Source organism: Myotis lucifugus, unplaced genomic scaffold (assembly GCF_000147115.1).
Source record: "Myotis lucifugus unplaced genomic scaffold, Myoluc2.0 scaffold_36, whole genome shotgun sequence".
In the NCBI taxonomy this organism is placed as follows: domain Eukaryota; kingdom Metazoa; phylum Chordata; class Mammalia; order Chiroptera; family Vespertilionidae; genus Myotis; species Myotis lucifugus.
In genome coordinates this window covers 1224001-1296089 of record NW_005871084.1, presented here as the reverse complement: position 1 = coordinate 1296089, position 72089 = coordinate 1224001, and positions in this window count along the sequence as shown.

Genomic DNA, 72089 nt, shown 5'->3' with positions numbered 1-72089 from the left:
GGCCTGTCTGGGTGGTGGTGGCGATGAGTTCCCAGACGGCCGCTCTCCCCTTCAAGATGGCGTGGGCTCCCTGCCCAAGTCCCGCAGTCCTGGGAGTGCCCACAGTGGCAACAGTCTCTCCCTGTCCAGTAGAGTCTCTCCCTGTCCGCCGGCCCCTGGCACTCCTGTTGGATCTAACTGTCCCTCACTCACTCACTCACACACACACACACCACACGCATACACACACTCTCCCTTCACCCTCTCACTCACATCCTCTCCCTCACCTCCGTCCTGCCAGCCGCCATTTAGATTTCCCATTCTTGACCACTTGACAATCATAATACTTGACACAGTCATTTGGGATTCTGCCATGGGCCTCATTGAGACCACATTGCTCATCCCCAAATGGAAAACAAATTAGGAGAGTTGATTTTGTTCCCATCAAGCAAGGTTTGCCAGATACTGTTCTCAAGTCTCAATGCTACTGTTGATAGTATCATCTTCTAAAACGAAAACACCAACTCCCCATTTCTCCCCGGGTACCATGGTATAAATGGTGTTCCCTGGAGCCAAATAAAAAGTAAATATTGCCATAAGCCTCTCTGTAACAGTCCCTGAGGTATATGAGATTATATATATGTAAACATATTCATCCTTAATATATACATGGATACCCTCCTTCTTTAGGTACCATTAATATTCTGAGCACCTTACATCAATTTTTTCACTTGGATAAAGTAGGAATTTAACTGAGCCTTAGCCACTCTCTTGCCCACCCATGAAGTGTAGCGGCACTGCCATGTGATGCTTATGTAGGTAAAATGTCAGCACAGGTCAGAGAGGCCTAGCTATGGAGACATCTGCTCCCTGAAGCCCTATGAGTAATAGCCTGGCCATGGAGTGAGTGGGAGAAACAGCTGCTTAGCACACGGAAACGGACTGCTGTGCAGGCAGAAGCAGGCCGCTGGAGAGAGGGAGCAGGCCAGCGACAGTGGGCTGCAGGCGGTCAGAGGCAGCGTTCTAGCAAACGGCTTCTCCTGTCTGCCTCACTCCTTCCCTAATAGGAGCAGAATCCACGCTGTGATAGGTGAGATAGCACACAGGCAGATTGTCCACCAGATGGTACAATCTTCTATTTAAGAAATATTTGAAAGGGCAACAAAATACAGCAGAAACCATCCGATAGTCCACATGGCTAATGCAAAATTAGCCAAAATGATGGTGGCGGCAGCAGTGGGGTGTTGTGGGGTGAGATGTAAGAAAGACTAAGGGGAGACACGCTCCTTGATGGCTGGCAGGGCAGATGTCAGTAGAGTTTGAGATGCTTCTCCATCATTGCACTATGGTGCTTTATGCGCTTCTAATGAACCCCAATGTGTAAATTGTGTTTGAAAATGTCCAGGGCCAAGGGTGATAGAACAACCACGGTGATCCAGCCTGGACTGAGTCTCATGAGCCAGGGAGGTCTCTTGTGTTCTCACTCGGCTTGTCATTGCTGTTCTGTGACTGTGGCTCTGTCGAGTGGCCTTTCATTATTCATACAAAACTCTACGCATTGCCATCAGCATCATCGTGGCTATTGTTATCTGAACTTTTATTTTGTTCCAAATGCTATGCTAAATACTCTATCTGATAATACACATTGAGTGGTTACTACATATCAAGTCAGGTTGGAATGATTTACATATATTTTTTATTTAATCCCTATAACAAAATAAGAGGCAAATACTACTACTACTACTACTACTATTATTATTATTATTATTATTATTTTACACACAGGAAAAGGAGACTCTAAAAGGTTACATGGTTATTAAGAGGGAAAATCTGTTGGCCTGGCCAGTGTGGCTCAGTTGGCTGGATGTCATTCCATGTACCAAAAGGTTGCCGGTTTGATTCCAAGTCAGGGCACATACCTGGGTTGCAGCTCAATCGCCAGTAAGGGGTGTGCAGGAGGCTACCAATTGATGTTTTACTCTCACATTCATGTTTTTCTCTCTCTCCCTCTCCCTTCCTCTTTCTCTCAAAATCAATTTAAAAAAATTTACAAAAAAAAAGCAGGGAAAATTTTCTACTCCAGTCAGTACTTTTAAATGCTATTCTCTATTGCCTTTGATATGTACATTTTAGATTTTTGTGACCACTCTATGAAGAGGTTGTCATCATACCTAATATAGGGAGAGTTGGAGGAATTCCCTAGGGTCACATGTCTAAGACTCAAGTCTGTTTTACTCCATAGGTGGTGACTGGTCACCACACTAGACTATCTCCTCTCTACCTGCTTCTCTAGCTGCCTCTCTTATCCTGACTGGCTTCCTCAGTTTCCATGCCTGAGACATCAGGGATTTGTTAACATTATATTTAGTTCCTCTCCAAGACTTACTTACTCCCCCTTCTTGTTCCTTCCTTATCTATCCCTATCCCTCTCAGTAAGTCCAAAAGAGGTTTCTTGTCGCTCACAGTATTATTACAATGTTTGCCACATGGTGTGCTTGCCTTGCATTGTGTCATGAGTTCTGGGCATGAGCCTTGGAGACACACGCTGCCAGCCTACATTCTAGACGTAGGTGATAACAGTATGGCTTCTCTATGAACTGGCCCCTAAAACTGCAAAAGAAGAGATACCTATGTGTACTTGCATTCACCTCAGTGTTAGAATATAAAACTGGCTATGTTTCCCACAAATGTATGAAATCACAAGTAGAGACAATTGTCGTCATTTTTATAATGGGTTCCAAGGAGAGAGCTGCTGTCTTTAGGGGCGAGCCATCTACCTGATGAACTCTTCTCTTTGGCCATCGTGGAGGGAATGTTGGGCACTTGGAAGTTCAATTCTTGGAATGAAGTGCGGCTTCACTGTTCATAGCGGATGTCTGCCTGGGAATTACAACAAACAATAGGAAAGAAGTGGGGTTGACTAACCCATTGACCTTGTATCACAAGAGCAGAAAGAAATGAAAACCGAACAGACCCCTGTGCTTTCCATCCCCCTGAGGGCTCTGTCTGTTCTCAGGCCTGGGCCTCTTTCTGCTTTCCCCTCTGGAGGGTTCCAGTATCAAGCGTCTCTGTGTTAATTAACTCAGCATGTGGCACATAAAGGCCTGACAGCAGACAGCTAATGTTTTGGATATGCACACAGTTTAAGGATTAGCTCAGTTCCAAAGGACAACTTAACGTTGCCACAGTACAGTTGACACTTGGTGATCCGAGACAAATTTCGGGTTCTGGGTAATCTTCCTTCTGCCACCATCATGCATGTGAGCCTCCACTCCTCACTCACAGCTCTTAGATGTTCAGATAAAACAAAATATTTTGATTCAACCTAGATAAAATCAGAAAGACACATCTTGCAATTGCCAATAAAAACCACCACCACCAACAAAAAGCCCCCACAATACATTGGGTTATCTTTGCCAATGCTTGCTCTTTCCCACTATGAGAATTTTATAAAATAAATTTTAAAATATATAATACTAGTATATAAAATAAATGTAGAAGGCAGTTTCACATGTAAGGTAGCCCCAAAGCCAAATTCTTTAGGATAGGTGTATGGTGAGAAACGATTGTGCTAAGGAAAGTCTTCGGCCTGATTTCCAGCATTTTTTAGTATTGAGCAATGTCAAGTTTGCAAAATGGCAGCCCACAGGCCACATCTGGCCCTTTGACATGCTTAATTTCATTTTGTGTAGTGCTCTTAAAAAGTTATAATTGAAAATGTGAGAAGCTTTTTTTAAAAAAAATTTGCATTCCTGGGTTTTCTTGCTCAAGATATGGGTTTGTTTCTTCATGGCAAAAAATGGACAGGAGCCAAGCAGTAACTATCCCTCCATTGGAGGGGGATGGGGCACACGCAATATGGTGCTGATGTCAATCTAAGCACACAATGTTTGAAATGCTGATTCCTGCACCTCAAATTTTGCTCCCTTACTCGTCTGTCAATCCTGTTTGTCAAATCTCTCTCTTAGTTCTTAATAGTTTCCTGTTTATTTTGCTCAAGATAGGCTGTGGAATAGGACAAACTGGGTGGAGTTGGGCAGGGTCTGTCTTAGACTCACTTTTTATTTAGCATTTACAAAGTGGAGTTTTCATTAATATTGACCAATTGCCCAGAAATCACCCAGTGAGCTCCTTTTAAAAAAAAATCAAAGCAAATACATAAATATAAAATATGTGGGAAGGCTGACAAATTTAGCCATTCGGCACAGCATTTAAAAATGGATATAGCAACATTTTTAATGTACTCTTTCAAATGTCATGACAGCTGTCCAAATTTGTAATTTTAAAATATATTTTATGTTATCACATACATTTGCTATACACTCTATCAAATATATGACTAATATGTGAAAACAAATATGTTTGCCACCCAGCTGACTCATGTTCCTTGGGATGCTGGAGACTCTTTGAAGGATCAACAAAAGCCCCTTGTAGCTGGAAAGAGGGGCCTCAAAGCCAGCAATTTTTTTTCTCCAGGGGATTTGTTCATGGATCAGCTTCTGCTTCCCTTTGGAATGGAAAGCACATACCACACAGTGCCACAGAATCATCGGGGTTCAAATGAAAAAAGACATGCCTTATCCTAAAGACCTGGGAGTGGTTCTTTAAATCGTTCATTCATACACGCATTCATTCACTCTTTCATCTATTCAGTCACTCCATGAGTATTATGGAACACCTACCATGTGATACTTATTATTATGTTAGATGTTGTGTAGGGGTACATATGTGAACAAAATTTTCTGATTTTTAAGGAGCTGTATTCATTATCTAGGGCTGCCATAACAAAGTACCACAGATTGGTTGACTTTAACAATGGAAATTTATTGTCTCCCAATGTTGGAGACTGGAATTTGGGTATTAAGGTATCGGCTGGCTTGGCTCCTTCTGAGAACTGTGAGGGAAGGATCTGTTCCAGGCCCCTCTCCTTGGCTTGTAGATGGTCATCTCCTCTCTGTGCCCCATTGTCATCTTCCCTCTGTGTGTGTCTGTGTCCAAATTCCCTCGTCCTATAAGTACTGGTGAGTCATATTGAATTAGGACCCACCTTAATGACCTCACTTTACCTTAATCACCCGTGTGAAGGCCCTATCTCCAAATATTCTGAGGTACCAGGAGTTAGCCTTCAACATGAATTTCTTGCAGGGATGGGGGGGCGGGGCATAGGAGTTTGTAAGATAGCTGTTTCTATACTATAAGTTTGAATCCTTCTATTCTGCTCATTGGTCCTGCTGCCTTTACTAGCAAAGGGGCCTCTCTTTGACTACTGCTAATGGCAACTTCATTTATTCCTAAACTATGTTGGCTTAGATAATTTCAGACACTAGTAAGGTGACAATAAACTAAGCTTGACCCCAAATTTCAGTAAATGGACATGAAATGTAGATACAAATAAAAGGGTCCAGATTTGGGGTATAGCTGTGTGTACCAGTTTGTGGTCAGGAGTGGGAATAAAAGGTCTCCATGGTGTTTTCTAGTAAAATAGGATGCCATGAGATGTGGGTGAATGGAGAAGTACAAGCCAGTCAGGATAAGCCAAAGGAAAGTTCTAGAAAATTGAAATATGGGTAATATAAAGGCAGTCACATGACCCATATAACTAACTCTTATCATGTATGGGCAAAGGGAGAAAGGACCAAAGAAGAGAGAGGGAGATCTGGGACTAAGAGGAGGAGTTTGGGGGAATGTGCGACGAAGTACAGGTGGATGATATCCTGTTGACAGGGCTTAGCTGATGTCCTCAGACAAGCTCATGCTGGAGCGAGGAAGAGAGCTTTGTGGGCCAGGCTCTGTGGCAGATCTGTGAGGTGCAGGCATCGCCTCCCTTGTACCCTTTTCCAAAACCTTTCCTCTCTTAGCTTTTCTCTTCACCATCTTCCCTGCTTCACTTTGCTGGTGCCTCAGTGGACACAGGGTAAAATGAGAGCTGAGAAAAACCTTCATCTCTCTCAACAGCATATGGAACTCCCATAGGTTGAAATACATTCAAATGCCAAGGAATTACTGGTAGGCACTGGGGTTTGTAGGTTTGTGTATGTGTTCCCCTGTAGCATACTCTCAAGTCACACCATGGATGAAGCCATTGCAACTTCATTTAGGTGGAGGGCTGGCTCTGCCCCCTGCTCTCTAGCAGCATTTCTCAAACGTTAATCACTGGGATGTTGTTAAAATGCGATTCTGATTCAGAGCATCTTGGGTGAGCCCAGGCTGGTCCACTTACATCTCGAGTAGCAAGAGTCTATGGGTTGATGGAGTCCAAGGAGACTCGAGGAAATCCTTGTTCTGTCATTCAAGAACTTGGGGCTCAGTGGGGTTCCCAGGTTAAGAAGGGAAGATACACCTCTTGGCTACTGTCATCACCTGAACTTTCACTAGCTCCTGTATTCATTAGTAAGGGTTAGAGGGAAAAGAAAAATAACAATAACGTTCTTAATTGGATGCCTGAAAGAGATACTGCATTTCTACTGATTAAGGCAATTAAAGGTGCAGACGCTGCTGCTCAAAAGCTGACATCTTCAGGTGTCTCATAACCGAAATTAATACCACTGCTAGCTGTGCCACAGAGTCATGCTGTAAAGTAAATTAATTACTGCAACCAAACTAATAATAACAGTGTAGGCAGAGTTGTAGCAATCTTGTGGCTTGCCATTGGAGACTGAGCAGGACTTTTGCCTCTCTGCTACCCATGAGCGCAACCCAGCAATTGCTGACTGTAACATTTCTATTGTATGGTTTATGCTAAATATGCATATCTTAATTGCATTAGTCAAAATAATTAGCTAATATATTTTTGCATAATGACGAGGTAAGCAAATATCACCATAGCTCAGTGGTTCTTGCATGAGTAAATTTGGAAAATTAATAGACTCCCAATTTCCTAATTATCTGTCTTTTATTCCATGCTCAAACAAAGAAATGCTACTGCACACTCCTGGGCATCGTGTAATTTAGTTTGCACCTTGACAATTTTAAAGCACCTGTGTTTGTTTTTGCCCCCTTTTGCAGGAAAGTGATAGAAAGAAAAATACAGCTTCTTCCTTTTGCCACCCTTAAATTGAAATGTAAAGGAAGCAGCAAATCAATTCATTTTAATTCCTATATGTGAGGCCTTAATTACAAGGCATTTGTAACGCATTAAAAAGTTGTTATAAAGTTGAAACAATGGTCAAAATTCTTTCCATCATGACGGTGCACAGCAGGTGTCTGAGTTCTACACACATGGCGACATTTCTTCCTCCTCTCCTTCCTCTGGAATCGAGCAATCTTCTTTGCATCTCTCATGACTTCCCAGTTTAGCTTAGCTGTTTCCCATTCCTTCAGCCTGCACAGCATTGGGCTCTTTCTTCCCACTAAACGTAGCAGTCTCCACTGAGGACAGTGTGGCTGCTGAAGAGGAAATCTCACTGTTTTGATTAAAATGCTGGGTGGACCACAGCTGGATCCCTTTGGGTCCTATGTAATATCTTTGGGCTTGTGATTATGAACCAGGCTAATATGCTGATACCCTCCGGAGCATCGTGATTTAACAGAACCTGGCCACTGCTGCCGAAGGTGTCAGCTCTTCCTCACTTCTCATGAGAAAGCATATCCTTAGCATGCTAATCGAATGCACAAAGAAAACGGGAATCTGCCCAAGAGGACATTTGAGCAATATGCTAATATCAGCTAAAGAGCTTAAAAGCACTCTTGTCTCGTGTCTTCTGATGGCAGGTTTCAGGCCACCACTTAAGAGGAAGAGTGTGCTGGGGCCTGAAGCCCACCGCATCTGGAGGAAACCCTCATGCCAAGCGCCAAGCCACCAGTCTAACAAGAGGCAAGTCGTTTAGGGGAGAAAGCAGCTGGGTGAGGATTTCCCTTAAGTTTCCAATGAGTCTTTTAGATTTCAAGTGGCTTATGGGAAAGCCATCTGCGACCCGATAAGAAAGGAAATCTGCATTGATGTCACTTGGCCTCTAAATAAGCTCTGATTGGATCACTTCTCCCAGCAGGTGCAGTACTTGTCAGGATTCCAGCCCAGAGACCACTTGGGCTGCCTGTCAGCACACCCTGTCTAGGTGTCTGGAGCAGGTAGCAGCTGCAGGCTGTAACATCCTCAGGTATTGTATTCACTTCCATGCTCACCTGCCAATCACCAGGAACTATAAAAGGGAATGTATGTAAAATTTGTTTTAATTTGTACATTTGAGTATAACAGGCTTTAATTAAGATGAGGAAAGAGATGAAGACATGCTAAATGGTGTGTGGGAGACCATGACGACATAACATCCAATTTAATGGCTGGTACAAGAAGAATCAACTTGAAAGCTAAACTTGAAGTGTGCGCGTTGGCCGGTTGGGAAGGGAAAGCTGTTCATTGTCAACCATGCACCAAATTACCATAAGGGCAGCTGAACATAGGAGGCAAAAGGAGAGAGAGAGAGCGAGGAATGAAGGCTCAGAAGAAAAACTGTTGAAGGAAGAGAAATAAAGGACACACATGTATATTCTGAGAAAAAAGAAACCAATTCTCACGATGATAATGTAATGAGAGAAAAGTAATTAGAAGTTAGACCACAGGGTGGATCAGGGCTGAAATTGCCAGTGCATGGATGAAAAAAAAGGGGGGGGGCAAGGGGATGGAGGACCTGAGGAATAAAGGAAGTAGCTGTCTAATCCTCATGTTATACACTCAGCTTCCTGTTGCCTCTGGTAAAAGGAGAGGGCATGCCTGTATCTGAGCTATGGAGAGCCTTTTTATCTGGGCAAGAAGTTGAGGGCAAAAGAAATAGGACCTTGGTTATGCTTATATGCATGACCAAGCATAACCAATGGACACAGACAATGGGGCGGGGTGAAGGCTGGTGCTGGGAGGTGGGGGCAGGCTGGGAGAGGACAATGCAGGGGAGGGGACAAATGTAATACTTTCAACAATAAAGTTAAAAAAGAAATAGAACCTATTTCCCATTCTTTTCTTAGTTTCCCAGAGTCTTTAGGTGAGGCAACATCTTACATAATAGTCAGGTACTTTACCCCCACCCCAGAACCCACCGCTGTAGGAATAAGAAAACGTCCCATATGTGAAGGAGGGTTACAGAGTAGGAGAGGAAGGTACAGCAGAAGATCAGGTTAGAGGGGGACCAGGGGCCAGGTCACACTTGACTTTTTCACATTATCTGAGGAGTTTGAACTGAATTCTGAGGATAGTTGATAGCCAGGAAAGGACTGAAAGCAGCAGGAAGCATATGGTCAGCAAATCAATTGGAATAAGCCACCAGTTATGAATAGCTAACCTTCATGTGGGAGGTAGAAGAATGTGAAAGGCATATTTTTTGCCTGCAAAGAGCTGATATTCTTGAGTTATGTGAATAACTGACAATTTTTTAAACCCCAAATAATAGATTAATAATAGAGAAGCCACATCTCAGGAGAAGTAGGACATGATTGACATGCAGATTCCAGCTACTCAAAGTGTGGTCCATGGGTCGGCAGCATTGGCATCATCTGGGAACTGGTTAGAATGCAGGTGCTCAGGCCTCACCTCATACTGACCTGAATCAGAATTTGAAAAATAGGATCTTCAGGTGATCTATCCAAAGTCCTGGTTAAGAAGACATGCAGCCCTAACCGGTTTGGTTCAGTGGATAGAGCGTCAGCCTGTGGACTGGGGGGTCCCAGGTTCGATTCCGGTCAAGGACATGTACCTTGGTTGTGGGCACATCCCCAGTGGGAAGTGTGCAGGAGGCACCTGATCGATGTTTCTAACTCTCTATCCCTCTCCCTCTCTGTAAAAAATCAATAAAATATATATATATATTTAAAAAGACCTGCAAAAATAGCAAGTGAAAAGCCTTCAGTGTAAAGCAAAAAGTTTATGAAGGAAGAGTAACATTTTGTTCCTAGGGATTGGTTTCATTGTCTGTGATGAATCTGGTACGTTGGGGCATTTATAAAGGCACAGCATGGGTCCCCTATAAGTGTGGAGCAGATAAAACAGCAGATTCTCCAGGCACTGTCCCTGTAGGAATTTAAGATCTTGGGTGTGGGAAGGAGAACCCTGGATTCCCTGAGCAGAGGGGAGTTGTATTAAAATTTGGATAGGCTTGTTCTTGCACACCTGGGTTGGAGAAATGGTTTCTATTCGCTGCATTAGTTGAGAAAGGTGGAATGATAGGAAATGAGGGAGATGAAATTCCTTAGGCACAGTTCCACATTGCACATTCTGCTCAAATGATTTTTACAAAAATACAAGTTAACTAGAATCTTTAACTGGATCACCCACCATGGGCATGGCTGCATTGAAATGTTGGGTTCTCCCACCTTGCCCACCTTTTCCTTTTCTACGCAGTGACTTTGCTCAAAGCATTTCCTCTATTTATAACAGCCCTTATTACCTCCTTCTGCATATCCTTTGGTAAAATCCAATCCCTATCATTGTATCTTGGGCATAATAGAGGCTTAATAAATACAAATTTAATTAAATAAAAAGAATACATGAACATATGAATGAATGAAGGAGGAATGAATGAAATCAGATTAGAGAGGACCTGGAGTGCCAGGCAAGGGTAATTGGAATTCACTGTGCAGTTGTTGGGAGGAAAGTGCAGTTGCAGGGTGTGAGATGCATGGATTTAGCTCACATGTTAAAAGGCAAAACTAGAAAAAAGAAAAAGAAAACATGCACAGAGAAAAAGGAAATTCAGTGAGAAACACAGCAACAAAAATCTGAGAACTCATTTGTCATAAAAACGTCTCATCTCTGCATCTGGAGATTTGGGCAGCTATAGGTGACGGGAATGTGACATGCTCTCTCTTTTGGCAGGCTCTCCAGTAACCCCAGCCAATGACAAAAATCACTGAGGGTGGCCTTCCATTGAAGATTACCTGGGTGCATTTTTAGATTGCTGTACATTTCCTCTATTATTTCCAAGATTATTTTCACTTAGGTAATCAGACAGATGCAATGTGGCCAAAGGAGGTACCATGGGATGGAATGCTAACCAAAGGTGTGCCATGGCTCCCAGGCCAGCTCCCGTGGGACCCTTCTCCTGGGGCAGAGTCTTCCTATTGCTTCTGCTTCTTTTGTTCATCGGTGTTGCAGAGATCTTCGGACGGTCACTGTATACATTTAGCAGACTTCACATTGCCCTGGGTTGACTTTGAGCTGGCCTTCAAAGTATTTATTACAATAAAATTATTAGAGCAAGGAATAAAGTCAGGGTCTTTCATTTTTTATTCTAAATGTTGGGAAACATGCTATGAATTTGACAAAAGGTTCTGCCTGTGGGACTCTTGGAGAGCTCTCCAGACAGCGTTCCTAATACAGGACCTCCGTTCCCATGGCACTGGATATGGGATTCTTCATTCAGGTCCCAGTGTTTGCAGAACGTGATGCGGGGCTGTTAAGCAGCTGCTGTGTTTAACCACAGATGTGGGTGCATTTTATGGATGGGATTCCTGTGTGTTATGTGCATGTGTGTGCGCCAATAAACAAACATGTATATATTTAAAACCAATATTGACACAGTGTTAAGACTGCAATCTTCGCAGTTAAATCAGGAAATTCCTAAGTTACATTTCCTATGACAGTATTATTTTCATCCCTTGCACATCCTGTGTTTCACACCACAGCCATTTAACTCTGAAAACACCTGGGAATGGAGCCCCCCCAGCCTACGCTGGACAAAGTCAAGTCCTTTCAGGAATTATCTGCATTCCGAGGTGTTTTAATTATGCATTTTAGTTCCATGTTAAAAGTCAAAGTTTGATTTAGAAAGGTGGGAGAGAAACAAAAGAATCAAGAAAGATGTTTTCATTTATGAGTCAAAAACATGACGTGTCTCGTTTTATTCTCTAGTTAATAATCTTTATCCAAATGGGAGCTGAAACAGCAGAGGAAATGTTCCTCCTGTTCAGCTCAACTCTTATTGTTTCAACCTTCTACACTCAAAACTAGGAAACCATTTTTCTTCAGAATTGGCTTCCATTCCCTTCCTTAATGAGGACTACAATCTTGCCAAATTTGAAGTTCACAGCTTCAGTCATTTTTGAATTGCAGAAGCACAGATAAAACATTTTGATATTTTTTTATGATGGAAAATGTGCAATTTTCCCTACCTAGGTGTATGGTTATCGTCTCCAATAGAGCACATCTAAGTTTAGACTTGAATGAGTTCCATGGTGTCGAAAGTGCCGGATAAGTTAACGGAAGTGGTTTTTGTTTCATTATTGTGTGTTGTCTTCTGGATACCCTTCCATTGGGTTTCCTTTTATGGCTGTTTTCTGGTTGGAGTGCTTTGTCAACAGGTGTTGATGGCTCGGCAAGGTCTGGGACTTAGTTATCTGACTCTGAACTTGGTGCCCCCCACGTTTTCACTTTTAATCTTCCTGCTTATTAGGTTTCTGCCTTCTTTTATCCTGCTTCCAAAATCTTCTGAGAGTTGCCAGATAACAAGAGACAAATTGTGCAAATTAAATGTCAGGAAGTGGTGCATTAGTAAGTGAGCTTTGTGCCATCAATGGTACAGCCGATTCCCTCCTCTCTAAGCCAAATACTTCTCCAAATTGAAATAGGCTTCATGAATTTCTTTTTTTTTAAGTTAAAGTATGACAGCTGCTTATTTTTATTTTTGTTCATCTGGTGAAACCAGAAGGGGCCCAAAGAAGTCATTAATGTCCACTGTGTGGGGGCTCTAGGAAATGCGTTGAGGGGAGAATGCATGAACAGTATTGTTCACCATATGTAGACTAGAAACATCCTTATGTCAGGGTCCATGGGTAAGAGAGGGAGTGATTTATAATTAACTGTATAGTACATATGGTGGGCTAGAAAGTTTACTCCTTGGAGTCTAGTTTAGTTATAAAATCAAACAAACAATGAAAACAGAGTCAATTAACAATGGCCTATCAAACATTGTCATGAAGTGCCCGTGACCATGTGGAAGCCCCTGGGGTCAGGAAGCATGGGCATGTCCTGATATTGGATCCCCACTTTTCTGGACACCCTGTATCAGATGAAGTTAACAGAGCCAGTTCCCAAGAGAGAGGGAGAGAGAGAGAAAAAAAGAGGGGGGTAGGAGGAGAGCTTTATCTGTCACTAAACTCCCTCACTGTGGCTTCCTAAAGGACTATAAAGTCTGTGAGTCCTTCCCTCGGGGCCCATGTTACAATGGTCATCTGAGGGTCATCTGTCAATATTGCACTTCATCCAACTATAGGATCATCAGGAACTGGGTTAGAACTCCATCATCTGCTTCCTGTGGCTCCATTTTCAGGGACCGGGCAGCTATGAGCCTTGCTGACTGACTCTGCTGGAAAAATTACTCTGACTGGTAGCTTATGTTATATAGGACAGTGAATATTTTAAACTTGATTAATCTGACCTTCTTCAAATCTGGACAAGCCTCTATGTTTCTACGTGTGACTCTTGGTCTTGGTAGGGTGGCCCTATGTAGTAGGTGTCCAGTGGAACCTAGTGGTGCAGTCTCCTTGATTACCTCTTCTGGGTGCTTCAGGAATGTCCCTTGTATGGGTTATGTGGGCCCTCCTGATGTAATTGAGTCTTGATTACTATTGGTTTGTTCGTGTGTGGGGTTGAACCTCAACCTGTCTGACTGTGGAGATGGACCCTGACCTCAGTGTACGAGCTGCTGTGCAAGTGCTGACCACATGAAGCAGAATTTACCTCGGCAGTGTTTGGTACCTGCCAAGATCTTCCTTTGGATATGCCACTGTGAAGTATATCCAGATTGGATCCTGCTCTGATGTTGTCAGAAGCTGGCCAATGTGTGTGTTGGTTCTGGGGCCTCTTGGGAGGGACTCTGGTGTAGGCCAATGTCACATGCTGCCTGTGACTGGCCCTGGACAACATGTTTGGAGCAGTCTTAATGTGGCTTCTTCTGTAAATCCTTGGTCATAGGACCTTCTATTCAATTAGTCTTCAGCTGTTTACTCACATTGATTGTTCCATGTTTTAATTATAATTCCAGTCCATCCTCATCTTTCTTTACTCTAGCCATCTTGCACACTAGTTGTTCACCCCTGCTGATGTTTTCAGTGCCCAAAGATTCTTGAAAGCCTTCCTTGACTCACTCTCCCCCTGCCCCCATCATCTTTCTCCTTCCCACCCTCATCTTTTGAATTTGGTTATGTGTCTCTTCTATGTTGTTATATAGTCTTGAGTAGTTTAGTGCAGTTCTCTTGTAAGATGTACCATATTTCTTTGTTTGGTTTTCTGCCTTTCCAGCTAGACAGTAATAATCTCTGTGAGCTTAGGGACCACCAGGCCTGTCTCCATCCTCTTTGGGGCCCTTGATCTAGCACAATGCTTGGCACACGGTGGGCAGTCACTGAACATTTGTTAAGTGTTTGAATGAATCGTTTTTATTACAAATATTAAGATTTCTCTATCTGTGGAGCACGTATATACTCAGTTATTGCCAAATTGGGACTAGCAATGTCCTTCTGATCTTTTTGCTTGTTTTTAAATTTCAATTTAAAAATTGAATTTCTGGGCCACTTTTACCCAGTTCCCCTTTCCCCCTTTCCATCTACGATGGATGTATAAAGTAGGAAGGTTTTCCAGGTGAAGAAAATCCAGGGAAAATTAGACAGAAGACTGGCTAATGACCAGAGTGGATTTAACCCATATCTGAAGTCTCACTTGCAGTAACTGATGAGGGTGATACTTCTGGAGTGTATGAACCAGCTGGTATTAGCGAAAGTGTGAAGATCTGCTGAGGGAGGGGGGGGAAGAGAAGGTTTGTGGGTGTGTTTCAAAGTCTGTTGGATGCAACTGGTTTAATTTCCTTTGTTCATCTGCTTTCGTGTGTGTCTGCAGTTATGTGAGAGGGTCGTTTTCTCCCTCCTCTAACACATTTGGTGAAGTCTGCTGGTACTGTGTCACTCATTAAGCTGTCAGCAGTATTAAATGTTGTACATTACATTTACATCAGGAAATTCTCTCTAAAGGACAATGCAAGATACAGAGTCTGGTTCTATCTGGGGCTCAGACTTGAGAGAGACAGAGGGAGAAGTAGAGAGAAAGAGGGGAAAAACATGGAAAAAGAGAGACAGAAATGAGAAAGAGTCAGAGAGAGGGGAGGGGAATGAACTGCACACTGAGGGAGGGAAAATTGAGGGAGGGAAGGAGGGAGGGAGGAAGGGAGGGAGGGAGGGAGGAAGAGAGAGAGAGAGAGAGAGAGAGAGAGAGAGAGAGAGAGATATGCACTGAGAATTGGAGAGAATGAGAATGTGGGAAGGAGAGAATCATAGAAGAAGGGGAGAGGGGAAAGGATAGGATGAGGAGAGGACAGGAAAGGAAGAAAAAGAAAAGGGAGGAAGAGAGGAGGAAAAAGACTATTCCCCAAAGATGCAGTCTTATTTATTTAAGCCCGCATGGTATTCTGATGTCAGGGATCGCTACGTATGCATAAGACCTTACCAGCAAACCAAATGCAGGAAGAATCGAGGAGAAAGAGACCATGGCACTGACTCACAACTCCCCTGAGCAATTGCTATATGCATTGAGGCAAGAAGGCAAGCGAAAAAGTGATTTACAAAACTCTCTGAAAAAGTTTACATGCAAGTCCATCTTTTTTTTTGGGGGGGTGGTGTTTTTTTTGCAACAATTTCTGTGCTGACAAGTTCTCTTTTAAAGAACTTTCTGTGTTATGTCTGGCTCCTCAAGGCATTGTTCAGACAAGTTGGGGGTATGTTCTAGTCAAGGCAGTTTGGGTCACAGGAGAGAGAAACCCACTTAAAAGGGAACCAAGTAATAAGAATGATACTAGTACTAATTGTGCTGCTGGTATTAGACAGAGCTACCCCTTGTTGGGCTCTTGCTATGGCCCAGGAACAGTGTGAAGCCCTTTAAATGTATTGTTTAATTTTATCCTCAGAGTAGCCCTCTGAGGTAAATATATTTGACAGCTGAGGAACATTAATGAATGGGTTACAGCTGTGGGAAACTGAGGCTCAACCCTGAGTCCCCTGGCTGGGGCTTCAGTGACAAATTGTAGAATATACATCAGGGTTGTAGCACTGAAGTGACATGAATCTGGATTATTTTTTACCAGTTTCTGCCCCTGATTGGTTGAGGATTGGTCCTAGTGTGTTAAGGCATCCATATTTCCGGCCTATGGAACAGTCTGGCTGGACCTCCCCACCTCCCAGGTAGAGAGGGACACAGGAAGCCATCATCACGCACTGACTACAATGGCCCCTGAGAACATGGGCCTGGCGCTAATGATGACCTGTCACATTATTCAAGAATAGCATTATTTAGCTGGCCTTCTCTGTTTCCAACAGTTAAAAATATGTAGTCATTCAGCCTTGTACCAACAAATGAGCAGCTTTCTTGCCGGAGCTAACAAATTAACTTAGGTTTCTCCTGCTTTGGAGCCAGCTGCTACATTTCTCTCCACTGCCTCAGTGGAAAATTGTCCTGTCAACAATATCACAACCTGATTTCTTTATCAAAGGTCATTACCAATTATTTCCCAATGAACTGATGCTTCAATAATTACCTGATTTTTATCTTTTTTAAAATGCAGGTCATTTATATTTCATTATTGTCATGTTATGGCCTATCTGCCTACGAAGAGGCATATATTGAAACCCGAAACTTTGCCTTAGCCTCCTGTGATTACCCCACGTTTTATCTACTGTTCTTGAAAAGATCATAGCTGGTTGGTTCAAGTGCTGGATAAATGAATGAACACACAGAGATATAAGCACACAGGTGCTCGGGATGCTCCCCAACACTTCGGCTGGCCTGAACGTCTCATTCTAACAGCAGACGATGATGGCCTCCACTGGAGAAGTCATAAAACACACAGCAGAACCAGCTCCTGAAGGGAGCCTGCTTGGTTATTAATCCCCATGGTGCTTCTTGCTGGATGCCCTGGACCCGAGGTCTCTTGCTGCTTCCCTAAGGGCCAGGGTGGAAGCACCTATTCCATGTTGCCCTGACCTGTACTCTGAGTGAGAATGTACTTCTTCTGTCTCAGCTATGGAAGCATTTTGTGGTGGTTCTCCCATACCACTTGGCACTCACGAGTTAAGTCTTCCTAAGACTTAAGAATTTCTGGAGGCCCCAGACTGTGCCTTCCTCTTCATCTCTCCCTTTCCCACAGAATTTAGTACTGTGTCTGCCATGTTCAGATGTTCAGGGAATGTGAGGGTTTGAACTGAGCTGGAATCTGAGTAGGAAAATCCTCCCTGTCCCCTTCCTTTATCGGTTGCAGAATTGGAATGTGAAGTGGCTGGAGATCTAGTGGGCTTTTTAGAAACATCCCGGCATGCCTACACTACACACATGTCAGCTGGGCCTGAAATTTCCACCGCACAAGGCCTTCATGTCAAAAGAAGCTTTCTGTAAAAAGAAGTAAAAAAAAAAAAGAAAGAAAAAGGAAAGAAACCAGAGAGGAGGTAGTGTTTTCATTGCTACCCATTAGTATGAGGTTGGATTATAGGAAATTGCCGTTTTTAAGGTCACAAATGGTGGTAATGGCTTAGCATAAATTCACAGGTTTACGGGCACGGGAAGAATTAGGAAGTGGCCGTTGTGATATGGTAAGAGAAGAGCTAAGAACCCTGTTGAAAGGAGACAGATTCCAGTAGGGTTTATAGGAAGAGGCACCAGGAAATGATGTTAAATGGAGGAAGGAGGGCAATAAAGGTGAATGAGTCTACTGCAAAGTGAGTCGCCCTAACTCTGAATGTTGCCACCAGCCACTCTGTCTCAGCGGGCCTGTGCTCCCAGAGGGTGGCTACGCTAGGTCATGCGAGTACACCTGCCTTCTGTGTTGCTTCTTAGCAGCTCAAGGGGTGAAGCCAGGAAGGAGAGTGGCTCTTCTCAAGTAGAGGCTGCATCTACATTCCTACTCAGCACAGATCACTTTTGGCCAAAATTAAATGCTTTCCACCCATGAATATTTGCTAGTTGACATCATAAACCCGAACCAAAATCAGACTGACAACACCTACACCTACATCCTCCAGTCACACATGGAGTACCTTAAGCAATCTTCAAGATAAAAGATCCCCAAATCTTCCATTAAAAAAATGTAAAGTCTACCCCCAATGAGTCAGAACCCAACTGGCTGAGGCTTCAGCTTTCTAATACTGATGGACAGTAATGCTTGGGGACCTCAAGGGAACCTTTGGTCCATGTGGCTCTTATATATTCAAGAGCATGTTATAATGAGATCCTGCTGAGCAAAAGAGGAAGCATCAGCATTTATGTTGGGTACCAACAAGGGTGCATCCATTTAATGAGGTAGGGCGGGGAGAAGGAAGATGTGTGAATTATATGTTTACATAGGGTAGTGGAAAAATCACACTTTTTTTTTGTATTCTAGGAAGCTGCAATATCCCAAGATGGCATCTATAAACCAAGATATTTCAATGTTTCCTCTGGTAACTTGCTCTTTCAAAAGACAAGCAATTTGCAGGGACCTATGTATTCTCCCTGGAACCTACATTGACAAGTGGAACTTTTCTATTTCATTGTAACCACAAAACAGAAAACTGAGGTGTTAAGGGCCATTTGGTAATTCAGTAATGCATCTATTGATATACATGTGTTACCTTTAAAGGCTTAGAATATTATAGCAGCAGCAGCAGCAGCAAAAACAAAACAAAAAAAGGCTTCTAGATTTAACTCTAAAACTGACTAGTGTTGAGAACTCATATATAAATTCCTTAACCCTTGGAACTTGGATTTTCTCACCTGTATAATGATTACATTGCCTTTGATCTCTCTGACCCATCCAATTATACTATCCTATGATTCTGGGGTAAGTCGCTGATGCTAACCACAGAACTGTTTTCATTTCCAGAAAGACATCATTGTTTAATATATCTCTTGTCCCTTTGTGAGTGAAGGTAAATGTTGACAAGGAAAATATTGACCAAGAAATAATCAAATAACTTTTCTTCTTGGCTTCCTGTATTCCTTATTTCTTCCCTTCATTGCTCTGCAAAATGCATGGGCATGAATAGCAGGAATGTAGATGTCCTATACTTTAAAGCATATCTATTTTTATGTTATGAAAAGAAAATATGAAAAGAGAAGGGGCAAATAAATAGGCATGGCATAATACAAGAAATAAACAACAACGGAACTTTCTGCTGGGAGAAGGGAGCCATGGTTCCCAAAGCTTTAATAAAGACTAAGAAGAAAATATCCCCCAAAGCGCCCAGCTGGCATGGCTCAGTGGTTGAACGTTGACCTATGAACCAGGAGGTCACTGTTTGATTCCTGGTCGGGGCACATGCTTGGGATGCAGGCTCGGTCCCGGGTAGGAGGTGTGCAGGAGGCAGCCAATCAATGATTCTCCCTTATCATTGATGTTTCTATCTCTCTCCCTTCAATAATATATATGTATATTTTTTAAATGCCCCCAAAGAAAGTTTTCCCCCTTAGAATGTCTAACTTTTTCTGTCTTTGTATTCCTTCTCTATACTCCATCGGAATTGATTCAGAGAAAGGACTGCACCCAGAGTACATAATAAACATCTCCAGGAGGGGTGGGGAGGATGGGCAGAAGCAGAAAGGAGATGAAGGAAAATCAATTGCTCGGTGCTGACAACTTCTTCTTGTAATAACAGTATTCTGTCACATTGCATTAGCAGCACTTTGCAATTGTATGTGTTTTTGCTAACAGGCTGTAAAAGTGTAATCATATGAGCACTGAATACATTGTATTAGTGGGAATGATTCAAGGGGAAGTGTGCTTTATTATACCAGTATGGTGCATAATGTGTTGCTTACTGAAGTGAGACTTATTTCAGCGAAAGAATATTTATTATTTATTTGTTTGTTTGTGGTGGCGTTGGTGTCTTCCAGGGAAAGTGGCATGTTTCTGTTGGGGGGAGCTTTTCTCCCCCCTGTCTTTCTCTCCCCACTCTGCATAATGGAGCGGTATGACCTGGAAATTGGGATGAAAAAATCACTTGGGGTAACAAATTCCCAGCCATCTGAGAAAGCAATGGCTCTGTTTGGGTTTCCAAACAGCATTTGTAAAGCTAATGGGATTGTTGCTGTGAAGCATCTTCTGCAAAGAAACTTGAAGGAACAAAAGGGGAGGAATTTCACACGTGTATGGAGATGACTGCGGATGGAACAGATACACCCCAAAAGATGTGCTGAGGAAAATGCAGCCGGAATTAGAGACATGAAAAGGGGGCACACAGGATCCCTGAGGATGGATTTCTTGGCTTTAAAGAATTTGCAGGAATTTAACTATTTTCAACTGGTGTGGAGTGCATTTGTGGCCTTTCTAGATAGAGTCTTTCCTGACTACCTAGCTTTGAACTCTATAACACAAATTGTTCAGCCACTTACGGATATTGATTATGCATTGAGTTGTAGTGTGTGAGTGTGAGTGTGTGTGTGAGTGAGTGTGTGAGTGAGTGTGTGTGTGTGTGTGTGTGAGTGAGTGAGTATGTGTGTGTGTGTGTATCAAGTGGGCATTGTCCCCAGGAGGACTTTTCCTTCCTGAACTCGAAGGCTATTTAAAAGCTGCTGTATTGGTCTTAATTATTATTTAATAGTTTCCTTTCTGGTTAATACTAATAAGCTTATCCTGGAGATAAGTCCCAGATAGATTGCACAAAAAGCCACCCTGGTTTTCTCCTTATGTGTTTCTAGTACATGCTTCATTTTCACGTGAGTCCAGATGTGGAAAATTGACAGTCTGAGGGCTGAGAAGGGGGATAAGAAGCACGGATCATGTGCCCTTCAGAAAGATAACGCCCATATTACACAATGCCCACCAGAGGAGCTGGGGTTCGGTGGGTGATTGCTTCCTCTTTACATGGATTCTCTTTGGGCCCAGTGGTGCCCAAAGGGGAAGAGCCTACAGGAGCTGTTAGCGCTCAGCTCCTGGGTCCCCAGTCTGCCAGAAGGTTGTAAGCGTGTGGCTTACACCCACTGGGAGTGGGGCTCTCGGCTGAGTGGAGGTGGAAGAGGAGCGGTGAGAACAGGCAGGTCTGAAAAGGCCTCTGCTTAATGACCAACTAACTGACAGAGTGTCTAGAAATAAGCTAATTTTTTAATAAGCCTCTTTGCTGCTATTATTTATGTTTCCCTATCATAGAAACAACGGCATTTTAATAATCTACAGAGCATTTAATTATAATTCAGTTATCTGATGTAAGTAATTTTAGTGCCCTTAACAAGTCTCCAGCATGAAATATCTAACTAATAAGAGATGACAGGTGGTCGTTATTCTGTGAACCTCACCATCTTTCATTAGCACTTGCTGTGATAAGTTAAATAAACCATCCTTCAATGTGGGAAACTCCCTAGGAGGCCCTCAAGGGAAATGCAGGCATTGAGTTTCGTAGGACCTGACAAATGGTGACATCTCTGGCATACAGACAGGCTGCCAGAGACGGCTGATTGCTGTGACTCCGGGCGGTACCCAATTACCCAGGCAGGAAAGCTCAGGTTAGGACAAAGCAACGAGGTCCAGATCATGAATTCTGTCCTGTGTGGGCTTAGTTCTACTTTATGATTGTCCCGAAAAGTCATTCTTTTAAGTGGGTAGGATTAGTCAAGAAGCTGAGTAAGAATGGATAGATAATTTCAACTTCTTGACCACTTTTGAAAAAAAAATAGCCAGAAAGAGTGAGACACTGACAGTTGACTAGTAAAAGGCACTGATGTTTGTAAAGAAAGAATGTCATTTATGGGAGAATGTCTTTCAAGAATATGATCGGGTAATTCTGGACAAAAGGATGTTGATCAGCTCTTTTGGCAGCAAGAGCAGTGTCTGCTGATGCTTTACTGTGTGCAGGACCACCGCTCCCACATTGCCTCGACCCCACTTGGGTTCCACTCACGTTTTCCTTGCAAATATGTAGCCTGGTTTGTGATTGAGAGGAAAAAGTAGCCATGAGGAACTCAGGAGAGCCTCAAACATGTGTGCCGGATTAAAGGCCTAGGAGGTTACTTGGCATCTTGGAGCCTTGTCTGGGGAAGTCACACCTGGTAGAATACTGGGGTGACCTCAAAGCTTAATTATAAAGGGATATTTTCTCTAAAAGTTTATAGGAAAAGTGAAGTGAAAATAGGGCCTAAGGATCAGAAACCTGGACGTGAGATCAATATTATCCAGGCCTTGACCAAGGGAGAAAGGCCATTGAAGTCTTAGGTCCTGGCTCAGATGACCAAGCCATAGCAAGGCAGTGATGACAAGCAATGAGATCGGAGAGCTTCCCTTCTCAGATCCCATTCAGCCCTATGATTGGATGAATCTGTGATCCATTAAGTGCATTTGGAGGAAAACTTTCCATTTTTCGACTTTTCATTAACTAAATATTTTACTAACACTGTCTAGTTATTACCCACACATTTTAATACTCCTACTTGGTCCAGCCATGATCCTAACCCTCTCACTACTGTGTTGATACCCACACTGTTGATTCTTCTTAGAATGCCTGCTTATCTGCTGAATGCCCCACCCTTGCCCATCTTTCAAGCCACAGCACAAACTGTTTCTCTAGGTTATTTGGTTTGTACTTGTCGTCAGGGCCCTAAGTTAGGACACAATCTGTGTTCCTGTTACTTTTGTACAAGCCCTTTCCTGATTCATCTTTGCAACCCACACAGCTTCTTGCATATTTTAAATGTTACAATTTTTTGAATGAATAAGTGATTTTGGGATAAAGACTCATTTGGATCTGTGAGAAGTCTGAACTTCAGAAATTTATTTCAAATAGCAGAGATCCTGGAAATCTCTCTACTTAAATGATGGTGTTTACCTAAGCCCTTAAAATACTTATTCTCTGAAGTCGGTTAAACTTTCTCTTCCAAATCTCTTTCCTCTAAATTTGCTTCATTGACTCAACAAACACTTTCTTTACAGATACTGTAGTACATTTTAAACCAGTTTTCTCCAATTAATAACAAAATATCAAAGAGTTTGAATTAATGAGTCTTATCTCTGTCAAATACATCCTGAAGTCCTGTAGAGTTTTCCTCTTAAATTCAATTGCTCCTCACTTGCATTGCCACCATCTTTAACCCATTAAGGAACATCTCTTCCTTGGTCTTCTACCCTAGTGCCTTCATTGGCCTCCCAATAACTCATGCCATCCCGCCATTTTCTTGCAAGCCTTCAGCAACATTGCTTTTCAGTTCCTTGAACTCCTAAACAAAACAAAAGAATTCTAAAAAAAATCATTAAATCAGAACAAATCATTCTCTAAAACCTCAGGGAACTCTGACCGCACCTTCTACTTGTCCTTCATAACTCTTTATTTACACTTATGTCATGATTTTGTGTTTCATGTCAGTCTCCTCTCGAAATCATAAGTTCAGTGAGGGCAGAGATTGCTCTCTTTGCTCACCACAGTATAGCCAGTCAAGATAATGTTAGAAGAAGAACACTATTTATGGTGTGTATCTAGCAATTGCTCTCTCCCTGTCTTTGAGGGAATTCAGGTTGGTTTGGTAGTGAATCTTTATGTTACACAAATCTAGACGAGGATGAGACACCATTTCAGCACACTGATTCCTAGGCTGAATGTGGCTTCTGAGGAATTTCCTTTATATTAGTATTCAAACCACTCTGAGAAGATTCCAAGATTGTGGGGAGTGACAGGAGGGTTCAGCATCTAGGATTCTGGCTGTTGTTGACAGTTTTAAGCTGCAGCCATGGGTGCCAACTGGTGCCCCGACACCCTGCCTGCTGGGAGTGCCCTGCAGAGTCAGCACCCGCTCCTCACCCTGGCCACCTGCCAGTTGGCATTCCGCAGTCCGTGGGGGTCAGAGTGGCCCACCTTCCTTCTGGGTGAAAGGAAAGGGCTGCAAAAAGTCCTGGGAGCCACCCCTAGTGCCAGACATGCAAACGAAACTGGCAGAGTGGAAAGAAGCTGAGAACTAATGCAAATGTGGGTGTGTGAGACGGAGCACAGAAGGCCAGGGAAATGGTACTCTTCATTTCTGCTTGGTTGAGGCGTCGCTGCTCTTTCTGAACCCTGGGCAGAGTGGCAGGAGCAGCTGTTTAGAAATGTCTCTGTCAACCCCATCATTTGAGAGGAAGCTTGGAAGAAGTGGGGAGGCCTTCTATAGTGAAAAACTGCATAGCACCCATCAACACTCTGTGAAGGCAATGGAGAGCTTATGCTTCATGTGATCAAAAGAAGACAAGGAGAAACAGAACTGAGTAAGGACAGAGTTTGTTTAAGGCACGGTGGCAGTCACCCAGACGGTGGCTGAGGAAGGAGAGAGCTGGGGAAGACAGGAAGCCACTCTGACATCACAAACAGCAGTGATGATCCTCCACATGGGGAAAACCCAGAAAGCAGATAGGAAGAGCCCCTTGACTAGAAGATAATATCCCATCAGTGTGGTCACATGCATTTCCATGGCTTCCACGTGACTTCCATCTCAGCTGATGATTCCTACCTAAGTCATACTGATGGAAACTCAATCCTGAGATTTCGGATTTAAAAAGTTTTTATTCAACAGGACATTGGCATCTGTGGCTTCTGACCACCATAGTCTCTATTATTATGGTGCACTGAATAGCTTATAATATTATGATGATGATCCTGAGGATAATATTTTGTTTCTTCTATGTGGCCAGAATATGTCAAATATTATAGACACTTAATAAACATGCATTAAAGTTTCCCAATAAAAAACTCCTCCAGTGAAATTGCTTCCTGCGTGGATCAAGAATATCTATCCTGCCTGTCCTGCGTGGCTCAGTGGTTGAGTGTCGACCTATGAGCCAGGAGGTCAGGGTTCGATTCGGGTTGTGGGCTCGATCCCCAGTAGGGGTCGTACAGGAGGCAGCCAATCAATGATTCCCTCTCATCATTGATGTTTCTATCTATCTCTCTCCCTCTCCCTTCCTCTCTGAAATCAATTAAAAAAAAAAGAATATCTATCATGGGCTAATGGTTAGGCCCTCTCTTGGTCCTAGAGAATTGCTTTTATATTTGAAGAAATGTGGAGTTGAGTTCCCTGGAGCTGGGGACAAGGAACACAAACTTCTGATGAGGTGAATGACTGCCTCTTCCCCAGCTTCCATCATTCCCTACTTTTTCTAACATCCAGATACTTCTGATTAGAGTCAAATGAAGGTCATGATGCATGGTTGTGAAGGGAGAAACAAGTATCACCAAGTGCTATTTAATTGACTTAAGTCAGGCCATTCATGTGATGGGTGTTTATTGAGTGTTTTTTGGAGTTATTATGAGAATAAAATAAGGTAATACATGTGGTATGCTTAGGAAATTGCATGGAAAATTGTAAATGTCCAATATTACCAGTTAGTAGTAGCAGAGTAGCAATTAATTACCTATTTCAAAAAGTACTACTGTAGATACAGTAGGAGCTGTAGAAGTGTGTATACAAGACATTCACATACCCATATGGATTTTAAAATTTTGAGACATTTCAGCCTTGCCCCTTGCCCATGTTTTTGACTGATTTGGAGATATCTACAGGCCAGTTGCTAATCTGGTTCTATACCCCAGAGAAGTGAGCTTCGGCCTGTTCCTACCAAAAGAATAATGTGAAGATCATGTATGATGTGTGTGTGAAAGTGCTGCAGTGTTACTATTTTGGTAACTGTGAGGGGCTGCACAAGTGGTAACTGCTGAGGGATGTGGGTGCTGTCCAGCTGTGTGGCCTGAGTGGAGGGTGCTGTCATCGCCAGGAGCTCTTCAGACAACCAGAAGCTGAGGTGCAATCATTGCATGCTTCAGCCTGCTTTGACTTTTAAGCTCTTCCATTCATTGCTATTCCCTGAATAGTAGAGTCTACTATCTGATTTTGCATCTAGAACAAAGATGATTGGTGTCCTCTGAGCCCAGTGAATGGTTAAGTCTTCCAGTCTCAAGTCACCTGCTTTCCCTCCAACCCAGGAAGTCTCCCATGACCCATAAGTACCTTCAGTATCTTTGTTGAAGTTTTTTAATTACATCCTTACGATATATTTTTAAATCATGAAAACCACACAGTACTTAATTCCATCCTCAACTATCCCTCCCCACAAAAGGGGCAGTCTATTATAAATGCTGTTTTATTTAAATACCAAAGGCTTCTAAAATCGGATTCTGGAAAATCAAGTCTATGCTTAGTAATCGTCGTGTATGCAGTGTCTTCAAATGAAGTGATCACCAGCTCCATGTGTAAAAGGAAGTTGGCTTTGGCCTGTGCTACTTGGAAAATTGAAGAAAAAGAGATTGGAACTTGGGTTACTTGATAACTATCTATTCTTTGATGCAAAATGCAAAATCACATAGTAGACTCTACTAATCAGGGAATAGCAATTAATGGAAGAGCTATATCACTCAATGCTCTGTAGACCTGTGCTTCAACTCTACGGAGGTATTTTTCAAGATCTAAAACTTGAACACATTCATTAATTTGGATTTTTTTTCCTATTTGATTTAGATATTTGTTCCCAGCCTGAGAAATTGTATGCCAGCTTCCTGCCAGGAGCACCTTTCCACAGCTGTGGAAAAGATAGGCAAGGATTAAATCGACGATTGAAATACCATTTCTCCCAGTGCCAAGGCAGTCCTAGGAGGTTCAGATAATAATATCTCACATTTACAATTTAGATCTTGAACTAGGAGTGGATCCAAGGTTTTATACCTTCCACAGGGCTGATGGCATTTAAAGACTTGGATGGCTCCTGAGTGATAACATCTATTATTCAATTAGATTAATCTGTATGATAAAGTATTGTGGTTTTTTTAAAAAATAACTTTATTGTTGGATCACACATAGGTGACTGGTAAATGGGCCTTGTAATAACTAGCATATATTTGTCATCTGAGTTTTATAAGTCACAAGGTGACAATGATTCTGCCCAAGGGTTGCTGTTTTGAAAACAGAATTGTTTTGGTTTATGAGTAAGCAGTTAGAGTGAGCAATCTGTATGAGGTGTTTTTTTTGTTGTTGTTTTTTTTTTTTAATATTGCCCAGAAAGTGGGTTTCCATGATAGACAAGTGAGGAAGATCACGAGTACAAGGATCTGAGCTGGATCTCCTGGAGGTGGACAAAGTGTACCCTCTGGAGGGGTAAGCAGCCTTAGCGTCCCCTGGGAGAGTGGAGCAGGAGAGGACGAGAGCACAGAGGAGAGAGAGTGAACCCTGCTGAACAGGTGAAACAGTGCAGAGGGGAAGAAGGATAGCAGGTTAGTCTCTTTCATTTTTCCAGCTTTTGAGTAGGTCCAGTCTTGTGTAGCGAAGACAGCAAAACCAACTTGTTAAGAGTGTTTGTTTATGGGGAGACCAGGACCACAGTCCAACTCTACTGACTTCTAGACTTGAGTGATTTCTATATACGCCACTGCATGATAGGTTGGCCTCACGGTTTAACAGAGAAAATTAGCAGATAAATTTCCAAAATGTTCTCAAGAGGCAACAAATCTTTTCCCTAATTATATAAACCAACTCTTCCAAAACAAACTAATCATTCATTCATTCACTCATTCATTCAGTGTGTATTTATTGAGCATCTATCACATCACAGTCACTGCTCTGGATACTGGGAAATAGCTTTGAACATAAACAATTCAAGTCCTACCCTTGTGGAGATGACATTCTGGTTGAAAAGCATAAGTAATCAATAAGTAGTTAAATATGTAAATGAAGTGATTTCACAAAGAAGATTAAAAAAACAGAGTAATGGGATGAAGAGGGTGGGAAGTAGTAAATGAATATAATGGTGAGGGTGGGTGGAGAATAATTTAGGAGTTTCCATTAATAATAACCAAATGTTACCTTTTAGCAAATATCTCTCTATTATAAAGATCTAGTGGGGGGAGGGGGGAAGCCATTCAAAGAAAAACAGTAAGCTCTGGAGATGGAAATATCAATAAAGAAACAAAAAGATATCTTTCCAGAATGCTAAGCACTACTTTTCTATTATTTTAGAAAATTACTACTTTTATTATAGAAGTAGCACATTTACTGAAAATAATTAGGCCATCTAGAAGAACATGAAGAAGAAAATAAAATTACCATGATAAAAACCACTTTTAAAATTTTGATTTTTGTCATTCAGCTTTTCTATGCATATGAAGATGTGATTTTTATATATGCTGCTTTGAAACTGACTTTTATGAATGAGCAGCATATCATGAACATCTTTCTCTACATATTGGCCAATTCAGAGTATTAAGAAAGTTAGTAATAAGTAAAAATGGTGAACTGTTTTTTAATTAGTATTTAACTTTCTACTGGTGAGATTGATAATTCTTGTGTTTTTTTAAAAAAACTGACTTTTAATATTCTTTAAGATTCATGTCTTTTGCTAATTTTTAAAATTGAAGTGTTCATTTCTTCCTTACTGACTTACTTACAAGACCTCTTTATGTAACCATTTATATAAGTGTCCCAGGCACTGTTGCAGGATCTAGGGATACATTGATGAACGGGAAAATATTGGCTCTTTTGTTTTTAAAGCAATCTTTCCTAGTTTATTTTTTAATTTTTGTCAGTAGAATTTTTTGGAGGTCAAATGTATCCTTTATTATATGGTTTTATCTTGTAGTGTCATATTTAGAAAGCCATTCCCAACTTCAAAATTATAAAAACGAATCACCATATTTTCTTCGGCTATTCATTGAATAACTTCAGTTCTCCACAAATTTGAAATGCTATCTTTATCATACACTAAATTCTTAGGTAGACATAGGCCTGCTTTGGAATTTTCTGCTTTATTTCACTGATGTGTCTGTGTTGGCATCAATGTCAAATTATTCTGAGTATTGTGGCTTTGTAACTCATTTGTATATTTGCTAAGGAAAATACTATCTTTGTTCTTTTTCAAAAACATTTTTGCATGTTTACTTTATCAGAATTTTATCAAGCTCTAAAAAGAAATTTTATTGTATTTTCAAGAGGATTGAGTTACATTTATATATTAATTTGCAAGGAATCTGTAATTTAGGAATTCTCTTTTTTGTTGTTCATCCTCACCTGAGGATATTTTCCCATTAATGTTTAGAGGAAGTGGAAGAGACAGGGTAGAGAGACAGAAAGAGAGCAACATCGACGTGAGACACATTGATTGGTTGCTTCCCGTACGTGCTCGGACCAGGGCTGGGGATCGAGCCTGAACTCTTGACTGGAGGTACATGACCTTGACTGCAATTGAACCCTGAATCCTTCAGTCCGTGGGCCTATCCCCAACCCACTGAGCCAAACCGGCTAGGGCACATTAGGTATTCTAATTTCTGTATTCAAGTATTCAACGTCTATGACCCTCAGTGAAGTTTAATAGTTTTCATTTAAAAGTTCCTACTTAGTTTTGGTTCAGTTTTTCCTAGATATTTTGTATCTTTGATTTATGATTATAAATAGGATCATGTTTTACCAATTATATATTTTTAACTGATCAACTGGTAAGTAGGGAGGCTGCTGGTTTGGTTTTTGGTTGATTGCTAGCCTTCTTAACAATATAGCTTCCTAGCAGCCACAATTCAAAATACTTAGTTGTGCAGCCTGAGAACCAGCCAATCAGCACAGATCCTGGGTGGGAATGTTTGTACAGATTTTCCATGGCATAGCAGCTGAAGACTCACCCAGATGTCAGTTCTAATACTTTTTCAGATAAATCTCCTTTTTCCAATGCCTTTTGTAGGTAAGCAACCATAACATTCGTAATTCCTGGCTGTTTTTCTTCCTCCTTTACAACATTTTGTTTTCACATTTAATTGCATTAACTAAAATTGCAGAATAATCTTAAATAGAAGTGGTGATGATGGAAATTCTTGTATTGCTCCCGATTTTATTGGAAATATCGATGAGGGATAGATACTTCTATAAATAATATTAAGGAAATACCTATTTGATTCCATTTTATTAGGTTTTTCTTAAATAGGAAATGATAGTAAAGTTTATCAAATATTATACTTCCACCCTCTACCAAGATGGTCATATGGATTATCTCCTTTGTCCTATTTTATGATAATATATTAATCCATTTCCAAGTTGAACCAATATATGCATCAACCCTATGTCATCATGATGAATAACCTTTATGTTACATATCTGAATTTAATTTATTAATGTTTTATTTAGTATTTTGTATCTAATAGGCATAAGTGTGATTAGTTTTTTTTTTTTTTGTGCTTTGGCAGCTTTTAGTAAAAAGATTGTCTTCATCTTGTAATGTGTATTGATATGTTTCCATCTTTTTATGTTTGGAAAATTTAAGTGATGTAGGGGTTTGTTTGTTTGTTTCTTGAAGGTAGTTAGAATTTCCCCCAAATAACACTATGGACTTGTTGTGGGCTTTTCAATAGTTTTAACAATTGTTTTCAATTTCTTTAATAATCTTGTAATCTTTATAAAAATAAAATGATCCTCTTTGTCCCATTGAATATTTTACTTTGAATACTGTTTCTGTGATATTTCATTTAAAATTTCTACTGAGTTTTGGTTCACTTTGCAATCCTTGAATTATATTTTTGTATTGCTTGGTCTATCTTTATCCAGCCTTTTATTTTTTACTTTTGTGAGGTTTTTTTGTTTGTTTGTTTGTTTGTTTGGAATGTCATGAAGAAAGATTTTATTTGGACACATTTTACTGTCTATTTAAGAGATTTAACTCTTATGAAAGACCATTTTTGTTTGCAAAATATTGTATGTTAATTTAAATTACTAGACTGATAGATGTGGAGGTTACTGAGATGTTCTCAAACAAATGACTGCACTTGTTTGTAGGACAGACATAAATAACAGTGGCAAGTTGCATGAATTATGCTGCTGAGTCCATGGGATGAAGAGGTGTGTGATAGACAGGTCTCAGCAGGCGTGATAGGCAGCCTCCACTATATCAGTACCAATGGCCCCACCTCTGGTATTCACACCCTATGTGATCCCCTTCCCAAGAGTGTGGTCTGAACCAAGTGATGGCTTCTCATCAGTAGAATGTGGTAAAATGATGGGATGTTACCTCTGAGATTTGGTTATAAACGGTGGTGTCCATCTCGCGTGCCTGGCTCATTCTCTTGCTGGCATTAGGAGCTGCACTATTGGGAGGTCCACGTGGCACCACATGTGAGGAATTATCTCCTGCCAGCAGCAGCTTCGGGAGCTAGAAGCCTTTCTCCCCAGGTAAGCCTTCAGTTGGACCACCCAGATCGCCAGTGCCTTCTTTTCAGCTCCGTGAGAGACCTTGAAGCACAGGCACCCTGCTAAGCCATGTCTGAGTTCCTGAATTCCTGTGAGATAATAAATGTTTTTTGTTTTAAGCTACTAAGTTTTGGGGTAATTTGTTATTCAGCAATAGATAACTAATATAATGGTAATTGGATTTCTATTTGGTTTGTGTGGACAGGCATTAAGGTCCCTGAGTTCTGTTGTTAGAGAAAAATCAATCAGCTAATACTGACTAAAGAAATAAAATGTACAAGGCACAGGTGAGAGCCTCCTGGTGATATATGTCCATTCATAATGTCAATCTTTTATAAGTTGTTCCAGAGGGCCAGACTACCATGTTAGAGACACAAAAATATTAGTGTGATTCATGGAAACACAAAGCATCTCATGGCAGAGATGAATATTAGGAATGGAGCTGTGGAGGCAGCCAGCACTTACTGGAGGGAAGGTCCTTCTGTTCAGTCCCCTGTGGTTTCTGTTACCATGTGGGTTCTCATTGCACTATGTTGCACTAGTTCAGTTGCCTTGTTTTATTTTCCACTTTGCTTTATTTCACTCTGTACTAAAAATTGACACACTTATGGCAAGAAGAAACCAGCTTGTAAGTGTAAGAAGATGCATCTATAATAAAAAATGAAAATATCAAAGAAGCATAAAATTACCCATAGTATTTATTGTCCATGAATCTTGTTTGGCCTATTAAACAGGGAGAAGTATTTTGAAGGATGATGCATAAAAAGCATGAAAAATGTTTTTCACCTTTAAACCCACAGGGTTAACAAAGCAGGGTTCAGGAGGAAAAGTTACTTAGAGAAATGGCAGATCTACTCACTGTGAGGTTGGTGGATCAGAGTTTAAAATGCAAGTCACTTAGCCTATGGCCTTTTAAGTTAAATCTTGAAGTAGAAGGAGGAAAGAGGAAGTACAATGATCTCCTGCAGAATGGGGCTCCTCGTACATGGGTCAAGTAGGAATTTAAACTAGAAAAAAAAAACGGGTGGTGTGACTGGTAGCATAGACACAAAAGCAACAAAAATATATTTGGAAATATTAAGAAAAAATACAGATTACACAGCTTTGAAAGTCTTTCTATGAATGAAATTAGACTGACTTTAAAGAGAGCATGTCACCAAGAGTATACATTTTCAACAGTTAAAACCAACTTCAGGATTAAAGGCTACAAAAGATATACTTGAGCTTGGGGCTAATGTAGTTGGAAATTGCAAATAGAAATTGTTTGTCTTTCACTCAGAAGAGCATCTGGTAGTTTAAAGGCTTTTATTATATATAGATATCTTTGTTTTTATTAATACTTACTGGAGGATATTTTTTCCATTGATTTTTAGAGAGAGTGGAATGGAGGGGGAGAGAGGAGAGAGAGAGAAACATCCATGTGAGAAAGCCATATGGTTTGTTTGCCCCACACTCGTCCTAACCGGGGTGAAGAACCTGCAATCCAGTTATGTGATCTTGACCAGAATCAAACCTTGGACCCTTGGGGCCACAGACCAACGCTCTAACCACTGAGCAATGCCGGCCAGGGCAGGTACATATATTTTTAATGGACACCAAATTTATGCTTTGGAAGCATTCTTGGAAAGGACAGCAATGTAATTTGATGAGTGTCTGTATAATAAAATCCTTTCCTTCAATGAATTCATATTTGGCCATTAAGAATGGTGCTCAGGTGAGGTGCATAGATGATGAGAGTCAAGTTCATTGCATGGAGTGGGGGGTCCATGGCTGTTTTTTAGGCTATGAAAATTCCCAGCTATCTTCTAGCCTTACAGCTGAAGAGTGAGGGGAAATAACAATGCAGGTATACATATATACTTTTTAAAAAATACATATTTTTATTGATTCCAGAGAGGAAGGGAGAGGGATAGAGAGATAGAAACATCAATGATGAGAGAGAATCATTGATTGGCTGCCTTCTGCACACCCCCTACTGGGGATCAAGCCCACAACCCAGGCATGTGCCCTTGGCTGGAATTGAACCTGGGACCTTCAGTCCGCAGACCGACGCTCTATCCACTGAGCCAAACCAGCCAGAGGTATACATATATACTTTAATAATTACTTCAGCTCTAGGAGATATAAATTATTATCTCCATTAATGGCTGAGGAACTGAGGCATTGAGAGGTAAGTAGTTTTCCCAAGTGACTGATGAAGCTGGACTAGAACCCTGGTGGTATGAATTCAAAACCTGTATACTTTATCTCTCTGCCCTTGCCTTATCTCTATCTCTGTCCATATCCATCTCCCAATTGGGGAGATTTAGTGGGTGTTCACTGGCTGTGAGAAAGGAGTGAAGTGCTCAGGATGGAGCTGTCTCCAGCTTATCTAATGTGCATTAGTTGTGTCTTACTTACTAGATCACAGGCTTCTTGCCATTCGTGTCTCTTGGGTTGTTTCTCTCTACCACTCCCCAACCAGGGATCGAACCCACAACCTAGGTATGTGCCCTGACCTGGAATTGAACCCTGGACCTTCCAGTGAATGGGAGATACTCCAAGCAAATGAGCCACACTGGCCAGGGCAAAAAAATTATACTTTCGATTATTTTTGAGGTTAATTATGAGGATAAGTGATGTGAGAGAAGCTCTCCTCCCAACCCCTATCATTTAAAAAAGAATTTGTCATTGAGTTCAAATGAAAATTTGTTTAATTAAAAAAAAATCAACCATTGTTCATCCCTCTGCTTCCTTACATTGCTGGGCAGACCTGGCTTTTTATATATTCATTGAGAGGCTTAATTTAATTGAAATTATAGTTTTTCTTGTTCTTCATGTACCATCAAATCAAGCAAATAGTGTTAAAATATTTTGGTCAATTGTACATATAAATCTTGCAGAGTTAATGAACATATTCTCTAGACTGTGGAACAGACTGGACACTTATCTTACTCTTTAAGATAAAATACCACATCTATATAATGCATTGCTAAGCTTCCTTCTTACTACACACTTTGCCTAGAATCCCATTTTCCATTAAATAATAATTATTGTAATTAATAGACTGGTTGTTTTATCTCCCTGATCTGGTTACAGTAATTTATCAAAGGCATGTAAATGAATGCCAGGAAAGTAGTGTACCTTCTTTTTATAAGAAGGTAAAGAACATAAAGTGAAATAATTCTTTAGGGAATATAATAAGATACGTGGCTTCCTGTAATTCATTGAAGGAAATGCATAAAATATTTACCACTGTCTTAAGGGCATTTGTCCAGTTTAACTTATGCACTTCCCACAGCTAGTGTTCACAGATACATTGATGGGTGACTTTAATGTTTTCTTCAAATCTCCAAAACTGCCTGGGACCGATCAGCAGGAGTCATTCCTAGCTCTGCATCTCCCATGTCTCGGTCCCAGCCAACTGAGAAATGCAGTGCCCCCCGGTTGGTGCTGAGGCTTATTCAGAGCTTGGATGTTCTTGAGAAGCGTTTCAAACACTCCTAAATCTCCAGGGAGGATAGCCCCTCCATCACTCCAGTCCTCAACACTGACAATTTATTCAGACAAGAAAAGAGAGGAGAATGACAGAGACCAGCCAGGTAGGACTCTGGGCTCCTGAGCAAATTCTTCTCCATGTCTCCCATTGTCACTTGACCCTTCATGCCAGGCATTGTCCTCTGTACTCGTACTTGTCCTGCCTAATCCACAGAACTCCTCCACCTGCACAAGATGCACCATGTGTTATGAACAGTGCCTCATCCATTGAGTGAATGAATTAATGAGGGAGGGATGAAAATCCCCCCCCCCCCCCCCCGCAACACACACACTTATTCTTCCAGTCTCTTGCACAGAATGAGACAATCAGACACCCAACTTGAGCTGGGTAGAGGATTTTATCTTCAGGGCAGAATAGAGGCTGTCTGAGTGAGAGAGTGATATGAACCCAATGATCCCCTGCCTGAATTATTGACCCAATGCCTGAACATTTTACCTTAATTTTTACATTACAGGTGATAGAAGTAGAAAGGCAAATATTTTTAAAAGCTACCATATTGTCCCTGACAACTTAACCTAAAACAATGTATGCCACTCGCCATGCCTTGAAGGAATGGGACAAAGGACAGGCATTTTCAGTGAAAGCAGACTAAGGAAGACTGCATCTTGAAAGCCTGTCTGGGCTGGGTAACCAGGCAGGCATTTGGGTGATGTAGGTGGGTGTCAGGCAGAAAGAGAAGGTGTAGTCTTCCACAGGGTCCCAATGCCCACCCTCCACCTGTTTAAGTGCTATTCACTGTAGTTGTTTCATTGAAATCCATTAATGGGTTCAGTCATGAGGAGAAAACAGCTTGGTTGATGTGCCTTTCTCTACAGTAGCTATTTGTTGGAGGCCTGGGGGAGTGGGGGGAATGATGTGATGGGGGGAAATATTTCTTTTCTCTGAAGCATCAGAACAGCTACCTTAATTGCCACTTATGTCTGGTCCCAAGGTTTTCATTCAAAATGATAATAAAAAGACACCTTAAACCCATAGGGAAAACCCATTCACATAGAGCAGCTTTGAGCCAAATCTCTGAAGTCTCCAAGCTGAAAAGAACCTGATTAATGACAGCACCTGAGATAAGTGGCACTTTAACCAACCTTAACTGTTGATGTATGATGACATAATGTCCCCTCCAATTAATGACAAGGATATAAAACACCTGTATTTAGCAGAGCAGATGCTGCTTTTATGGTTAGATGCTCAGATAAAATTGACTTCTAGAGGACCATCTATAACTTACTCCCCTATTATTTGTTCTATATTTGTTTCATTATGTTTGTTATAGGTGGAGGAGGAAACTTAACCTCAGATTCCACACCTGTGCAGCAAAAGAGTATATGCTATACTATAATTTACCTAAAAACTTCTATCCCACAATTGAGCAGGTTGGCAGTAGTGATCTGCCTCATTTACTGAGGGCCTTTCATACTGTATGAACCCCCACTTTTTAAAACATAAAGATGAACAAGACCTTTAATGAACTGGCCAATCAATCAATCTATATAGAAACCACTTGTTTAAATCCTCTACCAGATAAACAAGGTATATGTAGTTTTAAAAATGAAAATGGTTATTTGCATACCAAATATATATAAGATGCTGTATTATGTGTTTTGGGCTTACCAAGGATTTCTTTATAGAGTTGCAATTTATCAGGGGAAGGAAGCCCTCTATACATGACTGTACAGTAATTGCAAAATCTCAGGGAGAACTACAAGATATAATGATTTATAAGAAGAAATACATATATATGCATCTATCTATCTATTTATCTATCTATCTATCTATCTATCTACCTACCAACCTATCATCTATCTAATTTGGCCTACTCCTACAGAGCTCCTAAAACCATGGGAATTTCCTAAATGAGAAGAGCTATCAAGGTATCTTTTGTTATGTTAATGAGGTGACTTGGAAAGCACCTAGGTAATTTAGGGATTCCCCAGCTGGTTGCCAGGGAAACTAACCCTGTGATGAGAGGTTTGGTGAACACCTGGAGATCTGGAGGAGAGTGGCTCACCTGGAGAGGACGTAGAAGTTCCTCCCCTTCCTCATACCATACTCACATCTACCATCTTGCTCTTCATGAGTTATATACTTTTATAATAAACTAGAGACCTGATGCACGAAATTCGTGCACTAGGGGGAAGGGGAGTGTCCCTCAGCCCAGTCTGCACACTCTCCAATCTGGGACCCCTTGGGGAATGTCCGACTGCCAGTTTAGGCCCGGTGGGATCGAGCCTAAACCGGCAGTCGGACATCCCTCTCATAATCCGGGACTGCTGGCTCCCAACCTCTCACCTGCCTGCCAGCCTGATCACCCCCCAACCACTCCCCTGCCAGCCTGATGGACACCTAACTGCTCTCCCCTGCAGGCCTGGTTGCACCCAACTGCCCTCCCCTGCAGGCCTGGTCGCCCACTACTGCCCTCCCCTGCCAGCCATCTTGTGGTGGCCATCTTTGACCACATGGGGGTGGCCATCTTGTGCAAGGGCGTGATGGTCAATTTGCATATTACATCTTTATTATATAGGATTGGTGATCTGGTAAAATGTTTCTCTGAGTACTGTAGTAAATTAATTGAACCTGAGGAGCTCCAATTTCTAGCCAGTCAGAAACATGAATGAGAACCTGGACTTTTGAAGTGGAGGGGAGCAGTCTTGTAGGACTGAGCTCTTAGCCTGTGAGATCTAATGTTATCTCTGGGGAGATAGTATCAGAATTGAGTTGAATTGCAAGATACCCAGCTGGTGTCGAGACTTGCTTGTTTGATGTATGAGGGGAAAACCCACACACTTACATGTTGGAATGGGGTCCAGAACCCTTTGGCTCGAAGTAGTGGGTGTTCTATGAGTTCAGGTCAGCTGGAGAAAGCCACTTGGAAGAAGAGGGGTGGGAGAAGAGACTGTGTAAATAGGTGGAGAAGAAAGAGAGGACAGACTAGGTGGCAGATGTTGGTTTTGGAGCAAAAGCTGAGAAATACATAGGCCAAGCTAGGATTTTGAGCCATTAAGGAAACTGTCCTGTACAAAATGTACAAACTGTAGCTCATGATTGAAAAGGTAGATTGAGTCAAGGTCATGAATTGTGTTGAAGACCAATTTAATTTCTTTTATCTGATGCTTTGGGAATCTAAGGATAGGGTAAAAATATGGGCACTCTTTTGTTTTCTATCTCAACTTGAATCACTTTATATTCCTGACTGGTATTTGGGTGAATGCTGTCCTCATAGGCTGGGTAACAGAATTGAGAGACTTTAAACAGTTACTTAAAAGGCATCTGTGGGTTTAGACTGCCCATTGGTTGGTTGCAGGGAAAAATGTAACAATAGCAGTAAGACCTGGAGAAATAGTGTTGTGTGCAAGTCCATCAAGAGTTCTTGGGTCAGAAATGTTTTGGGCCATTAGTATGGTTGTCAAACACATGGGTTAGTAGGAGAAAGAACAACCTGAGGGTGAATTTTGGTTTCTGGGACTAGCAAATTCATGGCCCCTCTCTTCTTCCTAACTCTTCTCCACTTCCACAGAGGAGTTTTGTTTTTTTATTTTATTGGTCTAATTTCAGGACATTTAAGTGGCTACTGCCTAGAGGCTTTAGCTTCCTAGTTGTGCAGAGTCAGGGTCCTAGCATGTGTGGGTGAGGACCCTTACTGACCTCTCTTGGGTTCCAGAGGCCAGAGAGGACACTAGATCTTGGGCTACTGCCCCTCCTCTGCATCTCCAGGTCATCACCAGGCATGGGCAGTCTCCTCCCCTCCTCCCTTTCTAGGACAGGTGGCCTCCCCCAGTTCTGCTTTCATTGTGAGGGTAAATGTTTAGCTTCTTTCACTTTCTATTGCCTTCCATTGACAGTGGCAGGTGTAGGCATTCTCACAAGTCAGGGTGGTCTCCTCGATGGAGGCAGGCAGAATAGACAACACGGCTGACAATCTGAGGTCACAATTCTCTTGATGAATTTGGAGATAGAATGTAAATCCCCAAGAGTGGGACTTCATTTTGTTCATTGCTGTATCCCTAGCACATGTACCTGACACACAGAGAGTATATAATAGTCATTCAGGGAATCCCATATAATAAAGAGGTAACATGCAAACTGACCATCATGCCATCACACAAAGATGGCCGCCCCCATGTGGGCACAAGATGGCCACCACAAGATGGCCAGTAGGGGAGGGCAGTTGTAGGCAATCAGGCCAGCAGAGGAGAGCAGTTAGGGGTGACCAGGCCAGCAGGGGAGGGCAGTTGGGGGCGACCAGGCCTGCAGGGGAGGGAGGGCAGTTGGGGGGGACCAGGCCAGCAGGGGAGGGCAGTTAGGGGTGACCAGGCCTGCAGAGGAGGGCAGTTGGGAGTGACCAGGCCTGCAGGAGAGGGTAGTTGGGGGCAACCAGGCCTGCAGGGGAGGGCAGTTGGGGGGGGGGACCAGGCCTGCAGAGGATGGCAGTTGGGAGGGACCAGGCCTGCAGGGGAGGGCAGTTGGGGGCAATCGGGCTGGCAGGGGAGCAGTTAGGCATTGATCAGGCTGGCAGGGGAGTGGTTAGGGGTTAATCAGACTGGCAGGCAGAAACATTAGGGGCAATCAGGCAGGCAGGCAGGCGAGTGGTTGGGAGCCAGCAGTCTCGAATTGTGAGAGGGATGTCCGACTGCCCAAGGGGTCCGAGATTGGGGAGGGTCCAAGCTGGGCTGAGGGACACTCCCCCCCCCCCAGTGAACAAATTTTGTGCACCAGGCCTCTAGTAAAAAAATAAAGTATCAACTTGCCTTGCTTTCTTTTCTGATACATCTTTTCTTTAAGGAACCAGATGGTTGACTTAGGGCAGCATGTGCTGTTTGGGATCCCATTTCCTAGACTTGCATGTTTCTAACCATAAATGTCTATAGCAACTGGCACCACATTTTAAATGCCCAACAGTAGCCGCTAGCAGTTTGCAACTAGTTTTCCTCAATTTTTCCTGAAAGAGCTATGTGTGGGGTCAATGAATGCCCCAAAGATGGCTTTTAGTTTCTACCTCAAGATTCCACATGGGAACCATTCTCGCTTCATCTTTGTAAAAGGAAAAGGTCTCTTTCCTGTCAAGACCATTTTAAGATCATTTTTCCTCACCCCATACCCTTCTGTCTAGGACCAATCTCACATTTTATGTATTCTTTCTCTCTCTCCCTGGTATTTTCTACCTCTCACTACTAACAGGTTACTTCTCTGCAAACTATAGACATGCTTATCTTATCTTTAAGAACACCTTTCTTCCTCCCTGTGTCCCAGTTGTTGCCACGGACCATTTCACCCTTTCCTTTATATCCGAGCTTCTCAGGGGAAACACACACCTGTATTTACAGCCTCCACTTCCTTTTCCTCTCATGGCTCCCTAACACCTTCCTGGGTGGCTGGCTCAGGACTTAGCTTGCACAGTCTGGTCTCTCACACGTCATTGAGGGCCCTTTGTGGTGTCTTAGCTTCCCAGCTATCTGAGCTGGTTCATTGCTGGTGAAGTGCTTCCCTTGGATGGAATTCTAGAAATCCTCATGATGCCTGTGACCTAAAGTTTCTATTAAAATGATGCTGGACGAATTGGGAACCATGTGCAATTTTCTTTTTTGTTCTCATCGTTGTATTTTTATGGAAACCCCTTCCTTTTGGAACAAGGGCAAGCCATGCTTCTATGCTCCTTTATGTAATTTTATTAGGGATTTAATCCTAGGAACATTTGGGGTGGGGGAGAAGGTAGGTGATGGGAGAATCTCTGTGCCCCATCAATTATCCAAGAAACAGGCTAGAATAGCACTCCATAGAAATAGGAAGGACCACCTGTTTAGTTGAGGTAAGTGCCTGGGGGTTGGGCAGAGAGAGGAAGAATAGTGAATTCCTGGCTTTCAATCCCAGGTCTACCACATAGGAGCCAATTGCTCTGCCTCTCCATGTCCCAGTTTCCTCATCTGTAAACAGGAACAATAATAACTATCCCATAGGGTTGTTGTGAGCATTAAACTAGTTAATGTTTGCAAAGGCCTTAGTGCCTGGCAGATAATAAACACGTATAAAGCACTGTTTTCTATTATTAAACATTAATCAACTACCCACTGTATGCCCCAAACTGTACTGAGTGCTGGGCTTACGCAATGATTAAGTCATAGAAACAGAAGCCATAATACAATGTGCATAAGTTACTGGGGAATGCAGAGTCCGGGCACCCAATGGGAGCTGGGCTCTCCTCTCTGCCAGCATCCAGTTCCTCAGACCTCAATAAGGAAAACGTGTGCCCCGTGGCCCCAAATGTTGGGATGAGAAGAACGCAACAGAGGCATGTGCAGGCACTGTCTGTAGACATTCCAGTTCACACATTTTGGAAAAGAGGAGATGGACTAACGGGCCATTCATTAACACTTATATACAAAAGGGAATGTGCATCGTTTGGCCAATGGAAACAAGGAACCCATAGCTTCTTTGTCCTTCTTTTGTCATGGATATTTAGTCTTCAAAGTGGCATTTAGGGATGAGTTTATTATTTCTAAGAGAAGAGCAATATTTTCTTGACCAAAAAGCGGTACAACTTCCATATGAGGCAAACCTTTGGTTTACTTTAGGTGGAAGTGAGCTATTCTGCTTTTTGTCTGTTGTATTTGTTTGGGTATTTGTGTATTTACTTATTTATTTTTAATGGCAGAGATATATAAAAGTTGTCTGCTAAGCAGAAAATAAACAAATGCCCGCTCGCAGACATTTGTGCTCATAACAGAATTTCTGGTCTGTGAATTGGGTCCTGAGAGAGTAAAGACAGCTGGCGCGTACCACAGCAGCCGAGAAGGAGCGCGTTTCCTGGTAAGTGTGTGGAATGAAATCTAAACAAGGCTAACTGGTCACAGACACTAATTAAGGAGCACGCCAGGAGCTGTGGGCTGCTCCAGAGGAAACACTATCTTTTCTTCACTCTGTTGACATAGAGATACAAATAAGGTTCTAGAAAGATTGAAAAGAAGAGTGTGGGCACCATAATCTTGTCTTCCTGGTAAATTTGCCCAAATTAAATAACAGTGAGAGGAATTGATTCAAAGCCACCAAGAGACATTGTTAAATGAGGGCCGAATTGTTGTTTTTTTAAGCAAAAGAAAAATCATGGAGCTCATCCCTCAAATTCTCAATGTTCTGCCATCATAATTTTATATTCATCAGAAAGAAAATTTCACCAAGAATTGTTTGTCAAGTCTTCTGTAGTTTTAAGTATGATTGTTTGTTTAAAAGGAAAACAAATCTGTAATAAGACAAATCCTCAAAGATTACTCTATAAGGTAGTGAAAGGAATCTAAGAACACACACAAACACACACACACACACACACACACACACACATGTAAGTTGTTATCCACTATAAAACATCAGAGGCAAATTCCTTATTTCAGGATCCTAGGGGTGTCCTTGAAGTGTAAGGAGAGAGCATTTCTCCTGGCCAGGCAGGTGAGGGCTTTTTTGCTTTTTTTCATACATTTGATCGGGCATGAGGACCTGTTAGATGCTGGTGAGTTAAGGGAGCCTTACAAGCTCAGTGGAGTGGAGATAAAGGAGATGAATAAGCCATTGCCAACTGCCAGTAGTTCTCCTTCAAAGAAGTCATTGCTGCTGTCCTCCTGGACTCTACAGAGAGAACTGGACCTGGTAGAGACAAATCTATTTTAACATGTTTCTTTAAATTATATTTTATTGATTTTAGAGAAAGAGGAAGGGAGAAGGAGAGAGAAAGAGACAACCTGGGCATTGCCCTGACCAGGAATGGAACCACTGACCTTTTGGTGCATGGGATCACAATCAACTGAGCTACACTGGACAGGGAAAATCTATTTTAAGTTAAAATAATGAGAAATAAGGATGATATGTATCTTTGCATATAGTAGCATGAAACTGGAGCTTAATTTTGTGTGCTGGTTAGAAAGACAGTGATCCATCAAGGCCTCCATTGTCTCCTCCGGTGGCAGAGTTATCCCTTGTCGAGATCTTCATGACATTCAAATTTTCTCTTTTGGAGTGAAATAATAGGCATAATTTTAATTAATACTGCTTGAGGAGTATTATACATCAGGCACCAAGAGCACTCCATGTGTTTTATTCAATTCTTACAATAACTCTACGAGATTATTTTCATTTTGAGGAAATTGAGACACTGAGAGGTTCAATAAATTTCCCAAGGTCAATGAACCGAGAAGTGGTGGGGTCACTAGTTAAGCTGTATGGCCTTGAACAAGACCAAAGTTAGAGCCTTGCAGAGTTCCAGGAAATCCTTAAGGTCACAAGGACTGGGGAGGCAAGCCTGAGACCTTGCCCTGTTGGTCAGGGAAGGAATGTAGCTACAGTGGGTGTGGTGAGGTGAGTCTCAAGTCTTATCCCATTAGGAATATTCACTGACTGGATATAATCAGCATGCTTAACACTTAACATGTGTGTTTCATACTTTTTTTGTTGTTAGATAATTAAATGTAATTCATCCCAAACATATTTAAGAGGGTGGATGACATACACCTGACTATATCAATTAGGATTTAGGAAGATAGTATCTGCAACTGACAGAAAATCCAAGTAGCAGTGGTTTAACTAAGATAAGAATTTATTTTTCTTTTATATATTTAAAAAAGTGTGGCAGCCCCGAGCTGTCAGAGCAGCTTTAGGAAGTCATCACAGACTCCAGCTCCTCTCTCCTGCTGCTCCATCATCCTCATCATATGGAAACAAGAGAGCTGCTTGGACTCCAGCCATCATGTCTACAATCCATTCTGCAGGAAGGAGGAGAAATGGGAATCATATGTGGCACATTTGCTTACATACTATTGGCCATATCATTACATACCATTAATTTTGACTATGTTATGCTACTATTTTATAAAGTAATTCAACTGGAAGTGTAAATACTAAAGGATATTAGCATACAATAAATTCTCTCTCCAAGTACTGTTTTGCATTTTCAAAAGAACTTCTAGGCACATAGCACTTTCACTTTAGAATTTTACTTTTATGTAGACACCATATAATTAGGTAAAAGAACTAAAGAACTATTTTGGCTAGACAAATCTTTGGGGAGTTTTCTGTAAAGTTTAAAGCAAATAAGAAAGGGAAATCTTGGCTTGAAATTTTGGACCAAATATCTATTTACTTACTCCTTTTAAAAAAAGGTGAAATAAAGGCAAGATGCTGGTTATTGGATAAGTTACAACATGAATTACTTTATTCCAACCTTGGAGTTTATGATTAGAAAAAAACACACAGGCAGAGAAAAATATACTCCAGCTGAAGTAGCAAGATCTGCACATCCGACTAAGAGCCTTTGAAGTTCAGTATATCAAAGACTAAGTAAATTAAGCTAGTTAGTCAAGAGGCAAGATTTTATCAGTTAAGTTTATTTGTTTGTTTTAATTGCAAGTAACCCACACTAATTGTGTTAACATAAGCAGGTAAAATTAAAAATAATTTATTGGAAGATTAATGAGAGCTTACTGAATCTAAGAAAAAGTGAAAATTGGGGATTATCATATCTTCAGAAAACTCCCCAATAATTAATGGCCTCGGGAAAGGCATTCACCGTGGAATATGTTGGCTTCTTTAGCTCTTCCAGAATGCATCAGCTTCAACCATTGTCCATATTTGGTTCACTGTCTCTAGATTCAAATCGCAGGAAGTCTGTTTGGCTAAGCTTGAGTCTAGTGCCAGGGGAAGAGGGGACATCTTGATTGACAGAGCTACCAAGATTGGATGGATTTGGGGAGGGGTGGTCCCCCACAGAAAAATTAGGACACTCTTAGCAAGAGATGAGGGAAGGAATGCTGGCAGGCAGAAATAACAGATGGCCTGCTACCTACATACACACAGAGAGTAGCTCAAGTTGAATCTCAGAGGATGGGGAAAAGCAGAGAGACGGGTTTAGTGTGGGTTAAAAAGCAATAAGATCATGAGCAAGTCCTACTAAGTTGTGTAGAAGTTCCTTATTCAATTAAACAAAAACTACAGCAGGACAGTCAGAAGGGCCCCTTTGGTCCCTCAGTAATGGAAGAAAGGCAGGAGGTGAGGAAAAAAGAAAGAATGTGGACGAGATTGAGTGTAAGGGAAGGTCTATGCATTGCATGGCATGGCTCTACTGAAATACGGAGCAGGACTTTTACTTTTTAAAAGTAAGATATTCTTGACTAACACTGTGGCAACAACAAATGGGGCCACCTTAATATGCCATCATGGGGATTTGGTGACACAAGGATGCTGCCACGGCATCACTAGGAGCCAGTTTTCATCCTCCCATTATTCTGTGCAGTTTGGCTGGGATGATAAAAGGGCTTTCAAAGCAAGGAGACCTGGAATCAAATCTCACTTGTTTAAACCTGGGAAAGTTACTCAATCTCTCAGTTTTCACCTCTGCAAATGGAGATTTCCATATCTCCCCAGTAGAGTATATATGTGTCTCAGTTGCCAAGGAGGCCCGGCAACCCTTGGCCCCCATCACTACTCTGACCCCATCTTCTTCCACTCTCTTCTTTCTCACTCTGCTTTGTCCACACTCACCCTGATGTTCTCCAAACAGACCAGGCAGAGTCTGAATGTAGAGAGCAGTGACCCAAATAAGGAAAATGAGCGAAACTGGTTTATTCTGGGTGATCCAGAGATCAGCCTCCTCCCTGGTGCCTGTCGTCCCTGAAACCTGAGGTCAGTGAATCTTTGGGAAGTTTTCTGTAGACATGCTCATGTTAGTTTCCTATAGCTGCTGTCTAACTGCCACAGACTTAAACCAATTTACATTTCTCATCTTACAACTCAGCAGGTTAGCCTTCTCTCTGGGCTAAAAGTTAGGTGTGGGCAGGGCTGTGGTCCTTTCTGGAGGCGATAGGGGAGAATTTGTTTTCTTACCTTTTTTGGTTTCTGAGGCTGCCCTGCTCATTGACTCATGGCCCCTTCCTCCATCATCAAGTCTAGCAATGTGGGGACAAGTCCTTCTCACAGCGCCACCTCTCTTACGATTTTATTTTTAAAAAATATATATTTATTGATTTTACAGAGGAAGGGAGAGGGAGAGAGAAATAGAAACATAATTGATGAGAGAGAATCATTGATTGGCTGCCTCCTACATGCCCCACACTGGGGATTGAGCCTGCAATCCAGGCATGTGCCCTGACATGGAATCAAACCGTGACTTGGTTCATAGGTTGATGCTCAACCACTGAGCCATGCAGGCCAGGCTCTTACAATTTTAAGGATCCTTGATGATTACATGAGGCCCACCTACATAATCCAAGGTAATCTCTTTATTTTAAGGTCAGACAATTAGCAACCTTAATGCCATCTGCAATTAAAAATATTAAATTGATTTGAGGGAGAGAGAGGGAGGGAAAGAGAGAGGGGGAGGGGGGGAGAGAGAGACATCGATTTGGTGTTCATTCCAATTATTGATGCATTTATTGGTTGATTCTTGTATTCTTATATGTGCCCTGACCAGAGATCAAACCTGAAAACTTGTGTATTGGGACTATGCTCTAACCAACACCACCTGCAATTTTAATTCCACTTGCTATATAACTTCACAGTCACAACCTCCTGGGATTAGGACATGGACAACCTGAGGACCACCACAAATATGATACCCAATTTCCACTTTTTCTTAGATTTCGTAGACTCTCTAATATTCTTCCAATAAATTATTTTTACGTTCCCTGCTTACACTAACCCAAGTCAGCATTGGTTGTCTCTGCTTGTATCATTCTCCCCCGCCCCCCAAGGAGTGGCATGGCTCCCCCTCTTGCTTTCCTTGTGTCTGTTAAAGTGTACCCAGCCCCTCAATGAGGTCTTGTTACCCTGGCTTTGCCACACTTCGGGATTCTGGAACCCCTTTCTCCCAATCATATTTCATAGCACTATCATCTCCAACTTCACTGTATGATTTACTTATTCTATATATTTATTTTGTGTCTCCATCCACTAGAGCGGTGTGTCTGGGACATAACAGGCACTCAGTAAATAAATACTTGATGAATGAATGAAGAGTTGTTGGGATTAAATAAAATTAACTGAGAGGATTTATGTGCAACACCTAGGACATTGCCTGTCATGTAGTAAGTGCTCATGGGTTGATGACTCTCATTTTTATTTCCCAAAGTCTCTGGCTTCTAGTATTCTTCAAGGAAAGTCCTTCAGCTCCGATTTGAAGCCGCCACAAATGTTGCTAATGAGCCCAGAGGAACTTAACATTTAGTGTTTCTTTGACTGGAAAAGAAAACTTTAATGCTTTGAAAGCCACAAAAATCTTTTGAACAAGGCAGGGTTGCCCTACTGGCTTTGTCTTTCCGGAACAGTTTGGGATGGAGGGGCAAATCATGAATTTAGGCGCCGACAGCTCGGAGGGCTTTCCCTTCAGGGAAACAGCTCCTGGTTGTGACAGTGAGAGGGCCTGTCTGCCTCCCCAAGATTCTGGGCGGCTGCTCCAGCTGCCACAGGGCACCGGCTGGCGTTGAGGAATGTGGTCAGAGAACTGCTCAATGAAAAGGCAAGAAAGAAAGAGCAGCCCTTGGTGCCACGTTGAGTAATGGGCTTTTTAAAACCAGCCTCTGCAGCATCACTTCCCTGAAAATGCCAAAAAGTGAAGCTTTGACCCTGCAAACCAGACAAGTTCAGGTTTACACGCTAGGTAAAGATTTCCTTAGAGCAGCCCCACAGCTGCAGAGCTCAGAAGAAAAAGAGGAAGACAATACATTTTCTTCTCCAGTCAGCGGTGGCAGGTGCAACCCAGGGTCATGCCTCCAGAAGGAATGGGGGCTTGGCTGGAGGACTGTCAATTAATCATCCAGCAGAATTCCCACGACAGCGGGAGAAAACTCCCTTTCATTTCCCCAGGATTGTGCTGCAGCCACAAAACGCAAGGCTTCCTTCCACAGTAAGCATTCACTTTCTGCTTGGCACTGGGCACCATTTGTTTGCTCCTGCACATTGGAGCACACACCCCCCTTTGCAGCCCGATGGGCTTATGCTGAGTCCTCTCACCACATTTGGGGCCTCCCATCTCTGTTTTGCCTCTTGCCATGCCGTGCCCACTTGGCATGTACCCACTCTTCTCTTCCCATGTGAATTGTTCTCATCTTTCCTGGTCCCATCAAGTTCCAATCTCCCACCACCCCTTCTATTGACGCCCCCCTGTGTTGCCCCATGTTGTGAATTGTATGATCATGTATTTCATTTATAATGATCATAATAAAAACCAGGTTTAGAAAATTCCCCACTTTCCCATTTACTATCTGTGTGACCTGAAGCAAGTCACTTTACCTCTCTGAACCTCTGGCTCTCCACCTATAAAACGGGGATTCCTTCTAAGTCAGAGTGGCAGTGAGGATTGGAGGGGACAACCTGTGACAGCATCTCTCGGCTCGCTTTGCACAAAGTAATTGCTCAGGAAATAGCGATTGAATCTGAAACTCCCATCCTCAGGATGGTGTAGATGCTAAGCTAGAGTCTCTGGCATTTAGCATTTTGTTGATATGCCTATGTGTGTGAGTCACACAAGCCCTTCTCTTCCTCCTTCTCCTCTTCCTTTTTTGTTCTTTATTCACTGTTCACTGTTCTTCCTGTACCACGTCTGGCCATGTTACAGACACATTCCTCCAAACCAACATTGGCCCTGTCCAGAAGCAAGTCTTATTTTGAGGCTCTGACCCTGGCCCCTGACTCTGGGAAGATAGTCAGGCTGTGCATACTCCACAGCCTGCAAACTGAACTGCCCACAGGGCCTGGGCAGGGCATATGTTAGTGAACAGGCTGAGCAGGGACTATGATGAATTGAAGATCCGGTTCCATTTAAAGCAGACAGCCAACTGCTTTAGGTCCAGCATTGTCAGACGATGAGGGGTTTTTCAAAGCAGTCAAGAAATTAGAATTTTTAAAACTGAAAATGGCTTGATTTTTTAATAGTTATCAACTAATAAACTCTTAAAGAATGTTTAAAACTACTATGCTGAGCAAGCAAAACATAACTATGAACCAGATGTACAACCTTTGGCCTAGACATACCAATTTTCTGTACAACTAAAATTTTTAATTTAGCAAGTGGTTATTTTGAAAATCAGTAGTCAGATTCAACCAAGAAACCACATCATAACCAAGATCTAAGTAATTCAAAACAAACTGCTGTTTGACTAGATGTAGGCTTTAAAAATATCTTTTCTAAAATGTCATGGGACTATAGACAAGTGAAATAACACATCCAGAGATTTCAATATAAGACAATCTTAACTTCTAAATGAGCAAAGGTGTAACTGAAATGGGATTTGTGCGTGTATGTATCTTATATATCCCCAGATTTATAATTAAGCCTATAACTTTTTATGATACACAATATGCATGCATATAAGCATAACCAATGGACATAAGACACTGGGGGGTAGGGGAGGCCAGGGGATTGTCAAGGGCAGGAAAAAAAAAAGGAGACATATGTAATACTCTTTGTAATACTTTAAGCAATAAAACAATTTAAAAAATTAAATAATAATAATAATTTTTTTCTTACTTTGCTTTTTGTAACTTTCTGGTCTGAGAGAAATGAAATAATATCCCACAACATAGCATTGCTTAAAAAGTTTTTATAAGTAACTTTATATTTGCCATATAAAATGTGGGTCTTCAGAATGGTAGACACCTTATAAGTTAATTGCTACTATTATTTCTAATAATGATAATGATAGCACTTGGCACTAAAGACTAAGTTGGAAAGAACCATGTTAAAACTGTTCATCTAATATAGCCTGGCTCCAACTTATGTGCTTGTCTTTTGCTTACGTTATGAAAGCGGAAAGATCTTAGATAAAGCACAACGCTGATAAAAGGGTAAATGCTCCCAAGTTCACATTTTTCATTAGGTACCAACTTAATTCCAGGTCTAAGAGCTCATGGGAGAAGTAGCCTTCCATTGTTATGTGTCATTTCAGATTATGTAAGGTCTTACCACAGGTTCCATTTTTAGCTACATTAATAAAAGGAATTGTTCATCGTTATATCAGCTTAGCAGGCACAAATCACACACTGGGTTAAACCTTTGGGGGAAATAAGGTGATTCACTCTATTAATCTTTGGCCACCAAAGTCTTAGTAAATCTTGCTTCTTACGTTGAGATGCAAACGTGAGCACCCCGAGATGTAGCACCTCTTGCTTTGTTGACTTTGCTGTTGTAATGTTACATTTAGATCTTTATTTGGATCACGTAAAAAGCTGCTATGACCATATACCAAAAAAGCAAGAAAACATACTTTTGACATGGTGTTTAGCAAAGCAGGTTATTACAAAGGAGTGTGGTTCAAAAGGCAAGGATTTAAACATTGTGGTGACCAAGCTCACGTCTGCTTGCAACTGCCCCAGTGTCCTTTTCAGACATCTCCGTAGAGACTGAGGCTAGCAGATGCAGAGGTGATGGCCCTACCCATGAATACCTCCTTCCCTTGCTCCAGCAGGTAGCACTGAGCATCCTGCCTGGTGAGGGGCTGCTGTTCCTACCAGCGTTGTGTGTGCTTATTCCGGGATTTCACCCAACAACCAGATTTGGAATGTGTTTTCAGGCTATTTTCAAGGCAGGTGGAACAGTGGGGGAGAGAGCAAAACTTAGTTATGGTCAATAAAAGTATGAACTTTGAATGCTTAGCTGAAGCTTTTCCAGGTTCATCTCTTTTTTTAGGCTACAAACCCAGTGGATTTCTGTTAGATCAACCAAGCCTCCCAGAGTTACCCAGGGCCAAATGATGTGGGCTCTTTCCTGGGTTGCCCAGGGCCAAATGTTGTGGGCTCTTTCCTGTGGGAAGGGCAGAGACGAAGGTGGAGAGGGAAAAGAAGAAAGACTTGGTTGTATTTTTCTAAAGCGCTCTTGAGTAGCGGGAGGATCTTAATATACTGTAGATGGTGAATTTAAGCCTTGATTGCATTATTCTTTTCATACAGCATAAAGAGCAGCTTTGGGTAGTAGGAGAGATAATTGGAACCAGGAGAATTAATAAACACTAGAGTCAACAATGGGATACCTTGATGTGGGTGACTCACTTTATTTATTATTTACAGCAGCTCTTGGGCCTTTCTCCACTTCTCAGTTACAGGCCCACAAATCAGTCCTTTGAAGTGCGGCCTAATTAAGAAGAGGGTGGGGGTGAGACATAGCTGAGATAAGTGTGTGTCTAAGCCTGTGAGTGTTGAAGAAATGGGAAATCCTATGATTTGTTTTTCCTGCAGAAGGTGGTGAGTTATAATGGCTATGATACATTCTTGTTACATTAGCCTAAGCACGTTTTTTAAGTTCTGTGCGCTTTAATCTCCTCCCCTGTAAAATCAAAACATTAACTTTGAAGTGTTGTGATGAATAAATGAGATAATATATAAAAAAGTGCTTTCCACTTGCCTGGCATATAGCAAATATTCAAGAAATGGTAGCTGTTATATTTACCCTAAATTTGGTCATTAGGGAAAAATTCGTTCTAGTTCATACTCATACCATTTTACCAATATTCACATTAATCTTTGTGTCTTTATTTTTCATCTTATTAAAATCTGCTTTGATTCATTTTCAATATCTGGGTGGGGCAGCACTGTTTTATTGATAGTTCACGATTTCTATTTTTTCATTTTAAGATTTATTGATACGATTGGGTTTCAAGTCATAGAAGAAAGAGACCTTTGCTTATAACTAATTCCTGGTAAATGTTTATATTTTAATAAGGTCATTTCCCAGTTATCTCTCCAATTTCAAGGGAATTGCAAGGAAGATGTGCTTACTAAAGAAGCAGTCTTAAGGTGGAGTGTCTAAATAGAGTCTCTCTGCTTGTAAGCTGATTCTTTGTTTGATTTTAGCCAAATCTCCAGCCTGGCAAAGATATTTTGTGCTGAATGAACTGAGCAATGATCTGAAGTACTGACCACTTTTCATCTAGGGTGCATATCTTCTTAAATTGTACACATGGTTTTTTATCTCCAGGCATTGCCATGCATTGTTTAATTAATTTATCTATTCAGACAGTAAATATTTCCAGTGTGTTTACCAAGTGTGGACTGCTTATAAGATACTGTGATAGATACTGGATGGAGCAGGGGACATGAAGATGTTTAAGATCATATTATATATATTGTAGGAGTCATTATATGTAAATATTTATATATGGAAGAAAGTGCTAAACGTTCTGAGAGAATCAGTGGATGTTCTAGGGAGAGAGCATGGAGATTTGGAAGGGCTTCCTAAAAGTGGCATCTGATGGAGGCTTTGTCTGACGAAGAGAATTTGGATGTTCAGAGAGGAGATGTGCAATGGAGACAGAGAGCAATATGACCCAGGCATTGAGCCAGGCACATGCAAGGCCTATGCTTTTCACTTCCTGTTCCTGTTATGTGATTTTTTTAAAAAAAATATATTTTATTGATTTTTTACAGAGAGGAAGGGAGAGAGATAGTCAGAAACATTGATGAGAGAGAAACATCGATCAGCTGCCTCCTGCACATCTCCCACTAGGGATGTGCCCGCAACCAAGGTACATGCCCTTGACCGGAATCGAACCTGGGACCTTTCAGTCCGCAGGCCGATGCTCTATCCACTGAGCCAAACCAGTTTCGGCGATGTGATTTTTTTTTTAACCTTCAGTATAAAAATGTTTTTAAAAGTAGAACAACAAAAAAGAAAACAAAAACTCAAAACAATGAAGTATATTCATATTATCAAGCAAAGAGCAGGGCATCCGAAGCTTTCTAAAATGAATGACCTGGCAGCCCAGATTAGAACATCTTGGTATTACTCTGAGCCCAAAATGCTTAGCTAAGGTCACTAACAGTCCCTGTCTTGAGGGGTGGAGAAAGGATTCCTCTGTGGCATCTAACCTCTCCAACACCTTTCCAAATTCCTTAGCAGATCGAATGTGAAAGGCTTTCTTTGGAAAGGTAACCAACTGCACCAAACTTCCAGATCCCTAAGTGAAACATGTACCATAATGGGCCCTTTGCAAAATAGTGCCCTATTAGAACCAATCCATCCAACCACGCTTTGTCCTGTTTCCTAGTAAGCATTTCAAGTGTGAGTCCTATTTTCCGTGCTAGACTAAAGCATCCAAGAGACCACACCCATCCCTTCACTTAGTATCTTGAATGAAGTATTTTGTTGAGCGACTCAGTACTCAATACTTATTTATCAATGAGCTTTAACATTGCTTCATTTGTGTGTGTGATAGTCTGTATTCATTTTCTTTTGCCATCCTAGAATGGAGGGTGCCCTATAGGAATGAGTATCCAATGAGTGCTCATGAGTTGACTCAAGGTTAAATTAGGGTTTAGCCTAAGTCCAGGAGGATCTGGGTAAAAACAAAACTCTCTTCCTATTTTTTGTGTACTTCCTCCAAAAATATAAAACTGTTGCCAGAAAAGGTTATCCAATTTCTATCAAATTCATGGTTAACAAACACTGTGCACAAACCAGTTGGCCAACTTGATAGGACTAGGGCAAGTGAATAAGTCCTGAGCCCCCTAAGACTACCCATGAGATCAACTGGAACAGTATTAGCACTGGGCTCAAGGTTTGGTCTGGGAGAAGGGAGTCATTGTGATGCCACACAGGAGCCGGGCTGACTTTGGGGAAAACTGGCTTCTCTTGTATGGGTGGGACCATTGTCTCCCGTGGCACACAACTCACACAGACCCCAGGCTTTAAAACTCCGAGTGGACATTGGAGTTGGTCAGGGGCTTGGAAGTTGTGTGTCCAAAGTAATCAGGACACCTAACCAATGTTTCTCTGGGGAAATCTTGGCTGACTTCCATCTCCCCAGAGGACAGCTGCTGCTTTTCACAGAGAATTTGCTGCCAGAAGCCTGTCCTGGGAGCCTTGGCAGCCAACAAACTTCCCTTCAGTCTAAATTATCTCGGATAAAGGAAAATCTAAGTCATGGATGTAGTAGATTCTTTCCCCCTTTTGAATTTTGGAAACAGTTTATCAACCTACTATAAAGGAAGTTTTGTATATCGATCCCCCCCATCCTACCCAAAGAAAAAATTCCACTCAAAATAATCCTCCCCAAAGAAGCAGGCATTGGTTGGGTACCATATACTCAGTAGAACTGGCAAGCATAGAGGGTCTTAAGACTGCATGTGTACCCAGCGCCTGCCAGTTCTGTGACTCATGACATGGCAGAGGCTGAGCTGGCAGCGAAGCCCTGTCCCAACCAAATGTTTCCTGCCTGCACAATCTACTTCTCTACCCACTTCTGAAAGTGTGGTCTCTGGAAGCACACACACAGGGTCTCTTCCCCATTTAGTTACCTTTGTTCATTTGCAGATGTTTGTTTGCCAATACATGAGAGGCATTTAAATGGCGTGTGCAAAGTGTGAGATTAACCATCACTGTCATAGTTGATGACAGAACCTTACTCTTCTAGTGCATGATTGCAGCACTGTTTTTATGCTTGCAAAATTAAGCCTTCTCTTCATCTCTGGCTTGGATGTTAAGATACAAGCAAAACTAAACTTTAATCTGAATTCTAGAATACTGCTCTTGAATCCAACCACTGCTCTTGGTGGTGGTAGTGTGATCCCGGGGCATTCCTTGCCCATTCCTATCCCCATGCTTTTGCTTATGCTGTTCTCCTTGCCTGGAGTTCTTTCTCTGCTCAGCCAATCTATCCACTTTCCATCCTTAGAGGGCTCCCTGAAGTACGTAATCCCAGCTCTATGTGATCCTTTAGTTTGTGGGATCATTGTCGAGTTTGGAGGTGCGTGGAAGAAAATGTGAGACTGCAGATTGGGCCAGGCCAATCTTGTGGTTATCTTAATTATGAGAATGAATGTGAGGTCGGGGCCCAAGTTGTCCAGCCAAACAGGATAAGAGTCTATGTACATGAACTAAGAATAATTTTTAGTATGCTGGGACTCTCAGGGAGGAAAAGCAGAAGAGTTTGACATAGATAAAGAATCCTAGAGCTAAAAGGTAATTTAGAAGTCCTTCCTTCCTTCCTTCCTTCCTTCCTTCCTTCCTTCCTTCCTTCCTTCCTTCCTTCCTTCCTCCCTCCCTCCCTCCCTCCCTCCCTCCCTCCCTCCCTCCCTCCCTTCCTTCCTTCCTTCCTTCCTTCCTTCCTTCCTTCCTTCCTTCCTTCCTTCCTTCCTTCCTTCTTTCCTTCTTCCTTCCTTCCTTCCTTCCTTCCTTCCTTCCTTCCTTCCTTCCTTCCTTCCTTCCTTCCTTCCTTCCTTCCTTCTTTCCCCCCTCTCTTCTGTTGGCTTCTTGTGAGTTGATTTGGTTAATTTTAGAAACTGATGCAAGTTGTTCTGAGACTATTTTAGAAAGCAAGTTTGATGGTCACATTGGATAAAATTATGGTGTGATGGTAAAGTAATGAAATAAATTTTCTATACTTAATTAGTAAATACTTTCAAACTCAAAAAGCTCAGAATCTTGGCAAAGTAAAAAGACAACGAGGTGCCTAAAATGAGCCCTGCTGTGGAGATGCACACGGGAGCTTGGGGCATAGCTGGAAAGCACCCTTTGAATCCAGGGCTGACAGTGCAGAAACTACAAGCTGCCTCTCAGATGCAATTTTCATGGATGAACCCCAGATGCTTTTAAACAATGGTATGAGCGTTGGCGTAATGCATCGTTTCTCAAGGTAGAAACCTCGTTTGGAAATGTAAAATCTTGTTTCATAAAAATAATTTTCTTTGTTCTCCTATCACATTTTGGAGGTCTAAATTAGATAATGAGCCAATGAAGTTTGTGCTGACATGAGTAGCTTGAAGATACCTTTAACACAGTGTATCTAAAACCTGCTTGCAATCATACCAAAGAATGCATTTTTCCTTCAGTGCTCTCTGCTCCATAGCTTACAGAAGAATCCCAAGATCAATCCTCGATGCCTCTTTTCATCCTCTACTCTTATAGGATCGTTCACAGAGCCTGCCAACTCCTAAGTCTTTTTGAATCCATCTGCTTCTCGCCATCTCCACTGCTACCACCATGACTCAGGCCCCTGTTGTCTCTTCCTCAGATTTTCACAATTAACTACAAATTGCTCTTCCAGCCTCCACTCTGGGTACCCCCAATCCATTTACCACATACAGGAATGGGCAAAAATAGAATTATAGTTGTGAGTACACGAAACAGTTTATTCTTGATTTATTTATTTATTTATTTATTTATTTATTTATTTATTGTGTTCTTCTATTATTATTACTATTATTATTAACCTATTTTGCCCACCCCTGTATAGCCTGAGAAGTCTTTTGAAATCCCAATCAGATTATATCACTTTCACACTTAAATTATCCAATACATTTTGGATAAAGATCAGTTTCATTGACATGGCTTAATAGATTAAGTGATTGGGCCTTTCTTTAACCCTCAATCAAATAGCCTCTGTTCGTTCTGTTACAAGCTCACTGACCTTTCTGTTCCTGGAACTAGCCATGCCCCCTTCTGCCTGGAGACTTTGTTCCCCACTTCACTTCCTTCCTCTAGTTAAACGCTGGCTCACCCATCACCTCTCAGTACCAAGTTCCCTCCATGAAACCAGATTCTTCTGTTTTAGTTCCCTAGTTCCCTGAGCTTTACTTTTATGATAATTACTAATTGGTTAATGTTTATCCAAGTAATAATTTGATTAAAGTTTCTTTTCTTCACTAGACTATAAGATTTATGACATTTGGGTTCACCTTTGTATTTGCTGAGGACAAGCATTGTGTCTAGCACCCAATAGGTGCTCAAATACACACACACACACACACACACACACACACACACACACAGCTGGAATGAATGAATTGAACCTTTCAGTCGTGCAAAAAGAAATGCATCTCTGGGAGCACCAAATAGTATAAATAAGTTCTGCATCAATAAGTTCCCAATAAACACAATAAGTAAACAAAGGCTATGTGTCATATTCTACTAAACTAGAGGCCCAGTGCACGAATCTGTGCACAGGTGGGGTCTGGCTGGCCTGCCCTGATCTGGGCTGATAGGGCCAGGCCAGCTCAGGGGAAGGGCCGAGGGTGGTTGGTTGGCTGGCCCAGCCCTCTGGTCAAACTCTGGGTCAAACTCTGGGTCAAACTCCCGGTTGAGGGGAAAATTTGCATATTAGCCTTTTATTATATAGGACCAGAGGCTCAGTGCACGAAATTTCATGCACTGGGGGGGAAGGGGGTCCCTCAGCCTGGCCTGCACCCTCTCACAGTCTGGGACCCCTCACTCCTTACTGCCCGCCTGTAGCAGAGGCAGGAGAGGCTCCAACCACTGCCACTGCTCTCACCAGCTGTGAGCCTGGCTTCTGGCTGGGCAGCAGGAGTGCACTGACCACCAGGGAGCAGCTCCCGCTTTGAGCGTCTGCCCCCTGGTTGTCAGTGCACATCATAGCAACCAGTCATTCTGCTGTTAGTTCAATTTGCATATTAGGGTTTTATTATATAGGATACTTCTAGGGAAATATCCTCACAACACACATACATACACACACACAAACTACTAACAAGGCAACAAATATAATATGTAAAAATGGAAGTAATTATTTCCCCCCAAATTTTATTATATATATCAAATATATATGTGTATAATTTATATATAAACACACAGAAAAGATTGTATATCTATAAATATATTGAAAATATTATTTAACTAGAGGCCCGGTGCACGAATTCTGTGCATGGGTGTGGGTCTCTTGGCCTGGCTGGCGATTGGGGCTGATTGGGGAGGCCGGCCGGCTGGGGTGAGGAATTGTGGGAGGTTGGCCAGCTGGTCAGGGGGAGGGATCATGGGAGGATGGGCCGTCTGCCCTCTCCTCTCTCTCATCAGGCCAATGGGGTGGGGGCAGCTGGTTCGGGGGGCCAGCTGGCCAAGCAGGGAGGGACCATGGGAGGTGGGCTGGCTGGGGGGAGGGACTGAGGGAGGTTGGCTGTGGGAGTGCACTGACCACCAGGGGCAGCTCTTGCATTGAGCATCTGCACCCTGGTGGTCAGTGAATGTCATAGCAACTGGTCGACCGGTGGTTCCAGTCATTCTGGTCGTTCAGTTGGAACAGTTGCTCAGGCTTTTATATATATAGATGAACCCATATATACCCACCATTTAGAGACTGCAGTTGTTAACATTTTACTATATTTCTTGATACCTTTCTGTGTGTGCACTCCATGATTTGAATAAGTTACTTACATTAATCATGAAGAGATACATTGGCAAATATTTTCTAAGTATAAAATATTTTGTTTCCACAAGATCATCATAATCTAAGAAAATAAGTAATGATTACCTAAACTAATCTAATAGTCAATCCAAATTTAAATTTCCACAGTTGTCCCCAAAATGTCTTCTATAGATGTTTGTATCAAACAGGGATCCAAAGTTCACTCATTGTTTGTGTTTATTATGGGTTTAAAAACATCTTTTAAGCGTTAATAGTTCCTTACTTTTTATAGTTCAGTCCATTGACTTTTTGAAGTAACTAGATCAGTGTCTTGGAGTATCCGCTGTCCTGGATGAGTCTGATTGTTTCTTGTTGGGGTGCTTTATATTGTCCTTCTATTTCCTGAAGACTGCAGGTTAGTCTAAACTGGCTTGAGTAGAACTAAGTTAAACATTGTTAAGAAGAAGATCCCATAGGTGTTGGTGGTTACTGCATATTGCATCTCAGAACATCATTGAGAAGGTTCCACTAACAGTGAATCTAAAATAAGATGGTCAGATCCCTCTACTGTAAGGATTTACTTATTTTTCGTTGCAACTAAAAGTAACCTGTGAGATGACATGATATCTTGGGACTACCCTTTCCTCTCCACACAATTTACCCAATGGTTTTGGCCCCCATTGTTGTCCCTTGTCTGAACCAATGCTTTTATGGGCGAGAATTTGATTTCAAGAGGGTGATTTAAAACATTTTGTAATTCCTCTAATTAGTTGGTATTCAGCTGTAAAGGTGAGCTTTCCCACATTAACTCGACATAAATTAAAATTCTTTCTTTAAAAATGTTAAAATGGTTAATTCTTTGTGAGAAATATTCCAAGTGGATGAATCAACACACCTTTAACGCGGCATTCTCAGTGGTTGTTTTAAGGAGTTGGCGCACTGGTGATCTGCAGTTGTGCATATGCCCAAGCCAATTATGGTGTTTAGGTCAACGATCCGTGAATCCCAAGTTCTAATTAAGTCTTGACATCTTAGGTTAGGATGATGCAAAAGTTCATTAGAGATTACTGGGTCTGTAATACCTGTTTAAAAAAATACTCTAATTATGTATTTAGTCAATTACTATTGTAGATGACCAAGTAAATTCTGTGCATTTTAAGAAGCCTCTCAACTCAATATTTACATAAACAGCTTGGAATGAGCAGAATATCAAGCAATTAATATACATTTTTAAATGCCAAAAGTATCCATGTGTTATGGATGGGTGGGCAGCTGATATGCATTTTAAAAGTTCATTGTTTCACATCCTTGCAGAGCCTTACGATGGTGTGTAAGGAGCCACAATGGTAGACCCCTGTCTCACATCTCCTTCTGCAGAAAGAGCCATCCGCCCCTCTTTTCATTCTGATTGGCATCCCATAAATTTCTCACTTGAGCTTCCCTCCTTCAAAGAGCTGAGGGAAAGAATCTCCGATAGCCAAATGCATGCCAAAGGAAGTGTTCCATTCGCAGCTCCCTGAATTCAACCAGAGTCAAGGTTGGCAGTCTCTCTCCTAGTTGAGGATGTTGAAATTTGTAAGTGAGGCGCATTTGTGGAAATTAAAATGAGGCTGTGAGTTCTGATGGGAATCCCCAAGATAGATTTTCTCTCACTTTTTAGATTCTCATTTATTGAGAATGGACTTCTTGGGAATTTATTATTCATTTAGTTTCAGATATTTTTTATTGTCTTTCTTTTAAAAGGATAATATTATTTAGGAGGTTTAAAATAGAAGATGTCTGTGTATTACAGGCTAATTTTTTGAAAGTGTGATCAATAAGTGTTCGTTGCTAAAAATCCCTGATTGGAATAAGAGAAAACATTATTTCTTGAGCTGTGATACACTGAGGATGAAATAATGAATTTTTGATAGATAATGGTACTCGTCAGAAGAAATCTGATCTTTAGGACACAACTAAACATAATCCTTGACAGGTGAGCTGGTTGACTTTAGCGATTCAATAGAAACAAAGCTCCATAGTCCCTTTTAGCAGTAGTTTTTGCCACATAACTTTTATGCATAATGACTCAATCAAAATTAATTCAACTGACATTTACTGAACTGAATTGTTCACAACAGGTGGGGCAATGCTAGCAAAACAGACAACTCCAAAATCACAGTGGCTTAACCCAGTAAAAGTTATTTTTGCCTATAGCACCAGTTACTGTTCTCAGTGTTTTATCTGCCTTATCTTCTTTAATCCTTTTATCGCCGTAGGAAGCAGACAGCATTATTATCACTCCCATTTTACAGATAAGAAAACTGAAGTGTGGAGAGATCAAGTAACCTAAGATTGCACAGTAGAAGGCGGAGGAGTTGGGCAGTGATCTCACACATTTTGGCCCCAGAACCTTCTCTCTTACTCTCTCCACTCTGCCTCCTCTTGGTTCAGGCATGGGAGCTAATGAGCAGTTTGATGCAGGGGAAAGAAACAGGATCACCAAGGAAATAAGAGCAATTCTGCAAGTAGGGGTGATACAGATGTGCACATGGTTAGATGGGAATCTTATCTCTGCCAGTTATTACCTGTGATCTTGACATTACCTGTCTGGCTTTAGTTTCATCATCTGGAAAATGAGGGTGATTAAAATTTATTCCAGTGTCTGTGTGAGAGAGAGAGGCGGGGGGAGGGGGGGGGAAAGAGAGAGAGACTGATAATAAAGTTTTAGCCCTTTGCAGAGTATTTTAATTGGCCTTTTAGGCTTCCAGATTGTAGCTCTTATACCTGCATTTCCCAAAGCCAGTTCCTCAATTCATTGGGAGAGCCACATCCAGTCTGCTCTCTGAGAAGGTGAGCTGTCACCTCGCACGACTGAAGTCCTCAGGAATAATGATGGTGTGAGGACTAATCTATGTCTTACAGAATGGCGACATTTACTAAGTCACTCTGTTTTTCTACTAAGAAGTAAAGATGAATTCATCCTACAAGGGTTCAGATACTTGGCCATTTCGGTGACAGGCAAAACCTCCAGAGAGGAATTTGCAGCAGAAACTCTCTTATTTCTGTCTCCAATGCCCGTTACTGAGGTGGCTGTGATTTTTATGAGCCTGGCATTTGAAAGTGAGACAAGCAGAAAGAGGACCTCTCACTTCCCACAGGGGCCAAGTTTGTAAGCCCTAACCCACCGGCCGCCCAGGGGTCCCCCTGCTGAGAATTCTGGTTCCAACAGGTGCTTCCTCAGTTTCCTCCAGGATGAAGTAAAGGGATCCTGGGAGCCAGTGAGGTGGGCTTGTCTGCCTTAGGACCCAGGTTTGTGTCTCAGCTATGCAGGCCTGGTTCACCCAGAGCCGCAGAATACAGGGCAGAAGCCGGCAGATGTGCCATTCATTGTAGACACCCAGTAGAAGGCAGCAGGAGACAGTCCTCCCAGAGCAGTCCTCCCAGGGAGTAGATTGTTTGGGTCCTAACATTTAGGAGGGAGGTTTCCCTGGAAATTGGCCAGTTGTGGCTATTGTGTGTGCTCCTCAGGTAAGACAGCAGATAAAAGTACAATCATGTTTTCTCATTCTTTTTTTTTTTTTTAAAGGAAGTGTGTCTGAAGTGGGCTTTTAAAAAAAAAAATATATATATATATATATATTGATTTCAGAGAGGAAGGGAGAGGGAGAGAGAAATAGAAACATCAATGATGAGAGAGAATCATTGACCGGCTGCCTCCTGCACGCCCCCTACCAGGGATTGAGCCCGAAATTCTGGCATGTGCCCTTGGTGGGAATCAAACCCAAGACCCTTCAGTCTGCAGTCTGATGCTCTATCCACTGAGCCAAACCAGCTAGGGCTGTTCTCATTCTTTGAAAGTAAAAAACAAACAAACAACAACAAAAAAAAACACCTCTCAGATCTAAGTGTTTAGATGGTGTGAGGACCATAAGGAGGACAAATACCTCTGAAGCTTTCCCTAATTCTATCCTGACTTCCTTTGGTCCAAGGATTGGTGACATATCCTTCCTTTGGGTTGTACACTAATCATGCTGTCCTATGCGGAAGTATTCAATTTGGAGGACTTTAAACATGGTTTAATTGGGGATGGGTTTGAGTGCAAGATAGATAAGCCAATGTAAATCTTAAAACTATGAGAAAGAAAATGGCATTTGGGGACTGGCCATGTACTGGATGTCTTTGGGTTGTATTTGCTGTGCATAGGCACTCTGATCCACACCCAAGCTTTGACAGGGGTGGACTGAAGAGCTGTCAGTCTTCTCCATCATAATGACCCCTTTGAACAGGGACTCTGGTCATCCACTTTCTTTATAAATAAACTGAAATGCTGAGATAGCCTGGCACCAGGATACACATGCTGAGAAATAGGTTCTCTTCCTGTTTGGTTTGAACTACACCTTGGAGCAAAGGTGCTGTGTGGGAAGTGGGGGAGCAGTGTGTCCCAGGTGGACATATGAGCATTGGGGAAAGTAGGAACCCTCGGGTCATGTCTTAGTGCTTAGTCTTTGTAGGAAGTGCTTGGAGGTAGACTTGGGAAAGTGGATGGGAGTAAGTTTGATGGATAGACCTGGAGATTTAGGATATCCCCTGGGGTTGCACATTAGAATCCTTTTGGGAGATCAGCAAATATAGCATTGATTGGGCTCAACTTCCATAAAGTCCGAGTTGTGGGCACCCCAGGCTTTTGTATTTTCTAAGCACCCTATCATGCTAATGGCAGCCTGGGCTGAGAACCAGTGTCATAACAACAGGAAGTCAATAGATCTGTGGGATAAGGGTTGATCCAAGCAGTAGCTTACAGTGAACCAGCGGATGCAGCATAGCCAAGGGCTATGGCCTGTGGGGGGCTAGATAGGATTTGTAGATGCCACCTAGAAACATTTTTAAACATTATTCTACTCACATTTTTTCATTGCTTACAGGGAGGTGATTAGAGATGACTCAATATTTGAGCTCATGAATTGATTTTTAAGAAAGGTACATACCACGTATTTATGCATGCAAATGCTTCTACTTGTGAGTGTGTTTGTTTACTGAAGGGGCAGTCTTGCAGCCATGGGAAGAAAAAGTGCTAAACTTGGCTCTAACCTGTTACACTCGCTTGCTTCTCCTCCTCTGGTGTGCTTTTTGTACGACACCTACACATCCATTCTCATTTTCCTTCAGGAATTTGGCACTGTGCCATGTGTCCAGAAAAGGTTCAGTAAATGTTAATTAACTTTGATTTCCAAGGAGGGAAATTCTATGGAGAGTGGTGATCAGTTTCTTCTCTTTTCTGCTGGAGGTAGAAAAAGAAAAATTGCAGCAGTAGAAAATATCTATTGAGCCTGAAGAGAGTGTGTGTGTGTGTGTGTGTGTGTGTGTGTGTGTGTGTGAGAGAGAGAGAGAGAGAGAGAGAGAGAGAGAGAGAGGCGGGGGGTGAGGATAACTGGCTCCCATTAATTAGAAGAGAGGGTTGGGCCACAATTTGGGAGGTTAATGAGGATCTTCTGGTTCCTACTGTGCCTCTCCAGCTGTCAGGTGCTGGAACGGGGGGATAGATTGGCGAGCATCAGAGTCCATGTCTCTGTGTGCAGTATGTTCCATGCCACACCTCTCACTTTCCCCTCATGTCCTCACTTTTGAACTATAACTTCAAGCCTCCACTTTCTTAAATTACATTCACTCTTTTTTCCAATGCAATTTTCTTCCTTATAAAGGTATTTCTTACTTTTGAACATGACATTGCCATCTATTGCCAACCAAGCTAAAGCCTGAAAGTCCTCCTAATCTCCTCCTTCCTCTCCTTCCCCTTCTTCAGTGTCTCCCACTCTCAACCTGCTGTATTTAAAAGGTGCTCTCATTGCCACTGCCATTGCCTGTCCGAGGTCCTCCCACCTGCATTGCTCTATATCTGGACTCTCTTACCTTAACCCACCCTCTGCTCCCTGTGCAGGACTCACTTTTCTCAAGCACATGGAGGAAGAACTTTTTTGAAATGTCTATAGGCTTTCTTATCCCATCAATACCTGTCTGCCCTTCCTTTGTTGATCTTGCAGCCATCATGACCCTACATCAGAGACTCAGCCCAGCCACACTCCCATGTGGAAAAACCCTTTGATAATGTTCAGGATATCTGCATACCCATGGAGCAAAGCATGAGGCTTGGGCCATCTGGAGGAGATGCAGGGCTGTGGATGGAAAATCCCCGATGCCTCTACTGGAGTGAGGGGTGAACAGAGACAGTTTGAGATATTTCCCTTACTGGGTATGTGATGAAACCCACTCAGGGGTCATCTGATGTAATTGTTGCTTAGTTTTTATTGCTTTTATGCCCCCCAAACCTTCACAGCCTCAGGTTTCTATTGCTGGATAGCATTTGTCCCCAAACTGAGCAGCTTATGACAATAATCGTTTCATTATCTCTCATGATTCTTTGAGTTGACTGGATTCAGCCATGTGGTCCTTCTGCTCCATGTGATGTGGGTGGGGGTTAATCTGAGGGTTGGACTTGGCTGGACATCCAGGATGGTTTCCTTAGATGGCTGGCATTGGTGCTGGCTTTGCTGGGGACCTGGATGGGGCTGTTGATCAGAGGGACTCTGTTCTCTTCTATATGGGCCTCCAGGAGATCTGCGCTTCTCACAATGTGGCAGCTGAGTTCCAGGAGAGAGCATTCCAAAAAAGGCAAAAGTAAAAGCTGCAAATCTCTTAAGACCCTGTTTCCAAGGCACTCAGGGTCACTTTGGACAAACCCTATTGGTCAAAGTGAGTCACAAGGCCAACCCAAGTTCAATATGGTAGGGCTATGGCTCACTGGGTACCATCTTTAGGGTCTAATTAGTAAACACACTGAGAAACTTTGCTCACACCAATAGAGCCCTAATTTCTGGGATTGGGGGGGCTCCTCCTGTGGCTCAGAATCTGTGAGTCGCCTGTTGGTTTCATTTCTAATTCCTGGTCTCTTGACTAGTTTCATTTCTAATTCCTGGTCTCTTGACTTGCTCTTTGTGACTGAATCCTACCTAAGTGTCAGATTTAGTCATTGGCCTCGGACCCTCTCTTCCAGTACCTCTCGCTGACTGTAAATCTTGTGCTACCAGATTTCTCCCATGCTGACTGCTTAATCCATCCTTAGGCATATTCTATTTCCCTGTTGCTTTGGGGGCTGGCTCCCCGCGCACGGAACCTCCCCTCATTCACTGAGAGGTCTGATTTCTCCCACTGGGGCCTATTTGACTTGGACCCAAACATCAGTCTGCCCTGGCTCACTGCTACCTGAGTTCCACTAATGGAGCAGCTTTGCCCAGAGACTGAAGTTGCCTAGAGCCTGTGTCTGCCTATGTAGGGTGTCACTATATCTGATTTGTTCCTAATGCAGTTTAATAGACTTGGATAATAAATCTAGAGCTCTTTGATTTGTCAGCCAGGCCATATTTTCTATTTGTGTAGCTGTGTGGACCATCTCAGAGTCCCAGGTCCCCTCCCCAGGGCTCCGTTGGCCATGCTGAGAAAGCTACATAAGTTTATGCTCTTACCTATGTGGCAATATTCCCCTAGCACCTTATTTATGTTGACTCTGGCATGTCAGCTTGTAAAACCAAAGAACCTCTGTAATAAAATAATCTTGCAAAGGTCAGCCATACCTTTAACACTGGACCTTTTCACAATTTTTAGAACATCCAGCATCTTAAAGAACATTAGCATTCTATAACACGGGCTCCGGGTCAGGCCTATTCATCTTATTTCATTCTCTTCCAAAAGAAACAGAACATGGGTTGGCATAAAGTGGATGTAGAATGTTTATGTAATGACATAGTTATTTTAAGATTCCTGACTAGGAAGCAGCTTGTTGCTGCTAAAAAGCTTAAAAGAACACCCCAAACTGCCAGGATAGTCTATTAACAAAATGTCATTTTAGCATGCATGAGCTTATGTGTGTACCTTAATTACTAAAGTCACAATTTATAAATAGATATCTTTAACCTCATGTCTGGACAGGTCCCAATTTGAATGATCGCATGCTTCCTGCCTAAATGTTCCTAGTTCCAGCCTAGGGAAAGCAGAATAATAGGCAAACCCTGAGTTTCTGTGGTCCTCTCAGGTAACCGTGCACTGAAGTGTGGGGCTTGCTAATGAATGTGTGTCTTCCACATTAGGGATTCCATGGAGGAGATAGTGTATATTTATTCATTTGACTTGAAGTCTTACCTGATCCATTGGCAATTCATCTCTTGCATAATTTATGGCATTGTACACTAATAATAGTATTCTATTTCAAGTGTTTAGTATGTGTCAGACACTACCCCAAGTTTTTTACATATATTATCTAATTTGACCATCAGAACAACTCTATGAGGTTAGGTGCCATTATTATCCTTTCTTCATAGACAATGAAACTGAAGCTAAATTAACTTTATCATTTGAGATTAACAATGCCTTCCTCTTACCAGTTGCAATTCAAAAACTCAATATAAATTTATAGGTGTCATTCTTCCTTTCTAGTATTTATAGAGAGGTGGGTTTTGAGAAGAAGGAATAAAATGGGCAGGACAGGTGACATATGACTGAGGTTTCCATACTCTTGTTATAAACTCTCTGTAATAAAATAGAGGCTCATAAAGTTATAACTGTGCATGCGTGTGTGTGTGTATGCGCGCGTGTGCGCGCACACACACACACACACACACACATTCTGTAACACCAATGAACTTATAAGAGTGTATAAGCATTATGAATGGCCCCAAAAGTCCTGACAAAAATAAAAAGATCCTTAAAGATCAGAAAACATTTCTTAAAACGAGGAGGTTCGCTCTTAATGAGCCAAATGGAGGGCCTGTGTTCCAAACAAAAGAGTCTCAGTCCCGAGAAGCCATTGTGTCTTGGTGTTGTACCTCCACTAAGCTGGCCAGGCTGTATCTACGGTCTCTTTAACGCTAACATTTTTGTGAATTAACAACCATGAGGAAAATGGAGGAACAGCATGCCACCTTGGCCTGCAGAGGATGTGTTACCCTGTCCATCCGTAGCAGATCCCATGCCTCTGGACAGCTCTAAATATTTCTTCCCTTATAAGAAAAGCCGAAAAAGCTATAACTATTGGCAACCCTGTTTCTATACATGGGACACTGGCCAATGCTATCTGTAGATGGGGACGTCATTTTTATCTCTGTACAGACTGTGCGCTCCAACCAGCATGCTTTGCTCACCTTTGCAGGCCCTGGAGGTCCCCTATGTTCCACTTTAGTTACCCCTTTACTGTCATTGTATGCTCAGTGGTATTGTTGTCAGAACCAAACAAGCACTGAGTCTGGGTCCCCTTCCAGTGTCATATGTGAGTAAATTATTTTGTCTTAAAAATTATTCCCATAAAAATTATTCTTATATAGTGCCACTTCCATGGTAGGGGGTAAGAGGAGAGATTACCGAGAGCCAACTGCATTTTCTAAGTTCCCCTGTTTGATGTTCTTAGTGGAAGTTCAGCTGATTTGACTCAACTGCCTCTGCACAGGGGAACAGGAGGCCAATATATCTACGCTATTTGCTTTGGCAATATTAGGTGTCAGTACTGTTGTTTAGTTTAAAAGTCCCCCAAAACATTAATTCCAAATTGTTAGTGCCTGAAAGCCTTAGAGACTGATTACATTCAAACACCAGTCCTCTTAAATACTCAAAAATAATAATATTGTAAAGTAGATAATAATCTCTAATTTTTGCTTGGGTTTCCAAAGCAAAACTTGCCCAAGTCCTTTCCAAACCCTGCTTTCAATTCTTTGACCCACCCTCTGGAGTCTCCTAGATTGAATAGAAAATAAACACCCCAGAGTTAAGTCACACACACTGGAATCCAAGTGCTCTCTGTGAACAAGGCTTGATTCTGTTGGGTTGCTAGCAAAGCAACTATAGTTCCTTTGTACTTTGAAAATAAACAAAGATGTTATATGGAAGCAAGAGATCTGGAAGCACCGTCAGAGTGTTGAAGTCTAGCCTCGTGAAAGCAGTTAGAAATCAGCTCAAGGTTGGCTGTCTTTCCCAGGACACCTTCTTCCGGGCCGGGAGCAGACCAGAGAGGAAAACGCAATGCCACACTTGCTTTGGGGACGCAGATGGACAGCCTCACAGCCATGCATCTTTATTAGCAGCCACTGTGCGGCAGAGGAATGGAGCAGCAGGAAAGGACGGTCATTATGTTTCATTACCTGTCCCGGGATAAGGTATATATGGTTCTGCCACAGGCTTGGGTTCGGATGTCAGAGATGGATGAACATCATTATATGAGTGTGTGGTCAGCCCTCCTGACAAGGAAACCTTATCCCTTTCTTTAGATTTGCTGAGAGCTTTCATCAAATCCTCAGATGGGAAAACTGCCACTGTTTACCAAAAACACCCTTGGTCTTGTTTCCTGTTATTGGGTCGTGTTCTGCAATTCACATTTTATTGTTTAAGGTGGGCCAGAGCCAGGGCTGTCAAAGTTTGACTTTTTCATTAGTGGTCTCGTTGTCATTTCCTTCCTGTTCTGATAAAGATGCTGATCCAGAGGCTAACATCTGGCTGCGCTATAGATGTCCCACTTCCACTAACGTAGCCCTGGGCACTCGTGGTACAGAGGCAGTGGGCAGCAAGAGCTACCACTGGCCTCCTGCAGCTGTCACCTGCACTGGCCCTTCCCTTCTCACCTCTGACGCACTGACATGGGTGGGAGTCAGTGCCCTGGGTGCATTGCCAGGACGTGTGGGGCTCCCCACATAGAGGGTTACAATGTTTGCAAGGTCTTTCCTTTGTCCCCACCCTCCCCCCCTTGTAGAACCTTTAGCTTCTAGGCCCACAGAGATTTGTTGATAACAAATGAAATTCCAAAGAAAACCATCTTTTATATGAGTAAGAAAAGAGTTTATTTTAAAAGTTATGCATGCCAAAGAATTAGTCATTAATTTTAGTCCATTTTCAGGAGTATTTACATTTTTAGGGAAGGTATCTGGAAAGGGCAATGATTACTGCAAATGATCATTCAGTAATAATCAAATTTTAGGCATTACAAAGGGAGATACATTTAGTCAGGGGTGGACCCCACCCAGATTAAATTGCTGACTGCTGTTTTTTTTAAATATATATATTTCAGAGAAGAAGAGAGAGGAAAAGAGAAATAGAAACATCATTGATGAGAGAGAATCATTGATTGGCTGCCTCCTGCACACCCCCTACTGGGGATTGATCCCACAACCCAGGCATGTGCCTTTAACTGGAATCAAACATGGGACTCTTCAGTCCCCAGATCGATGCTCTATCCACTGAGCCAAACCAGCTAGGGCTGCTTTTGTTTTTAAATCAGTTTGAAGAATAGGACTGAAAGTGTCTTCCATCAGTTTTGTGTTTTTAAGTCTGCCCCTTTATTTACCCTTCCCAGACATATTTCTTCTCTACTTAAAAAAAAAATCTCCCCCAATCCCCCCCAAAACAAATGGAAAACAACCCGTACCAGAAGCCAGGAATGGTACAGAGAGGCCAGGAAGACAAGAAGTGAAACACTATTACAGAAAGATATTAAGTGGTTGAGGCCTGAGGATGACTCCTGTTTATGTAGGAACTAGAGGCCCCCTGTGCACGAATTCGTGCATGGGTGGGGTTCCTCGGCCTAATCGGCAATCAGGGCTGATCGGGGCCATCTCTCCCAGTCCTTATCGGGACTGATTGGGGCTGGCTGGCCAATGGGAGGGACCATGGGAGGTTGGCCAGCCATGAGAAGTTGGCTGTGGGAGTGCACTGACCACCAGGGGCAGCTCCTATGTTGAGCATCTGCCCCCTGGTGATCAGTGTGTGTCATAGCGACCGGTTGACCGGTAGACCAGTCGTTCAGTCATTTGGTTGTTCGGTTGCTTGGGCTTTTATATATATAGATGATCCAGATGCTTCACACCCGGAGTAGAAAGCATTCCATGAATGGTGAAGAACTTGTGCAAATGATGAGAAAAAATTTATAATGTGGGCCTAACTCTATAGCACTGATGAGGAAAAATGTAACAGAATTTATCCCCACAGGCCTACCTTTCAGCCATTTTTTCCACTTATTCCATTTACAAATTTCCAAGGGATGTGATAAAAAGATAATTTATTTCAGGGTGAATAATTTATTTCAGGGTGAATGAGTGGGAGGTAATCAACCAAAGACCTTGTATGCATATATGGATAATCCATGGGCACAGACAATAGGGTGGTGAAGGCCTGGGGCTGGGGGGTAGGGGAGGGCTAGAAGGGGTCAATGAGGGAAAAATGGGAATATATGTAATACTTTCAACAATAAATATTTTAAAAATAAAAAATAAAGTGCAATTTACGCTCTCGAGGTGTCCCATATTAGCTAGCACTTTGCGGGGGTGGGGTGGGGGGAGCATTCCCATAGGAAGGAGACAACACTGAGAAAAGTGTGGGCATAGGTATTAAATGGGTCAGGTTAAAATTAAACTAGTTCACTGTCTTTATGTTCAATATTAAACCAGAAATCCAAGAAAGTTAGTTGCATAGAAATAATATCCAATGTCTTTCATTCAAAGTTTCCACAGTATTTTATCTGGTTAAAAATATTAAACTTAATATGTGTAATTTTTTTAAAGGAAAGAAGACTCAAGCTTAAATAAATACTTCTTTTATTTTTTCTGATTATAAAGTAATACATGCTCTCTACAGAAAAACAGTATAAAAACAATTAAAATGATTATTAAAATAATCTCACAATTAAGAGATAAGCATTGCTAATTTTTGATATATTTCCTTCAAAACATTTTCTTTTATGCATGTACCCATAAAAACACACACAAATGTTTTACAAAATTAAATGTTTTGTATTTTGTTTTAAAGCACTTTCTGTACTTACAAATTAGAATATCTCCATGCCATTATATATATTCTTCAAACAATAGTTCATTTAGCATTTTTTATTAAAAATTGAGATCAGTCCTAATTATTTTATAAGTCCTATAATGTTCATCATAACTTCATAAATAAAGCTATGATGAACATCCTGGTGCAACAAATGTATGTTTATATTTTACTTTATCAGTTTATTATTATATTCTATGCAACATCTATCTTATAATTTTTCTAACTTAGTGCGCATTTTTTATGAAGTTGTAATTGTTCTTTATACATTAACTCTATTAGCATTTTGTAACATTTGTTTCAGATGTTTCTTTAATTTTTTATGCATCTTTACATTTTGATGCTTTCTTTTACTGATATACAGAAGTTGGGCCAAATTTATTGATTTTCCTTTGGGCCATTGCTTTTAGGTTTTGAAAGTCTTTCATCACCCTCACCCCAGACATAAAATATCACCTACATTTCCTCCTTATTCTGAAAATTACACATGGCTGTTGCTTATTGCTTTTTAAAGGACAGAGAAGAATACCATAAAAGTAGAAATGCCTTTGTTCCTTCCCCCTCCTCCTGCCAATCCTGATCCACAGATGCCCCTTCGGTTTTTGATGGTTTTACTTTTCACATTTCTCTTTTTCGCATCAGCTGGAATTTATTTTGTTGTGTGGTCCGAAGTGAAAATCTAACTTAAGGATTTTTTTTCCAGATAGCGAGCCAATTTTCCCAACACCATTGTTCAATAATTCATCCCTTCCTCCTTGCTTCGTGAAGGCCCATATTTTTTGAGTTACAAAGACAGGAAACTCACAATGACATTATGCAACAAAAATAACCTGCTTTCAAGGGCTTGAATCCACTCGTGGCTAAGCACGTGTTACCTCTGCTCCTACCCTCTGCGTGGAGGCAGAGCCTGCCACTGTAGGCCATGCCACCGGAGAGTCCATTTTTCACAGAATGTTCTCATTTGCTGAACCACACAAGTCTTTAATTTTTCAGTTCAGTTCAGTTCAATTCAACTGACTTAATTTCAACCAGTGTTTACTGAATGCTTATTATGTGCATTCACTGTAGTATGTGAATTATGGGTGAGTCAGTTTTGGATTTCAATCCAGCTTACGAACAATGTGTCTGATGACTCAGGCAAAAGCCAAATAAAATTCCCCAAACCATTCTGGGGAGAAAGGAGGGGCCTTTGCTGAAAATCATCGGAAATGACAGATTTCAGAGTCTGAATTGATATGTTCTTAGGGCTGCAGGGTCCCCTTCATGTTCTCCTCGGAGAAGCTGACAATAACAAATTGTCCCAGTCATTTGGATTAGGCCATGGGAGCAGACTGAAAGCTCCGAAACACACGACGGGGCAAAATAAATAAATAAAGCAACATATGTAAGTCAGGGAGACACAATCCTTTCCCGGAATGAAAACATAGGAAGACAAAGATGCCTGCCACTCCCGGATAACCACCCCGTAGTTCATCAAGTCCAGAGGAGCGGGCAGAAACAACATCCTTATCACAGATGCCACATGAATATCTAAAATAATCATGGCCAC